The sequence below is a fragment of the Peromyscus californicus genome, unplaced genomic scaffold (assembly GCF_007827085.1).
Source record: "Peromyscus californicus insignis strain IS unplaced genomic scaffold, ASM782708v3 Scaffold_10__1_contigs__length_136768540, whole genome shotgun sequence".
Classification (NCBI taxonomy): Eukaryota; Metazoa; Chordata; class Mammalia; order Rodentia; family Cricetidae; genus Peromyscus; species Peromyscus californicus.
Window position 1 is genome coordinate 59421320 of NW_026294391.1, and position 72089 is coordinate 59493408.

Below are 72089 nucleotides of genomic sequence, written 5' to 3' on the forward strand. Positions count from 1 at the left end.
TGTTTTACTTCAGTTGTGCAATTGAGATTCCTATTCATCTTCCCCTTCACTGTTTGATTTACGGCAGACATTTTTCTTATAGGCTAATCCATAGTCTAAAAAGATTTTAGCCTCCCCTCCTGGAAGTACAGCCAGCATATTCTTTCATCAGCTTGATATGGTACAAATTCTTATCTTAATAGTGAAATGTTTCACTAAAGCTTGCCCAGTGATTGGGCAAAACCAAAACTTATTATAAGCCACAGTCATCCTAGGGTCCCTCCTGCTATGTAGCCTCCCTAGATCTATGGGTTGCAGTCTGATTGTCCTTTCTTTATATCTACTATCCACTTATGAGTGAGTGCATACCATGTTTGTCCTTCTGAGTCCGGTTACCTCACTCAGGATGATATTTTCTATTTCTATCCATTTGCCTGCAAATTTTATGCTGTCATTGTTTTTCTCTGCTGAGTAATATTCCATTGTGTATATGTACCACATTTTCTTTATCCATTCTTCAGTTGACAGGCATCTAGGTTGTTTCCAGGTTCTGGCTATTTTGAATAATGCTGCTATGAACATAGTTGTGCATGTATCTTTGTAGTATGATTGATCATTCCTTCAGTATATGCCCAAGAGTGGTATGGCTGGGTCTTGAGGTAGATTGATTCTCAATTTTTTAGAAACCGCCATACTGGTTTCCAAAGTGGTTGTACAAATTTGCACTCCCACCAACAGTGGAGGAGTGTTGCCCTTGCTCTGCATACTCTCCAACATAGACTATCATTAGTGTTTTTGATCATAGCCATTCTGACAGGTGTAAGGTGGTATCTCTGCGTCATTTTGATTTGCCTTTCTCTGATGACTAAGGATGTTGTGCATTTCCTTAAATGTCTTTTAGCCATTTGAGATTCTTTTGAGAATTCTGCTTAGTTCTGTAGCCCATTTTTTAATTGGATTGTTCGGTATTTTGATGTCTAGTTTCTTGAGTTCTTTATTTACTTTGGAGATCAGTCCTCTGTCAGATGTTGGGTTGGTGAAGATCTTTTCCCATTCTGTAGGCTTTTTGTCTTATTGACCATGTCCTTTGCCCTACAAAAGCTTCTCAGTTTCAAGAGGTCCCATTTATTAATTGTTGCTCTCAGTGTCTGTGCTACTGGTGTTATATTTAGGAAGTGGTCTCCTGTGCCAATGTGTTCAAGACTACTTCCTACTTTCTCTTCTAGCAGGTTCAGTGTAACTAGATTTATGTTGAGGTCTTTGATCCACTTGGATTTAAGTTTTGTGCATGGTGACAGATATGGATCTATTTGCAGCCTTCTACATGTTGACATCCAGTTATGCCAGTACCATTGTACAGACCTGGAAAGAATAATACTCAACTTCATATGGAAACACAAAAAACCCAGGATAGCTAAAAGAATCCTGTACAATAAAACAACCTCTGGAGGCATCACGATCCCTGACTTCAAGCTCTACTATAGAGCTCCAGTAATAAAAACAGCTTGGTACTGGCATAAAAACTGACCTACAGACCAATAGAATCAAATTGAAGACCCTGACATTACTCCACACACATATGAAGACCTGATTTTTGACAGGAGCCACACTGTTCAAGTCGACTTTCCCTCTGCCTTCAGCGGCTGTCAACTGTCAATAGCTCCTTGGTTGGGGCTGGGTAGGGGTCTGGGTCCTTCTCCCCACCACCACTAATTATTTAAATACCTATCAAGAGGCTTTGAACTGGCCAGTTAGCTGCCTTGCTCTTGCTTACAGGTCTCCACTTGCCCAACATCTTTGCCAGGAAACCTCAGTCTTGTTTGACTCTTTGGGCTCTAACATTGACATGATTTCAATTCAGATTCAATAAGGTAAAGTTCATGTCAGTGTTTGATTGGTCATTATCTTCCAGCCTGGGAAAGAGATAGAAGCAACAGACCTCCATGGGGAGAAGAAGAAACTGGGGAAGCTGTAGCATGTGTGTATTCAAAACTGATATGCCAATAAGTAGACAAAGATCTTGGGTCTTTAGCCCTTTCTTATACAGAACCTGGAACTTGAAAGGGTTGCAAAGGATCACCAAAAGGGCTGAGATGAGAAGTGACAGCATGCAAATAATGGCATTCTGGGGCTGGAGAGATGGCTTAGGGGTTAAGAACACTTGGCTGCTCTTCCAGAGGTCCTGAGTTCAATTCCCAGCACCCACATGGTTGCTCACAGCCATCTGTAATGGGATCAGATTCCTTCTTCCGGTGTACATTAAAACAAAGCACTCATGTACATACATAAATAAATCTTTAAAAGAAATGATGACATTCTGTAATTTAGGTGAGGTGACTGTTGCTCATCTCTAGCCTGATCTGCTCTTGATTTTCAAGCCTTTGAGATCTACTATTCTACAACAAGATTGCAGAACTACAAAGAAACAAAATAGAATAAATGTTTCTTTTAAAAAGAAGGGTACTGTGACACAGGACTTTCATTTCAGCCCTAGGGAGGCACAGGCTGTGTAGTGAGACCTGTCTCAAAAAAGAAAAAAAAATCGAATTGCAATCGAAAATTGAGAGCTTTTGTGAAGGTAAGGAAAGTTGTGAGCCACATAATGGATAACAGAAAGTAAAATGGAGAGCCAGTGGAAAAATACTTCCCTGTATTCATCCTCCCTCCTCCTGCTTCTTTTTGAGATGGGGGTCTCATATATCCCAGGCAAGCCTTGAACTCACCATATAGCTGAATTTCTGATCCTGCCTCTACCTCTAGCTGGGATTACAATTGTACACCATCTCTAACTGGGCAAGTTGATTTACCTAAGCTTCAATCCAATCCCCAACCACCTACCCTCCCCCACTCCACCCCTCCCCCACCTCTGTTACCAAAGGTAAGAGTGGGCCTACATGACTAGGCCTACATGACTAAGCACTCTACCAACTAAGCTATACCCCAGCCACTTCCATGGTGTCTTCTAGTTGCTAATCTGTCCTCAAAGCTTCTTTTGTGATTTTTTTTAAATTTTTTTTTTTGAGACAGGGTTTCTCTGTGTAGCTTTTGGATCCTGTCCTGGAACTCACTCTGTAGACCAGGCTGGCCTCGAACTCACAGAGATTCACCTGCCTCTGCCTCCCAAGTGCTGGGATTAAAGGCGTGCATCATCACCACCGCCCAGCCATGAATCTTCTTGAACACAGCTTTTTTATCTTCAAAACTGCTTTTCCCCCAAAGGGTCAACTGATAGAATAACAGAGTTCTGTGATTTTCATCCCCAACTTGTGAGATCTAATTGGGAAATGTAATAAACTTTGGTATTTGAGGCCCACCCAAAAACAACAAGAATCTCTGGGATGTAGTGATCAGACATCTGTGTTTTTAGAACTCCCTCGAAGAATTCTGATTTTTTTTCCAACACCCCAATGTGCTAGGTGAGAAAAATAAGGCCTAGAAAAGGGCAGGGTTCAAACCTAGCCTGACAACATCTGTATGGAATGTAGTAGTATCAGAATTCCTTAGCCTGTTTGTGTCTTAATCTATTTTGTGCTGTTGTAATTATGAACACAAAAATACCATTCTCACCTCAAAAAGGGTAAGAGACAGTTTATTCGGGAGCCAAGTTATAAGTGACCATAGGCCAGGAACAAACAAAGTAACAAATCAAGGCACCTTTTAAACACCCTGGGAGAGGTAACCGGTTACAACCAAGTGGAGAAATCTCAGCTAGAGGCCTTCAGGGTTATCTGATGTCAATCTTAGCCTTTTGGGTCATGGAAATTAGGACTGTGTTATGTTAATACATCCTAAATGGTTTGATTATTAGTCACAAGGATATTGGGTCAGAAGCAGAGGTGGGCAAGGAATAGCTATTATGGAAGCGAAATATATATCAGGCTGGCAACTTGGCTCAGCAGTTAAGAGCATGGCTTTCAGAGGAGCCAGGTTCAATTCCCAGCACCCACATTACTTGCAGCTAACTAACTCCAGTTCCAGGGGATCTGATGTTTTCTTCTGACCTCCTCAAGCACCAGGCAATCACATGGTGCACAGACATACGTGAAAACCAAACACTCTCATAAAATAAAATGAATAAATCTGATTTTGAAAAACTTTTTAAGGGGCTAAATATAGCCCAAGATAAACTGAATTAGGCTCTGGACCAGCAACATTCCAACTTCTCCGAAATCTTTGAAGTTCTAATCAGTTAATCAGTCTTGAATGTTCAATGGACGGTGCAGTTTCTTTCAGGTAACTTCCGTTCACAGTTCTTCCTGTTGGTCTTCATCACATTTTGTGAATGTGGGAGGGCAAATATTGACATTCTGCTGATGTTATAACATAGATGAGGCCGAGATGCAGTTAGGAAAGCAGTCTTTGGAGAGGGGAATAGTTGGGAAAGCCATTAAAGAAGACACTCCTGGGCCATATTATCGAACGCTGCTAGCCATTAAGATCTCAGTCTGGCCGGGCGGTGGTGGCGCACGCCTTTAATCCCAGCACTCGGGAGGCAGAGCCAGGCGGATCTCTGTGAGTTCGAGGTCAACCTGGGCTACCAAGTGAGTCCCAGGAAAGGCGCAAAGCTACACAGAGAAACCCTGTCTCGAAAAACCAAAGGAAAAAAAAAAAAAAAAAAAAGATCTCAGTCTGGTTTGTTTTAATCCTCTGTACTTGACATAACATGAGGCATATGAGAGTAACATGCCCAAAATCAAAATAATAAGAACACTGCCTGGCCTAACAAAAGGAAGGCAACAGGTGAGGGAAATAGCCATCTACTTTATTTTTTATTTAATTAAATTTATTTTTATTTATCTTATTTTATTTTATGAGACAGGGCCTCACTCTGTAGTCCTGGCTGCCTGAAACTCCCAATGCAGACAAAGCTGACCTTCAACTCATAGAAATCCACCTGTCTCTGCCTCCTGATTATGGGGATTGAAGGTATGTGCCATCACACCTGGTAAAAACAGGCATTTTAAACAGTCAAGATTAATATATTTTAAAAACTGGATTGTGTTGTAACACTATTCCTGGAGAGATGTGAACAAACCTCTACCACTCCAGATAGGAAACCAACCACAGATCAAAGTCTGGACAGCACCTAAATCCAACTAGGTAAACCAGTAAGTTTTACTGAGATTAATTATGGGAATATGGGTAAGAAACAGTTACATTACAGAAGAAATTAGATAAGCATATAGTATTTTTTAATATAACAAAATTGTCAGCTGGGCAGTGGTGGCACATGCCTTTAATCCCAGCACTCAGGAGGCAGCGGCAGGAGGACCTCTGTGAGTTCGAGGCCAGCCTGGTCTACAGAATGAGTTCCAGGACAACCAGGGCTATACCGAGAAACCCTATCTCAAAAAAAACACAAAATAATAATAAGAAGAAATAGAAAAAGAAGATCTTCCTAAATATATAAATACACCTTGCTTAGTCCATATAATGTTATTTGTATGCATAAGATTTCAGGGCTAACCACTCGGTACTATATAACCAATTGGAGGGTGCTCTTCCTGGGGAAAACTACTTTTCCTGCTCTTAGAATTTCTTACTTGCCTGTCGTCTTTTGTCTAAATATGGGGCCCCCATGAAATCTCCCCCTTCCATGTTAGGAAGTCATGAACACACTTTTGCAAGCAGCCAAAACTACAAAGAAGGCAAATACATCATTGAACACATCATCAAGCTCAGTGGTTGGGATAACCTCCACCCTGTCCAGTATCCATGTGAACACCATCCAACTGAACATTCTATCCAAGCATGAGATACAAACTAAACTTGATCCTGTCCATTGAGGCAACTTGCTATCCAGGGCATCCTCCTACCTTGATGCCACCTTTTATGGTGACCAGCCTCTAAATCTCTCCCTCCTTCTCCTCCCTCCCTCCTTCTCCTCCCTCCCTCCTTCCCCTCCTCTCCCTCCTTCCCCTCCTCTCCCTCCTTCCCCTCCTCTCCCTCCTTCCCCTCCTCTCCCTCCTTCCCCTCCTCTCCCTCCTTCCCCTCCTCTCCCTCCTTCCCCTCCTCTCCCTCCTTCCCCTCCTCTCCCTCCTTCCCCTCCTCTCCCTCCTTCCCCTCCTCTCCCTCCTCCCCCTCCTCTCCCTCTCCCCCTCCTCTCCCTCTCCCCCTCCTCTCCCTCCCTCTCTCCCTTCTCCTCCTCTGTCTTGTATCCATGAGTTGATCATTCACTCTATTTTAGTGTTGACTGTTGTTGTTTTGGCTCCTTTTTTTGGGGGGGCGGTCTGCCACCCAAGTCCCAAATAACCACACATGGACTCTTAGTCTTGATTATGAATGTCCAGCCTTAGCTTGGTTTGTTGCTAGCTAATTTTTTAAAATTAACTTGTCTATCTTTGGCCTTCTGGGCTTTTCTCGTTCTCCTACTTCTGTAAATCTTACTTTTACTCTGGGCTGGCTGTGTAGCTGGGTGGCTGGCCCCTGGAGTCCTCCTCCTTCTCTGGCTCCTTCTTTCTTCACTCCTCCATCTCATTTTCTCTCCTCTCCTCCCAGATTTCTCCTTCTATATATTCTCTGTCTGCCAGCCCTGCCTATCTCTCTCTCCTGAAGGAATCCACAACCTCTCATCTCCTGTGGGAACAAAACATCAAAGCATTTTTTATTTCCATTTGACAAATGTATTTTTTGACTTTTTAAAAGTTAAGGCTTTCCTAAAGTATATAGGCTGATTTATTTCAACAGTCCCTCTTTCAATTCCAGGTCTCTTTGCAGCTGTCCTTTGCTTTTCAACAATCAAACATATCAAAATCAACACAACATACAGGATTCAGCCTCTCTATGTATTTCCCATCTTAAGTGGCTTGTTCTTTTTTATATTACTTTACTTCTCTCTTTAAAGACTTTATTTTTAAACTATTCATTTCTTTCTATGACTGTCCATACCATTTCCCTTTCTTAAGCCTACACACATTGTAAAACAAAACACACTGGAACCTGTTTAGAGGTTTTTGTTTTTGTTTTTCCATCTGGACCACTTTTACTGCGTATCTTTTAGCCTTTTTTGACTGTGTGAGCAAACTTTAAACTGCTAACCTGCACCTGGATCCTCCCAAGGCTCTCGGCTGGCTCCACCCACTTCTCCAGTTCTGAGAGCCAAGCCTAAAGTTTGCATCCTGGTCAGAGCTTTGTGACTGAGAACTGCATTCAACCTTCATAGAACTCTAGAATGCCGATGCTTGCATTGTGGCGGGCATTTTTACTTAGTTTTTTGTTCCTACTTAATTTACTGACTGCTCAAGAAATCACTGACTAGCAGAAACTGTCCAGCAGAAACTCTTAAAGGAGCAGTATTTTTTTTAAACTCAGCTTTCTTAAACCCTGCGTGGAAATAAGAGCCCATATTAGAACACCAAAGTGTTGCTATTTGTTTTTTGGTTCTTTTACTCTTTTGGGGTGCCCACCACCCAGTTCCCAAATAAATCACACATGGAGGCTTATTCTCAATTATCAATGCTTGGCCTGAGCTTGGATTAGTTTCTAGCCAGATTTTCTTAACTTATTATCCCATCTACCTTTTGCCTCTGGGCTTTTCCCATTCTCTCACTTCTGTAAATCTTACTCTTACTCCGTGGCTTGCTGTGTAGCTGGGTGGCTGGGCCCTGGAGTCCTCCTCCTTCTCTGGCTATTTTTTTCACTCCTCCATCTCTTTTCTTCCCTTTCCCCCAGATTTCTCCTTCTATCTATTCTCTCTGCCTGCCAGCCTCACCTATCCTTTCTCCTGCCTTGCTATTGGCCATTCAGTTCCTTATTAGACCATCAGGTGTTTTAGACAGGCACAGTAACACAGCTTCACAGAGTTAAACAAATACAACATAAACAAAATAACACACCTTAAAACAATATTCCCCAACAGACCATCATGCAACAAAACTTAAAACTGACAGCAAATAGATCTCTAGTAAGTACATCAACTCATTAAAATTAAGCAACTCAAAGAAGGAATAAAAATGAGTCATAGAACAAAATGAAAACAAAACACAATAAGACCTCTTGTTCACATGAAAAGCAGCCTTCCAATGGAAATCTTTACATCTAAATGAATACATTAAGAAATCAGAATGAAAGTAAATAACTTAATGATGTAACTCAAAAAGTTGTATAAACAAAACATACCCAAATCTAGTAGACAGCAAGAAATAATACCTTGGGAGGCAGAGGCACACAATATCTGTAAGTTGGAGTGTAGCATGAATCTTAGAGAGTCTTATTAATGAACTCAAACCCGGGATCAGTTGTTGGGGTGAAATGCTGGATGGTCAGAGAGACAGAACAAGCCAGAGCTAACCTCACCTGGCCAACTTCTCAGCTGGTCTTGTTTCCTCAGACTGGAAGCCTCTGTGTCCTCATATCCGAATGGCTCTCAGCTGAACTGCTGCTCGAAATCCTGAAAGCTTAACCAGCCAAATGCTTCTAGTTTCTGGGTCTCACGCCTTATATACCTTTCTGCTTTCTACCACCACTCCCTGGGATTAAAGGCTCGCTTTCTGGGATTAAAGGCGTGTGTCACCATGCCTGGCCATTTCCAATGTGGCCTTGAACTCACAGAGATCCAGAGGGATTTCTACCTCTGGAGTGCTAGGATTAAAGGTGTGAGTGCCACCATTTTCTAGCCTTTGTATCTAGTGGCTGTTCTGTCTCTGACCCCAGATAAGTTTATTAGGGTGCACAATATTTTGGGGAACACAATACCACCACATTGGAGTCCACTCAGGTCTAGGTGGCAAGTTAAATGCTAGGCAGAGCTACAAGATGAGACTTTTTTTTTTTTTTTTAAAGATTTATTTATTTATTATGTACACACAAGTGGGCGCCAGATCTCATTACAGATGGTTGTGAGCCACCATGTGGGTGCTGGGAATTGAACTCAGGACCTCTGGAAGAGCAGTTGGTGCTCTTAACCTCTGAGCCATCTCTCCAGGCCCAAGATGAGACTTTTTAAAAATAAAATTACAGCAGAAATCAATGACCAAGTTGGTTTAATTTCCAAAATGCAGGGATGGTTCAGTATATGTAGGTCAGTAAATGTAATATTGCACATTAACACAATGACATAAAAACAGAATCTAATTCTCTATGTTTAAAGTGGTTTCTTGAAATATTTCTCTGTACTTAATAAAATTTATAAAATTTGATAATCCTTGTGTAATGCTATGAATCCTGGGTATTATCTTATAATGGTGTAAGCACTGAAAATAACTTTTTCAGTTGCTGAGCTCCCATCGACATTTCCACAGTAACTATTCTAAGGATTTTTTCATCTATGATTTTGTTACTTCTCTAAAGCATTTGCAATGAAATTTATAAAAAAAAAGATACTAAAAGGTAATCAATTTTCTGATACAACTAAATCTTAAAAAATAGTTTAAATTGTAAAAAAAATGACTATAGAAAATTACTGTTCTTGGTTCTAAATTATTATCCAAACTTCATTTGTTTTTATTGTATTTGGTTTGGTTTTGTATTTTCCTTTTTTAAACTTTCTAATTGTTAACTATCAAGTACTGCAAAAATAACTTCATAATAAAACATCCCTAGTCCAGTACCTTGAGATGGTATCAATTGTTGTAGTCAGGGTTATGATTCCTGTGATGAAACACCATGACCAAAAGCAAGTTGGGGAGGAAAGGGTTTATTCGGCTTACACTCCACATCACAGTTCATCATCCAAGGAAGTCAGGACAGGAACTCAATCAGGGCAGGGAACCTGGAGGCAGGAGCTGATGCAGAAGCCATGGAGGGAAGGGAGCTGCTCACTGGCTTGCTCCCCTGGCTTGCTCAGCCTGCTTTCTTATAGAACCCAGGACCACCAGCTCAGGGGTGGCACCACCCACCATGGGCTGAGCCCTCCTTAATGATCACTAACTGAGAAAATGCCTTACAGCTGGATCTCAAGGAGATTCTCTCAATTGAGGCTCCTTCCTCTCTGATGACTCTAACTTGAGTCAAGTTGACATAAAACCAGCCAGCACATCCATCATCTATAAAATAGGTACAGTTAATGATGTACTTAGGTTACCTTAGCCTGAGAACCACTCCTAATGTTTTTTGTTGTTCAAATGTAGCTGAAGGGGTTATGCAGTCTACTTCCAGTCACCAAACACTTACCCTCCAGCTCCTGGGATTGCCCATCCCAGCAACAAAAGACAATGAAAACGTAGCTACTGGATGGTTATTCAGCAATGATTTTTGAACAGTAAAAGGGAGGCATGTAGAAGAAATGTCAAAATAATCAGAATAAAAATCAAGTGCCTTTTGTCAACTGTGCCAAAAAGTAAATAAAGCTGAATGATTGTAAAATAAGGTTCTTACACACGACTGCCTGATAATAGATATCGCACTGTAATTCTGCACAGAGACCACTGCAACCTTTTACAAAAAGTACCTCCTGTGAGGAGGATCCCTGCACAGTAACTATATATTCACTCTCAGACTAATGTCACTCTCCTTGGTAATCACTGCAGCCAAGGATTGTTGTTCATAGCTGATATAATTCTTCTAATTTTCATCTTTACAAACTCTTTTTTGTCTATGTAGTTCTCTTTTTCATATATTTTCCTTTTCATATTGAAACACAATATTTGTATATCATATAGGGTACGTTACAGCATTGTAATATGTGTATATAAACTGTAATATTTCAAATAAAATTGGTAAGCCTCTTCAAACACTAATCATTTTCATGTATTGGGAATTTTGCACTCTCCTTTAAGTCATTTCATTTTAATACATTTTTCAAATTTAAATATAATGACATCACTTCCCCCTTTCCTCCCTTCACCCCTCCTATGTCCCTGCCCTCCAACCCCTGCCATATACTTCCCTCACTCTCAAATTGATAGCCTCTTTTTCACACATATATGCAAGAATTCTGCCTCTTCTTCCAAGATATTCCGTGAACTATAGATGCAGGTTCTATGGTGTAAATATATCGACTGGGCCTGGGGCTCCCCAAATCCATTGATCTCTGCATTGTGTCAAGTTGTGGCTTTCTATGATGCTCTCCAATTGCTGTAAAGAGAAACTTTTTTTGATGAGGTATGATAACTACATTTATCTGTGGGTATAAGAATAAGACTTAGAATTTAGTTAGTTAATAATTTAACATTATTATTAACTAACTAAATTATGCTGGTCTAGCAAAGTGGACGTAATAATTTCTCTTCTAAGATCCATGACCTCACTAACCCTAGGTAGTTGGCTAGGTTCTAGCATCAGGCATGATTTCTCTCCTGTTGAATGGAACCTTACACATAATTAGACAGCTGTTAGTTACCATCAACACATGGATGCTACTATTACACCTTTAGGAATATCTTGCCATGCTGGTCATTGGTGTGCTTCATAGGTGTATCTGGGTAGGACCACTAATTGCTTTATGCTTCCCTCCCATGGCAGCTTGCATAATACTTTCTCGTACTATAGAAGCTAGACCACAGGAAGGAGGCTTTCAGGTGACATCCTGCTCAAGCAATCTGAGACCTGTGTCCTAAGTGTGTGTGGTCTTCATCAATAGGAGCCTGTCTTCAACTTCTTATAGGCTACCAAGGGTAACTGCACTAGCCTACATTGTTTAAATACAATGTCATCACTTCCCCCTTACCTTTCCTTCCCTCCCTTCAGCCCCTTCCATGTCCCCACCCTTCAATTCCTCCCATGTACTCTCCTCACTTTCAAATTGATACTCTGTATATATAATCTTTTTGCCTCTTCTTCCATGATGCTCCCTGAACCATAGATTCAGGATCTTTGATGTAGGGTGGAGGTGGGATCCTTAAGACCCATTGATCTGTGCATTGTGTCAAGTTGTGGGTTTCTATGATGGTCTCCATTTGCTGTGTATTGTTTTGGGAATAACTTGGACTACCCAGGCCAACCACTAGGAGGGAGGTTTTTCATGCCTGGTACTGGGGTTTTGGTTCATCTCTGGTTCTTGTAGGGAACATTTTCCGTCCAAGTAGCATACCTTTATTTGTATATGTGTATTTACATACACTTACATGTATTGGATATAATTTTAGGTGAATATAAAATAATATGATTCCTTGAGTCTTTATCAAAAAACCTTGGTATGATTTGTCCCTTTTCTCTCCTTTTTCTTCTATGTTGGCCACCCTCCACCCTCCACGGTTGGATACTTCACCCAGGTTTCCATTTCCCACTTCATATCACCTGTATTCTGCCATTCTCTTCTAAAATTCCCATGGTCCCTTTATACTTTGCTGGTTTCTGTAGTTACTCCATGTTATAACTCAGATCTGAAGATTGGAGCAAGGAACCACAGAGAGAGAACATACAGCATTTGTCTTTGTATCTTGAGTATCTCACTCAATATAATCTTTTCTAGTTCCATACATTTAACTGAAAATTTAGTGATTAATTTTTCTTCACAGATAAATAATATCCCACTGTGTATATATACCACATTTTCATCAGTTGAAGGACATTAGGTTGTTTCTATTTCCTAGCTATTTTGAGTAGAGTAGCAATGAACATGGCTGAGCAAGTATCTGTGGAGTAGACCAGTATGTTGAGCCCTTGGATGTATTCCAAGGAGTAATATACCTGGGTCATTTGGTAAGTTTAGTTTACTTTTTTAAGGCTTTTCATTTTCATACTGAATTATGGAGTGACTGTACAATTTGGCAATCCTACTAATGGTGAATAAGAGTTCCTTTCTTCCTCAAACCAGAATTTGCTGTCAGGTGTTCTGTTGATCTTAGCTATTATGACTGGGGTAAGATGAAATCTCAGAGTTGTCTTAGCATTTCCCTAACTTCTAAGGATGATAAACACTTTTTAGAGTTATTACTCAGCCATTTTTATTTATTCTATTGAGAACTCTTTTTAGAACCAGTACTGACTAGTTTGGTGGTGTTGTTATTGTTGTTGTTGTTGGGTTAGATTCTGTAAAACATCTTATCTGCTGGGGTGAGAGTCAGGTGTGTTTGGAGAGATAATAGGAGGTATTTAGTATTAAATATTTGATGTAATTAGCGGATACTGCCCTGTGCTGAAGGCGGCTTAGATATGTTGTTATCTGAGTTATGTAGTAGGGTAGCCGGGAGGGAGTGTGGTGAGTGGTAAGGGATGAAAGGGCAGTTTGATGGGCTACCATGCTGGCGCAATTATCGCCTTTGCTGACAATTGCGGGATCAGTCTGATGTGCCTTGTGGTGAGTCGAGCCAATTTGAGAGGGTAAAGGAGAGGCCTAGGGGAGGTTATGGATATGTGAAGAGTTAGTAATTGAGTTGTATTTGGTGTCCTTAAATCCTCACTCCTTCCAGATGGCTGAATGTGTTAGCAAGATATGGAAAGCATATTTAGAATCTGTATACACCATTACTGATGTATTTGGAAGGCTCTGGTGAGGGCTATTAATTCTACCTGTTGGTTGGTGTGGAGAGTGGTAAGGCGGTCCCCTCGATGATGGCATTATCTGAGACCACTGCAGATCTTGGAACATGGTGACCATCTGACAGGAAGGAGCTGTCATCTGTATAAAAAGTGTAGGCAGAAGTAGCTAGAGGACCCTCTTGTATGTGAGAGGGATGAGGGAGGTGAAACAGTAACCACCAATATACTTTAAAAAAAAATAGCTCTATCATCTAAAAATAGATGAGTCCATTCCTATCTGTTTAGGTCCTCAATTGAGAATCCCTTCTTAGTTGACCCTAGGCTGTGTCAAGTTGACAGTTAAAGATGACTAGGACACTGTATTCCTTGTCAACTTGACATGCAAACACAACTCTTTTTTTGAGACAGGTTCTCTCTGTGTAGGCTTGGCTGACCTGGATCTTGCTATGCACACCATGCTGGTCTCAAACTCACAGATATTCCCCTGCCTCTGCCTCACCATATCTAGTTCAAACACATCCCTTTTAACCTTCCATTCTTTTGTTCCCAAGATTTCATGGGCTTTTGTTGTTGTTGCTGTTGCCCCGCTCCACGACCTCATGTTAATAACATAATATAAAACATAGTCCAACTTTTAAAAATGCCCATAGTCTTTAAAAATTCCAACACTTGCCAGGCATGGTGGAGCACACCTTTAACCCCTGTGGTGGAGCACACCTTTAACCCCAGCACTCGGGAGGCAGAGGCAGGTGGATCTCTGAGTTTGAGGACAGCCTGGTCTACAGAGTGAGTTCCAGGACAGCCAGGGCAACACAGAGAAACCCTGTGTTGGAGAACCCAAAAAACATAAAATAAAATACAAATTGCAACACTTTTAAAAGTTCAGCATCTAAGCCGGGCGGTGGTGGCGCACGCCTTTAATCCCAGCACTCGGGAGGCAGAGGCAGGTGGATCTCTGTGAGTTCGAGGCCAGCCTGGTCTACAGCGCGAGATCCAGGAAAGGCGCAAAGCTACACAGAGAAACCCTGTCTCGAAAAACCCAAAAAAAAAAAAAAAAAAAAAAAAAAAAGTTCAGCATCTCTCAAACAAGTTATGTACTTTCTTATTCAGAAAGAGAAGAGCCAGGGTATAAAAACAGTCATACTTAATCTAAGCCAAATGTACAGTATAAATCCAAATCCTGTAGCTCAAAATGTAGAATTTGAGACTCGGCTTGAGTAGCATTTGGGACTGACTGTATATTCTTCTGGCTCCAAAAGGCGTGATCAGTGCTGAGGGACTAGGATATCTCCCTGACAAGCAGCCAGACAGGGAAAGAGGCCACAGATCTATAATAAAAGATAGCAAATTTTCAACTTCTTCCACACTCTTCTGGGCTTAGGCAAAGACCTGGTAGGATGTTTCTCCTGCCAGAGGGGCTCCCTTTTGGCTGACCAGACCAGACTGGTCACATGTGTTCAAGGGTAGTTCTTAATATGGTTCCCTCAAGCTCTGGGCCTACCAGCTCCCCTTTCTTTGTCTAAGTTGACCAATTCAAAATTAGGGGAGGGGGACCTACTCTATCTATATCACCATAAATGCATGTTTATCTGAGGCTGTAGTCTATTAGTTCCCCTTTATTTAAGCTAACCCCAAATTAGGAGAAGGGGTCCCATCTCAGGCCACCAAAAACACTTCAAACCCTCAGCCCCAGAATAAAAATGGGTTCTGGTTCCCAAGTCCCTTCTCTACTCTGCAGGGACTCTTTCCTTCATGTGTGTCTTCCTCCCTTCCCTTCCCTCGCGCGTGTGCGTGTGTGTGTGGGGGGGGGGGGGGTGTGCACACGCGCACGCGTATGCATTTCACTTTTATGTCATAAAGTTTGTTAACTTGCTGCCTGCTCTGTCTAAGGGTTTTTATTCCTGCTTTTTAGTTTTTAATTGGTGGAGAAAATGAACACGATCAGGAGCCCAAGACAGTCACAGTACCACTTCTCTAGATGTTCCGTCCACAGCACATACAATCTGAAGGGACACCAGCCCACTGGAGCACGTGGCTCTGGCAGGCCTTGCCCTTCTCCCCCATTCCCTCTGCCTTGCTAAAATCTGTTAGATTACATTCCTGAAGCTAACCCTCAAGGTCTACTCCCTTATTTGGCTACTTCCTCCTCCTGAGGCTGACTACTGAAGTCCAGCAACTAGAAGCCCCTTTGACTCACCTAATTAACATGCCAATTAAATTAAACACCTCATCCTAACACAGGGATTCCCCTTTACCACTACAAGCTGCCATTTGCCTATGTACCACATCTGTCTCCTCTCTGCCCCTTTCCCTTCCCCCCTTCCCCTTCTCCCTCCTCCCCTATCTGCCCATTCTAACACAGACCTCTCCTTTTTCTCAAGAATGACACTTACAAGGTCATTTGAGGCTGTTTTTCTGAGTCAGAAAGCAAACACTTAAAAAAAAAAAAGCAGACACTTTAACATTTCTTCCTTGCTTAATAAAGAATCTCTCTATAAAAACAGGTGGTTGGGTGTGGTTTGCGCCTAATCCAGGGTCTGGAAGGAGTCCCCGCTGTGCGAGTGTCCCCTTCACAAGCTATCTCGGGGACTTAGGCTGGCTGCACTTCACACCTGCCAGTGTCCTGGAAAAAGCTAAGTGCCCGTTGTGCTTCTCCACATAAAGGCTGGGCTAGTTTAAAAAAAAAAAGAACCCTCGCCAGACATTGGTGTTGTACACCTTTAATTCCTACACTCCGGAGACAGAAGTGGGAGGTGGATCTCTGTGATTTCAAGGCCAGCCTGGTCTACACATCAAATTCCCAGCCAGCCAGGAATACACAAGGAAATCCCATCTCAACAAAAACAAAACAAAACAAAAATATCCATAAAAAAACAAAAGACTAAAGGGAATGGCGGCAGGAAGCTTCCTTCCTGAGTAAACAGCGGCTGTCTGAGGCCATGTGGGGGAAGGGCCAAACTGTCAGGATTAGTAGAGGCTTTGCTGGAGCAGTCGAGAGAATGGCATGGCACTCAGGTATCAAGAAAGACTGAGGAGAGGGCATGTACTGGGTAGCTTCCTGTCAACCTGACACAGACTAGAGTCATTTGGTAAAGGGGAACCTCAGTTGAGGAAAAACGCCCCATCAAATTGGCCTGTAGGCAAATCTCTGGTGCATTTTCTTGATTAAGATTGATGTGGGAGGAGAGTTCCCCTAGCTCCACATCCTCTCCAGCATAAGGTGTCTTCAGTGTTTTTGATCTTAGCCATTCTGACAGGCGTAATGGGCATATACCCAAGAAATGCTCAACCACACCATAAGAGCACTTGTTCAGCTATGTTCATATCAGCATTGTTTGTAATAGCCAGAACATGGAAACAACCCAGATGCCCTTCAACTGAAGAATGGATAAACAAAATGTGGTACATATACACAATGGAATACTACTCAGCAGAGAAAAACAATGGCATCATGAGGTTTGCAGACAAATGGATGGATCTAGAAAAAATCATCCTGAGTGAGGTAACCCAGACTCAGAAAGACAAACATGGTATGTACTCACTCATAGCAGGATACTAGACATGAAACAAGGATGACTTGTCTGCTACTCACATCACCAGGGAGGCTACCTGGAAAACAGGACCCCAAGAAGGACACAGGGATCGCCCAATGACAGAGAAATGGAATGAGATCTACATGAACAGCCTGGACATGAGTGGGGGTAGTGAAGAGCGAGGGTTGAGGGAAAGAGAGCTTGGGGAAGCGGGAGATCCCAGCTGGATCAACAACAGAGAGGGAGAACAAGGAATAGGAGACCATGGTAAATGAAGACCACATGAGAATAGGAAGAAGCAAAGTGCTAGAGAGGCCCACAGAAATCCACAAAGATACCCCACAACAGACTGCTGGCAATGGTCGAGAGACAGCCCAGACTGACCTACTCTGGTGATGGGATGGCCAAACACCCTAATTGTTGTGCTAGAAACCTCATCCAACTACTGAGGGATCTGGATGCAGAGATCCATGACTAGGCCCCGGGTGGATCTCTGGGAGTCCAATTAGCGAGAATGAGGAGGGTTTATATGAGCGAGAATTGTTGAGACCAAGGTTGGATAAAGCACAGGGACAAATAGCCAAATGAATGGAAACACATGAACTATGAACCAATGGCTGAGGGGTCACCAACTGGATCAGGCCCTCCGAATGGGTGAGACAGTTGATTGGCTTGATCTGTTTGGGAGGCATCCAGGCAGTGGGACCGAGTCCTGTGCTCATTGCATGAGTTGGCTGTTTGAAACCTGGGGCCTATGCAGGGTCACTTGGCTCGGCCTGGGAGGAGGGGACTGGACCTACCTGGACTGAGTCTACCAGGTTGATCTCAGTCTGTGGGGAAGGCTTTGCCCTGGAGGAGATGGGAATGGGGGGGGGGGGGGTTGGGGGGAATGTGAGGGGGACGGGAGGGGGGAGAACAAGGGAATCCGTGGCTGATATGTAGAACTGAATTGTATTGCAAAATAAATTAAAAAAAAAAAAAAAAAGATTGATGTGGGAGGACCCAGCTCACTGTGAATGGTGCATGCTATCTCTGGATAGGTAGGAGGTCCCCAGCCCACTGGGATGTGTCACCTCTGGGCAGGGGGTCTGGGTTATACAAAACAAAACAAAAAAAGCAAGCTGGGTAAGCCATGGGGAGCAAGCCAGTAAGCAGCATTCCTCTGTAGATTCCGCTTCAGTTCCTGTCTCCAGGCTCCCACCTTGAGCTCCTGCCCTGGCTTCCCTTCATGATAGACTCTAGGCTGTAAGGTGAAATAAACCCTTTCCTCCCCAAGTTAGTTTTGGTCAGCATCTTACCACAGCAACCGGAAGCAAACTAGAACAGAATTTTGTACCAGTACAGCAATTGCTGTGACAGACTTGCCCATGTTTTGGGAAGGATTGTGGTGGATTTGTGGAACTTGGGGCTAGAAAAGCTGTTGAGTGTGCATCGCTTAATGGGCTCTTCTGTAGGACCTTGGAAGAATGCAGAGAGAAATGCTAAAGATTAAGGCTTGGCGTGTGAGTTTTCAGAGGGAAGTTTGAAAACACCTTAAACAGATGAAATAAACCCTTATCTCCTATGTGACTAGTTTTTAATTTGACACAGGCCATCTGGGAAGAGGGAAGGAACCTCTACTGAGAAGAGGCCTCCATCAGATTGCCTGTAGGCAAGTCTGTGGGGCATTTTACTGATTGATGACTGATGTGGGGAGGCTCCAGCCCACTGTAAGCTGTGCTTCCCCTGGCCAGGTGGTCCTGGGTTGAGTAACAAAGCAGGCTGGACAAGTCCTGGGGAGCAAGCCAGGAAGCAGCTTCCGGAGCTTCTGCTTCAGTTCCTGCCTCAAGTCCTACTCTGACTTCGCTTAGTAAAGGATAGTGATTCGAGAATTGTAAGCTGAAACAAACCCCTTCCTCCTCAAGTTTCTTTTAGTCACCGTGTTGTATCACAGCAGTAGAAAGCCTAAGACACTCCCCAAGTTGCTTTTGTTTAGTATTTTATATCAGCAGAAAGCAAACTAGAATCAGGGAGGATTACAGAAATGTCTGCCCAGGGAGAGACCTGGAAAGCAAGCGGTTAATGTGGATGAGTTCCATATGCCTCTTGATTTTTAACTGTCACTAAGAGCGCATTCTGTATGCCAGAAAGAACGCATTCTGTATGCCAGAAAGAACGCATTCTGTATGCCAGAAAGAACGCATTCTGTACGCCAGAAAGAACACATTCTGTACTCCAGAAGGCCAAGGGAGCAAAGCAAGCCTTCCAGGGTTGGCAAGCACTAACTGGGAAATCGAGTGATCTGTCAGTTGGGAGGAAGAGCCAGTAAGATCTCTAACTGTTAGAACTTAAGGGGGCCCAGTACCTGAGCCAGAGGCAGTAATAAATAGGTCAAAGGAAGAGCAAGGAATATATATGTTTGTGTATGTATATATGTATCAATATGTGTGTATATGTGTACATATAGATATACATAAACTAGATCACAGACATTTTCTTAGCTTTTCATGCAAGCTGGGGGGTGAGACTAGGCACCAGCATTTTTAAGGATTTCCAATGACAGTGGGGCATTAGGATATTCTATGGGCCTTTAGGGTACTATGGAGGTGTGACGGTCTCTCATCATACCCCTCACACACCCACACCCGCTTGATCCTCATCCTGCCCCTCCAACCTACCCCATCTGCTGCCCACCTTCTGTGCTCTAGGAGTAGTGCTCGAAAATCTAACAGCCTGTGCAGATCCATGAGGAAGGAAAGCTGGGGTCAAGAGTAAAGTCCTGGTACTTTTAGAAGGTGTGGAGGTCTGTTTTTAAACCCAGTAAACTGGCCGGGCGGTGGTGGCACAAGCCTTTAATTGCAGCACTTGGGAGGCAGAGGGGGGTGGATCTCTGTAAGTTCGAGGCCAGCCTGGTCTACAGAGTGAGTTCCATGACAGCCAGGACTACACAGAGAAACCCTGTCTCTAGAAAACAAAACAAAACAAAAAAAAACAGTGAGGCAATCTGACCCCATCCCCCTCCCCAATATTAAGAAGGTTGCTGGGAGGTGGTGGTGCACGCCTTTAATCCCAGCACTCAGGAGGCAGAGGCAGGTGGATCTCTGTGAGTTCAAGGCCAGTCTGGTCTACAGAGTGAGTTCCAGGACAGCCAGAGCTACACAGAGAAACCCTCTCTTGAAAAGAAAAAAAAAAAAAAAGGTCCCAGACATTTTCTTCACAGTTCCAACCTAGCTGAGAGAGAACTGAGGCACCAGCATTTTCTAGGCTCTCCAACCATCAACAACAGAGATGTGACTTTTTCTATTCTTTTTTTTTTTTTTTTTTTTTTTTTTTTTTTGGTTTTTCGAGACAGGGTTTCTCTGTGTAGCTTTGCGCCTGTCCTGGGACTCGCTTTGGAGACCAGGCTGGCCTCGAACTCACAGAGATCCACCTGGCTCTGCCTCCCGAGTGCTGGGATTAAAGGCGTGCGCCGCCACCACCGCCCGGCCTGACTTTTTCTATTCTTATCACCCCCAAACCCCCATGCTACCTACCCCCAACTACATCCTCCTGTCTCCCTCTACCCCACCCCTATCCCACTTTCTGTGTTCTTCAAGCACTACTTCAAAATCAAATGTTAGGATAAGTTAAGGTTGGGTTAGGTGGTCACATTTGCTTTGGTTTGGCAGAAGGACTACAGAAGCAAACCTACACACACAACCAACCAAAGGAAAATAGGTCATGTTTCCTTAGCACTTCCAATCTAGTTGAGGGAGAATACGCACCAGGTTTCTCTGGGTCCTCCAGGGAATGTGAGCCTTTAGGATACTTCAGAGAGCTGACATTCTCTAGCCGTGTATTCCCCAGTTGGCCTCATCACACACAATTGACTCCTCACCCTTACCCCCACCCCACCTTCTGTTTTTTATTTTCACAGGAAAATAATGGTCTGAGCTATAGGTTTGGACAGAAAGTCAAGCTCCCCAATGAAGTCTTAGTGCTTTCATAAGGTAAAAACTAGTACCTAACCCAGTGAAGAAAGAGTATAGGACCAGTCCCTCTTCTCTCAAATAGTAACTAGATCTGGCATTTGCTTTGTGCATCCATGCCAGCTGGGTGAGAATCTAGGAACCAGTATTTTCTAGGCATTCCAGTGTGGATGAGACTTTAGGATACCATGGAGATGTGACATTCTCTCTCCCGAAACGCCTAACCTCCCCTGCACCTGACTCCCTGAAGCCAGATGACCATGAGTCCACCTTCTGGGCTCCACAATTCCTGCTGGGAAATCTAAAGGTCTGCACAGGTCTCTGGGAAGGAGAGTCATACTCTACAGTGAGGTCTGGCCACCTTTACCAAGTAAGACTTTCCACTAACTGACCCAATACAAGGAAAAGCTGAGGAGCAACTGACCCTCACAAAATAGTAACTAGAATGTAGTGTGGTAGCGCAGTCCTTTAATGACAATACTCGCAGAGGTCAAAGGTGGGAGGATGGATCTCTGTGAGTTTGGGGCCAGCCTGATCTACATAGCAAGTTCCAGATCAGGTGGGACAACATACTGAGACTTTGTCTCAAGAAAGTATTAACCTAGAGTGCAGACGTTTTTAGTGCTTCTAGAGTAGCTGAAGGAAAATCTATGTGCTGGTGTTTTCTAGCATCATCCCTCAAAGGACAGGGATGAGCCTTTAGCCTGCTACAAAGGTGTAACAATCTCATCTTACATCACACTACCCCCTCCAGCACACCATCTCACCTTCCGGTCCCCCAGACCTGGCGCCACCTCGCACCACCGCACCGCACCCTGTCTTTCATCCCCACCACTTTCAGACCTCTGAAAGGATTGCTTGGGCATCAGAGGAGCAGTGCAGATTAGCTGGAAAATCGAGTCAAATTCTGCGGTGAGGTCTTGCTGGCTTTGTAAGGTAGGGGGTTCAATATTTGATTCACTAAAAAGAAGAACATAGGACAGCCCATCTCCAAGCATTAACAAGATCAGACATTTTCTTGCTGCTTCCAGGCGAGCTGAGGGAAAACCTAGCAGCAAGTGTGTTCTAAGCCCTGTAATGAGGAAGCACCTTTAGGGGTAGGTCCTACCAAAGTGTGGTATTCTCTAGTTCCCGACCCACCTCTCCACCCATCACCACCATTATCTTACCCCCTGCCCCACACAACCCCGCAGCTCCTGACACCAGCCCTACCCATTACGACGCTCATTCCAGCCTCTTGCCCACTGCCCACTGCCCACGAGACCCACCCCCACCTGTGGATGACGCTCATTCCAGCCTCCTCGTGCCTACTGCCCACGAGACCCACCCCCACCTTCTGTGGCCCTGGAGTACTGCTGGGAACACTAACATTCTGTGCCCGGCGGTTGATAAGGAGAGTCCAATTTCACAGTGTGGTCCTGTAGCCTTTGTAAGGTAGGGAGTTTCAGTATCTGACACGTGAAAGGAAGAGTGTTAAGAGTGCCTCCTCCTCCGCGCTCCTCGCCCCCGCCCCCGTCCCCCAGCTAACTAAGTCCCAGATATTCTCTTAGTGTTTCTGCCCCAGCTGAGAGAACCCAGACGCCAATTTTTTTCCTATGCCCTCGGAGGATTGGGGTAAGGGGTACCACAGACATGTGACCTTCTCTCATCCTACACCTCCACAAACTGCCTGCCGATCCCTAGCCTATTTCCTTGCCTCTGGGCCTCATCTCCTATGGTCTGGTACCCAACCACGGTACCCTTCCAACACCACTGCCTGCTAACCTCACCCATCCTCCTGTTCTTTACAAGTGCCGAAAAAGAACGTCTGTAAGGGTAGATTGGGAAAGGCAAGCTCCACGGTGGTAAGTTGGTGGTAAGGTGGAAGCTCTGATACCTGATCCTGTAAAAGGAGGCATATAGGACCTACCACCTCACCCTAATACTAACTAGATCACAGAGGTTTTCTTAATATTTCCACCTTAACTGAAGGAAAACTTAGATGCCAGTGTTTTCTAAGACCTTGATGGAGGGTAGGCCTTTAGGACTCTTGCTCTACCTATTTCCAACACCCTGGGCTCTCTGGCCCCAGTCCCTGGCCCCCTAGGCCTGGGCCCAGGCCCTGGCCTCCTTACCCAGGCCCCACCCAAGCCCCACCCTCCACAACATCACAAACAGAGGCTATGATGAAAGCTTGAAGCTCTGGCCCAGATCCTCAGGCCTTCATTCATAGCAGCCACCTAGACTTGGGTATCAGCTCCTCCAACAGGTCTCCCCGTATCCTCTTCCCAAACGCAGGAGCCTAATTCCACAGCCATGTCTGAGGAGCAGACCCCCCAGGCATCTGAAGCAGAATGCAGCGCAATGGAGTTCACAGAATTTGAAGATGAAGAACGCTGGTTTTTCGAAGGTAAAGACCTACTCTTTTATCACTGTCTAAAGGTGGAAAGTGACCCTTCTGGGCCTGAATTCAGAGACACTGTTTCTTTCAAATTCCCCCTGAGCAGAGGGGAAAACATCTTCTATCTCACCAGGTTTTCTTGTTTCTCATGCCGCCTGCCCCGATTTCTAAGTAATGTCATCCGAGGATCCTTAGTTTTCTCTAAAACTGTCAAACAAAATCAGGGATTCTCTTTAACTGGAGGCAACTAGAATGATGAACAACACAAACTTTTATGAATGAACTAATCAGCGTTACATACTAACCCGTGTGGAACTACCTTTGGACACTGTTGGAAAAGAGCATTGTTACTGGAGACCAGAATGTCCCAGTGTGAGTTGGTAGTTATCATCCATCCCCTTTCTACTTTCTCCTAGAATTTGGGGCATCTGGTAGTTCTCCCCAATCAAATTGAGGGACCCACTCAACAACAACAGAAGTCTTGTAAACTGAGGCATTTAAACATATATTTTGGATTCACTTTTTCACCTTAATATAGTGAGCTGGAGTCGGGCAGTAGTGGTGGCACCTTTAATCCCAGCATTTGGGAGGTAGAGGCAAGCATGTATCTCTGAATTCGAGGCCAGCCTGGTCTGCAGAGCAAGTTTCAGGACAGCCAGGGCTGTCTGAAACCCTCTATTGGCAAAAACAAAGCCAAACAAATAAGACAAAGTAAACTGGATGTGGTGGTGTATACTTTTAATCCCAGCACATGGGAGATAGAGGCAGGCTGAGCTCTGTGAGTCTGAGGCTAGCCTGGTCTACATAGAGAGCTCCAGGCCAGCTAGGGCTATACAGTGAGACTGTCTAAGGAAAACAAAACAAAACAAAACAAAACAATGAAGCGGCGGCTTAACCTTCTGACATAACAGCCTCACTTGCCACAAAATCTACATACTCTTGCTTCTGTATCTCCTAGAACATGCAATGATAAATGTGGAGGAGATATCTTCAAAGTGCTTTGACTTTTAATGTATTAAATATGCATTTTATTTGTATTTGGGTCTATATATGTTTTAATCCTCATTTTGCCTTTTTTTTTTTTTTTTTTTTTGATTTTTTGAGACAGGGTTTCTCTGTGTAGTTTTGGTGCCTGTCCTGGAACTCACTCTGTAGACCAGGCTGCCCTGGAACTCACAGAGATCCGCCTGGCTCTGCCTCCCGAGTGCTGGGATTAAAGGTACGAGCTACCACCACCTGGCTTCATTTTGCCTTTTTATTCTTGTTTCGTTCACAGTGTTGGGAATCAAGCCAAGGCCTCCCTCTGCACTGGGCAAGTATTCCACCTTGAAGTTCACCCCTAAGTCCACCCTGCTATTTTTGGTTGTTTTGTTTTTTTATGTTTTGCCAGCCTAGGCATTTTTTTTTAAAAGCAAACTGTTAAGCTTTCATAGGAATGAGCTCCAGCAGCTCAGGTTTGTTGCTATTAGCTCTCACAAAAGTGCTTCTTGGGGTAGAGACCCTTCAGATGAACTCAGGTACCTTTTCTGCTCAGCATCTTCCTTTTTCAGCTCATTTTTCTTCACCTGTTTCAAGAAACTAACTTGCTTCTTAAAGTGCTAAATATGCTCAATACACACATTAACTTAGGTGTAAAAGGATTTTTGCAAGTTTACTCAGAGTCGGAAGAATAAATGAAAATATTTTTCTTGGTATATATGAACGCAAATTTTAAAACACTTAAAAAAGTAGTGAAAGACAAATTTTTACAAATATTTGTTCTCCTTTTATACCCTTGGCAGTTTAAAGGGTCTAAAACTGGTGACTGTTACTACCTCTCCTCCAACTATTTGGTAGGATGTTAATAAAATCTCAGTTGTGTTTAGGTTTGGCAATATCATTCCGCATGTTACGGTCTCCTGTCCCCAGCAGTTCAAGCCCAGGAGGCCTTCCAAGCTACTGCCTCCCCTTCCTACCACCCTTTGCCTTACATGTGCATTTTCACATTTTATTTTTCATTACAGATGATGACACTGAGAAGAAGGAGGAGGAATCCCTGGGGTAAGCTGTGCAACATTCTATTCACATTAACCATTGTTATCTTTGCATTGGCAGTTGATTCCAACTCAAGCGAACAAGAAGTACACCCAGACTACCTTGTTACATGATTTGATGAACAGCACATAAATGCACACTTCCATGGGACCTTCTAGAGCAGTAGCTGAGGATTTACCACACTTTCTTTTTCCAAGAGAAAAGAGTCTTTGGTTTTCTCACTGATTGAAACGGGTACCTTGCTGTGTCTTTAAAGAAAAATACTATCAAAATAAGACTGAAAAGCTTTCTTTGGATTTTTATTTTTCATGCTTTTCTGAAGCCCTCTACGAACAATGGTGGATAGCAATTTCTCTTTTGTACTCAGTTTTCAGTAGGGATTCTCCCAAGGCCAAGTGCATTCCAGTTGTTCAGGCTAGTGAATGAGATACAGTGTCTCAGAGAACTGATAACTGAGTTCCCAGAAACTCCAGGAGAAAACAGTTTAGATGTAGCTTAGTCTCAGAGCCTCTTTATTTAATGATGGGAGCAGAGTGTGGGAGTGGAAGCACAGGCAGAAGCATGATCTGGACTGCCTAGAGAAGCACACAGTCTCCAGTGCGGGTGCTCTCGGGTCAGAATCTCAACATAGTGCAGATAGCTAGGGACCACTAACAAATCGGTTTCTTTGTTGTTGTTGTTGTTTTTGTTTTATTTATTTTTTGTTTTTGTTTTGTTTTTCGAGACAGGGTTTCTCTGTGTAGCTTTGCACCTTTCCTGGAACTCGCTAACAAATCTGTTTCTGTTAGGAATATTGGGAATCAAACTTAGGCTAATAGTTGTGACCTGAACCCAAAACAAGAATGAACTGGGTAAAAATCCAAAACTGAAGCTTTTAAAAGGTAACAAAGTGGAGAGCAAAATACATCTATCAAGTGAGCCCATGAAAACTGCAGCAATATTTGGGCCAGTTAAACGAGAACAAACAAGTATAGTCAAAACAGATTCACCTCACTGTTTCAGTTTCGTAATCCATAAGATGAAAAAGTTGATCTGGATAACACCCTTCAGTCTCAATAGTCTGTTCAATGCATTTTCTGAAGTCGGTCCCAGTTATTCAATCATTTGGTTTTAGCCCCAGATTGTACTTTAGTTTTACTGCTTGGGTTTCTGAGCTGCATGCAATCTGGTGTTGAGGTGAAAAACTCTCCAGTGTGTTGACTATTATGATACTTTTTTCTAGCCTCGCCAAGTCATCCCTTCGCCTGCAAGATATTCTTCAAGAGAACCAAATCAGCAGTACTGATGATAGTGACACTTGCCAAGCTGTAAGTGGGACAAGGAAAACCTAAACACACCAAGATGTGAGAACCTGAAACACACATCAAATGGTGGTGGCGGGTGTGTGTGTGTGTGTGTGGTGTGTGTGTGTGTGTGTGTGTGTGTGTGCTGGATTCTAAACATACTAGAAGAGAAGAAGAGATATGGTGTTAGGACCACTGAAAACTGAACCACGCTGTGAATGTATTTAACTCATCAGTTAAATCTGGTCAATATATTTTCTCTCATAAATCCTGTTAGGGCTTTGAAACAGGGATCGATGCATAAGCAAATAACTACTCAGAGAGTATTCTCTTTTTCTTGTTCTTTCCCTGCCTGTTGGTGGAGATGTATTTAGAAGCAAGAATAGGAGAAAACAAATATGCCCATGTGATTTACCCTTCTGAAAACCAGGTGCTAGATATGTTCGTGTGTCTACAGACTGTTTCAAGTTCGGTCCCAGGGAAGATCATCTGATCTAGTAAATCATACTGTGCTTGAATTGCTTGTAGAATTGTAGCATGTGATTACATGATTTTCTATTGATGGAGAATAAAGTACTTCCTAAGGAAGCCCCAGAGATCCTTGAGTAGCTCTACAACAGCAAATTGTCCACTTAGGCTTCATAGGGAGCTGTCTTGCTGTACTTTTAAACCATTTATTCTAATTCAGCTCCTTTGAACCATTACTAACAAATCTAATGTTCCTTCCACAGAATAGACCTTCAAATTTTTAAAAATTTATTTTATTTTTAATTCTGTGCATGTGTGTGTGTAGATATATGCACATGAGTACAGGTACCCATAGACATCAAAGGCATTGGGGCCTTAGCTACTCCTAGAGCTGGAGTTACAGGTAGTCATGAGCCAGTTAATGTGGGTACCGGCATCAAACTCTGGTCCTCCGGAAGAGCCACAAGCATTTTTTTTAATTAATTAATTAATTAATTTGGTTTGTTCGAGACAGGGTTTCTCTGTGTAGTTTTGGTGCCTGTGCTGGATCTCGCTCTGTAGACCAGGCTGTCCTTGAACTCACAGAGATCCGCCTGCCTCTGCTTCCAAGTGCTGGAATTAAAGGCCTGTGCCACCACCGCCCGGCTACCATAAGCATTCTTAACCATTGGGCCATCTCTCCAGCCCCAAGCCTTCTTCCCACTATCACGGTAGGTCTAAATCTTCTCCAAGATATGTTACACATCACAAGTCCTTCACCTGACTTGATTCAAAGTCTCCTTCCATTCCAGTTCTGTAAACGCATATCAATTTGTTTGGACATTTTTAAAGTGGGACTTTCTAATATGAATGCAATATGGGCAGAGAGTTGGCTCAGTGGTTAAGAGTTCTTACTGCTATTCCAGAAGACCTGAGTTTGATTCCCAGCCCCCACATTATATAGCTCACAACCTCTTCTAACACCCAACTCCAGGGGGGTCTTATCTCTGCCCTCTGAGGACACTGTCACTCATGTATACACACATATAATTAAAAATATAAATAAATCTTCATAAATAAATTTATTTATTATTTATTATTAATTTTTACTCTGTGTGTTTGTGTATATTTGGGTATTTGTGTGGCTGTCAGAGGGCAACTTGAAGATGACGGTTCTCTCCTTCCACCCTGTGCTTCTCAGGCTTGATGGAAAGTGCCTTAATCTACTGAGCCACCTCGCTGGCTCCGTATATCTTAATTTTTTTTTTCATGGGTTCTGAGGATCAAACTCGGGTTGCCAGGCTATCATGGCTAGCACCTTTACTCACTAAGCCATCTCCCTGTCCCTCAGCATGTAATATAAATGTGATTTTAGCATGTTCAGTGTGAGGGGGTATGTCTAAGACCAAAATAAAATAAAATCTTGCCAGTTTTGAGTTCGCCCAATTTTAAAATATGAAATTTAATAAAAGTAGGTATATGTTTAGCATAAAAGTAGTCATATGCCGGGCGGTGGTGGCGCACGCCTTTAATCCCAGCACTCGGGAGGCAGAGCCAGGCGGATCTCTGTGAGTTCGAGGCCAGCCTGGACTACCAAGTGAGTTCCAGGAAAGGCGCAAAGCTACACAGAGAAACCCTGTCTCGAAAAAAACCAAAAAAAAAAAAAAAAAAAAAAAGTAGTCATACACCAGAAAGATTAGATGTTATCTCAAGACGGAGAAGAAAGGAATATAGAGCAATGATTTCCTAAGTACAGCATCTCTGTTTTGTGTGATGGAAAAACCCCACAATGGACAGTAGTATCAGGATATAATATCGTGAATGTAATAAATCAATACAATTGATGTAATTAATGAATATCATAAATATAATTATTGAATGAATACTGAGAATGTGATCAGTGAATACCACAAATGTAATTAATATCATGAGTGTAATTAATGAATATCATGAGTGTGATTAAAAAATAAATAAATTTTTTTTTGGTTTTTTGAGACAGGGTTTCTTTGTATAGCTTTGGAGCCTGTCCTGGAACTCACTCTGTAGCCCAGGCTGGCCTCGAACTCGCAGAGATCTGCCTGCCTCTGTCTGTGTGCCACCACCGCCCAGCTATAAAAAATAAATATTTTTTTAAAAAAGTAGTCATACACAGAAGAATGGTTATCCATTCTTTTTGGTATGTAGCCTAAGAATTTTCCTTGGTAGAGCAGAACATGAATAAGCTGTAAAGTGTGACTGCACATGTAGCAGGTTTGGGCTTGGCTATTAATGAAGTTCAGTACACAGAAGGGGCAGATGACACCTTACTATAGTTCAGCCAGTTTTGGAATACTGTGTATTTTTATTATCATTTTCTAAAATGTGGCTCTGTGAAAAGGTTTTTTAGCCCATAAAAAGTTTTTTTTTTAAGCCAGATGTGAAGCTGGATGTGGTGTCGCATACCTTTAATCCCAGCACTCTCAGGAGGCTGAGGCAGGCTGAGAGCTCTGTGAGTTCAAGGCCAGCAGATCTACAAATCGAGTTCCAGGACAGTCAGGGCTACACCAAGCAAAACAAGTGCCTTCAATCTGTAATCCCAGCACTCCTATGGTGAGATGGGAGACAGACACAGGATTATCTAGAAGCTTGTAGGCCTGCTAGCCTGAAGTATTCAGCATGGCAGAAACAAGAGCTATCCTGTCCCAAACAAGGTATAGGGAGAAAACCAACTCTTGAAAGTTGTCTTCTGACCTCCACACATGTGCTTCTGTCTCTGTCTCTCTGTCTCTGTCTCTCTGTCTCTCTGTCTCTGTCTCTCTCTGTCTCTGTCTCTATCTCTTTCTCTCTCTCTCTCTCTCTCTCACACACACACACACACACACACACACACACACACACACACACACACACTTTAAAATTTAAACATAATACACAGCACAGCACAGTCTTGTGTGCTTAGACATGCTGCATAGAGTTTTAGCACTATGCCAGAGGGTAGGGGCTACCAGCAAAAGGAACATAAATGTGAAAATTGTGGTATTAAGTGGACAATGCAGAGGATATGTGCTTAAAGTATGAGAGCTGAAACAAGAAGGCCAAGGTTCAACCTCAGCCAGGAAAATTCACATCGGGTGACAAATTTTTCACCTCTTTGTGCATGTCTGAAATAACCAAAATGCACTGAAAGTATTGATTTAAGTGTTACAACTGAATTTTAATAAATAGGTGAATTTGTAAGTATAGAATACATGAATATTGAGGATTTATTACCAAAGTAATGATTCTTTTCAAGTAGCTGCTGCATGCCTACCCTGAAGCCAGGGCCATAGCCCTAGAAAGCTAAGGTGAATGTGGCCTAGATGGATATAATCTCTCTCTCATTTTTTTTTTTGACAGAGCCTTGCTATGCAGCGCTGGCTGCCCCAGAACTCACTATGGTAGACCAGGGTGGTCTCGAACTCACAGAGACCCAATTGCTTCTGCCTCCCTAGTGGTGGTGGGATTAAAAGATGGCATTGAGCTTTCAGCCATGCCTCTACCTCCCCAGTGCTGGGACTGCAGATACGCACCACCACATTCAGATTTTCTTTTGAGATTTTGAAAGAAAGAAAATAAATGTCAGCCATAATAAAAGCAAATTGGGAATTATAGTCAACAACCAAGGCACTAAAATATTCTAGAACCAACTTAGATCTTGTCAGGGTATCTGGTGCTTTCATTAATGTGAGCAATCTACCCTTACAAGAACACTGTACCCAAGGCCCGTTTTCTCAAAAGTTATCAAGGTACCTACCTAATGATCTTGATGTGGGAGAGGGGCAGTGGTCAAGTTATAAGGAACAAGGTTTACTAAACTTCGTACCGACTTTGTTTTCATCACTTAAGACTATCAACCATTGGGGGCTAGAGAGATGTCTCAGCAGTTAAGAGCACTGGCTGCTCTTCCAGAGGACCCGGGTTCAATTCCCAGCATCCACATGGCAGCTCACAACTGTCTGTAACTCCAGTTCCAGAGGACCCTCACACAGACATACACGCAGACAAAACACCAATGCACATAAAATAAAAATAAAAAAAAATATTAAAAAAAAAAAGACTATCAACCGTAGGGTTAACATTAAGACAGAAGTCCTGCTTTGATGGTCCCAAGTTCCGTCTACTTCATTTTGACTTTCCTGTGTGTCTTTATCACTCCATAGGGATGTATTGAAGAAGATGATGAAACCAGCCACAGTGACAGCGATGCTGACGATAACGTGCAAGTTATCATTGGCGACATAAAAACAAACCCCTCCATGTATATGTATGTAATCTTATGTGTCCTTGGGTTGTGGATCATACAGGGAGGATGCCTCTCCATTAACTGTTCTTAGCCTTGTCCTTTGTACCTGCTGAAAAGAAATGCAGGAAGGCGCTAAGTCTGTAGTGACAACTGTCCCCCAGTTGCACTATGCTGTTGTTGCTGCTTTTATGGAGGACATTGTTTCCACTTCCTCTGTTTTATGTGTACTTTTCTCACAGATGATTTTTTGTTTGTTTTTTTGGTTTTTCCAGACAGAGTTTCTCTGTGTAGCTTTGCGCCTTTTCCTGGAACTCACTCTGTAGCCCAGGCTGGCCTCGAACTCACAGAGATCCATCCGCCTGCCTCTGCCTCCCGAGTGCTGGGATTAAAGGCGTGCGCCACCACCGCCCAGCTCACAGATGATTTTGATATTAAATTATTTAGGATTTTGCTTTTGTGAACATGGCTGTCATATTTGTAATAAATCAGAGAGTTCAAAGGGTAAAGGAGCCCACAAGTCTGTTTCTACTAAGGCAGTGTCGTAGAGAAGAGCTTTCATGCTCTGTTCTCTTAGTACTGTTTTTTTACCAAGTGCCAGTGGAGGCACACATTTGGTGTCCGGCTTTTTCCTTTAAAATGGAGAAATAGTGCATGCCTTCAATCCCAGCATCTGGGAGGCAGTAGCAGGAGAATCTCTTTGAGTTCTAGGCCAGCCTGATTTACATAGTGGCTTCCGTTTACCTCTGTCTCCTGGAGCTCTGCTGGGATAAACAGGCCTTGAGCTCCAGTCAGCCCTGCCTCCACCTCACCAGCTGGGCGTCACCACATTCTGATTTCTTATGTAGAATCTGATCTACAGAGTGGCTTCCAGGCCAGTTAGGGCTGCATAGTTCAAGCTGTCTCAAAGAAGGTGGGGTGAGTAGCCTGCCTGCTTTTTGCATGGCTAATTGTTCAAACTCCCCACCCCCACCCCTTTTACGGAAGATCAGTGGTTTGTTTACTATTTGATAAACAACAAAAATAGTAGCTCTAATGAAACTTTTATCAAAACCTCTAGTTCTTTCTTTGGTCTTTTCTGTTACACATATCACTGAAAAAAAAAAAGTAAATTTCACATCCCCATTTCTTTTAGTAGGAAGACAACCTTTCTTAGTTCCAATATGAATGGGCCAATTTTTATGTGTGCCTGAATGACTTTTGTGTCTCCAAATTGTTGGTGTCAGCCTATTGACAATCCATTGCACTTTCTCTGTATTCTAGGGAGATGCTCACTAACCTGAAATCTAAATCAAAGCAAGACGTGGAAAAAACTGCACCAGGTATCTTTCTTGCCCTTTGTATTGTTATTGAAGTCATATGTTACATCTTTGCAGCCTGACATCCATACAAAGGAAACACTCATACTCTTAAAAAAAAAAAATTTAAAATGCTTTTAAAAATTTAAAGACATTGCAGCCGGGCGGTCATGGCGCACGCCTTTAATCCCAGCACTCGGGAGCCAGAGGCAGGTAGATCTCTGTGAGTTCCAGGCCAGCCTGGGCTACAGAGTGAGTTCCAGGACAGCTCCAAAACTACACAGAGAAACCCTGTCTCGAAAAAAAAGAAAGAAAAAATTAAAGACATTGCAAGCCAGGCGTAGTGGTGCATGCATTTAAGTCCAGCGCTCCAGTACTCAATGAGGCAGACAGGTATCTGTGAGTTGAAGGCCAGCCTGGTCTAGTGAGCAAGTCCCAGGAGAGCTAGGGCTACATAGTAAGACCCTACCTAAGCAGCAAATAAATAAATAAGAACTAGTGCTACATAGTAAGACCCTACCTAAGCAATAAACAAACAAATAAATAAATAAATAAAAATTTAAAAAGTAAATAAACAGTCAAGGGATATTCAGGATGTAACCCACTTGGTAAAGGACTTTCCTTGCATGCATGAAACCCTTGGTTCAATGCCTGGACACCACAGAAGCAGAGCAAGATGTAATCCTAGCCCTGGGGATGCAAAAGACACCCGACCCCATTCCAGGGATGACCTAGGTAGGCAAAGAACATGGAGTGTAAGGAAGAAGTTCGAACAGTCACTGTTCGCAGGGATCACACTGTGCCTTGGCTACAAGGGAGGACTCCAGCTCAGGGACTGTCCCTGGTGGTCTAGTTCCTGTCTCACTCAGACATCCCCAGGTAAGTGCCCCTTCTCTCTCCTGTGTTAACCAAGTCCAAGGCTCTGCAATCTGGGCAAGGAGGAGCCCCAGTAGGCTGGTCCAGTCAAGATCTCTGGGGAGTATGTGAATGTCTTCACCAGCAGGGACTGAGTTGGGGATAGTAGTTATCAAGAGAAAGAGAAAGAGAATTGGAAGGAACTGGGAGGATCCAAGGCAGTGCGAGTTTGCAGGGTCCAGGTGGATATGTTCAGACCCCATTAAGCTGCCCACCCGGGAGCCAGAGCCCCTGATTATAATCACAAAGGTAACCCGCAGCAGAGGGTAGAAGCTAAGGAAGAGCTGAGCAGAACCTGACCCTCCAACCCCCACCCAGTCCCGCCACCTCTTAGGCTCTGGCTTTGCAGAGCAACTGAGTTCTGAGTACACAGACTAGACCCATTGACCCACACACTCTCCATGTCTTACTGTGCAGAATAGAGTGGAAAGGAAATGGTATCTCCTATAAAGACTAAAACCATGAGGCTGGAGAGATGGCTCAGTAGTTAAGAGCTCATATTGCTCTTGCAGAGGACTCGGGTTTGGTCCCCAGCACCTGTGCCAAGTTGCTCACAGTCACCTATAATTCCAGCTCCGGGGGACCCAACTACCCTGACCTTTGTAGGCAATAACACTCATGTACCTATACCCACACAGAGACATCATTTTTATCAGCTAAGCCTGGCATTAGGTAGAACGGAAATCTTTTAATTAAGTCAATGTGACTTCTCTATCATAAGTTTGTCTTAAAAGTTGAAGTTACACTTTATATGAAAGAAAAAGTTGTCTGTCTTTCTTTTTCCAAGACAGGGTTTCTCTGTGTAGCCCTGGCTGTCCTGGAACTCACTCTGTAGACCAGGCTGTCCTCACAAAGATCCTTCTGCCTCTGCCTTCTGCCTCTGCTGGAATTAAAGGCGTGTGCCACCACCACCCAGCAGGCAAAAGATTTTGTAGTTCTTGTAGTGCTTTCGTTCTTTCACAGCATCAAAACTAGAGTTTACAAGGCAACATCCATAGGTGAGGAAGGAAATGGACATTTCAGTGTTTAACGTTTTGTATATTGACCTGTGGACATGAGTACATGCTTGCACACAGGTTTGCTGGCAAGCACCTTTACCGGCTGGGCCATCTCCATCTCCACATAATGCATTTTCACTTCGGCATCTCATACAGCTGAAATACTGATCTTTGGCTTTTATTATAAAGAATCAGCTGGGCGGTGGTGTCGCACGACTTTAATCACAGCACTCAGGAGGCAGAGGCAGGCCAATCTCTGTGAGTTCGAGTCCAACCTAGTCTATATAGTGAGTTCCGGGACAGCCAGGGCTACTTAGAGAAACCCTGTCTCAAAAAACTAGAGAGAGAGAGAGTCAGCAAGACTTGGTAGTCCTTGGTAGGCTCCTTTTAAAGATGTGCACAAGGGAGGCATTTCTGGAAAACAGAAAATAATTGAAAGCCTTTCTTTCACAGATAACGCCATGAATCCAACTGATTAAACGAGGATCAAAAACACGTTGCCATCACCTATCCTCCTGCATAAATGAAGCTGTAATGGCAAAACAAAAAGAAAAAGAAAACAAAACCAAAAAAAAAAAAAAAACAACCTTGTTTTTAAAGACAGCAGCATCATCTCTACTCACCTACCTGAAAGCAAATCTATACCAAATTGCTAAAACAATTAGAAAATACTTGAGACCAGATGTAAAGTGGAGAATCTCTATTGAGTCTTGAATGTTTTAAAGCTTGAAATTCTTGTTCAGTTTGAAAAATCACCCCCTGACCATCTAAAACCATCTACATTCCACAATGAACCCACTAGAAGAGTTTGTTGCCTGTTGTCAAATAAAAAGTTCTGTGTTGAAACCTTTGCGTGGCTGTGTGACAGCTTCTAAGTCATTGTCTTTTCCTTGTCATGCTAATTGCCTCCCCTTTTTTTCTTTTCTTTCTCCCCAACCCCCATTTGGCTTTTTTGAGACAAGGTTTCTGTGTAACAGAGCTCTGGCTGTCCTGGAACTCACTCTGAAGACCTGGCTAGCTTTGCCTGCCTCTACTTGCCAAGTGCTGGGATTAAAGGCATGTGCCACCATGCCTGCTTTATTTGCAAGTTCAGCGTGGCAGCAACCCACTAGAAGAGATAAACCTTGGTGGTGTCGACGCTGTTCCAGCTCTGCAAGCAAACAGTGCTCATGAGCTGTGGAGTCATGGCTAGCTCCACCTAGATTTCAAAGTATGCCTGGATGAGCCTTAAGATCCAAGCAGAGAAATGGAATAAGGCTGCTCTAAAATTCTTCCCAGCATAGTGCTTAGCAAAGCCATGGCTTTGTAACCAGAGTGAGTGGCCATTTGCCCATGGTGTAGAGAGCCCCAAAGAGCTCTGCCACTTATGATCCCAGAACCACAGAGCCACCAGTATTCATCAACAGCCTGGGAGAGGTGCAGGCACCTGGTTCCAGCTGACAAGAAGTGCTGTGCCAGACTTTGTTCTTGAGTCTTAAACTATTTTCCCTGTTGGGGTAGGGCTAGAGATGGCATGGTGGTTAAGAGTGCTTGCTGCTCTTCAGAGGACTCGAACTCAGTTCCTGGCATCCACATTAGGTATCTCACAACTGCCTGTAACTCCAGCTCCAGGGGATTCAACACCCTCTTTTTGGCATCCTCCGGCAACCAGCCCCCTACACACATAAATAAAAGTAAAAATCTTAAAATATATTTATAAAGACAGAAAGGGACACCAGTGACATCTAGACCTTGGTATCCCCTCCTAGAGAAATATATTGAGTGTGGTGGCACACACCTGTAATCCCATCATTCAGGAGGCAGGGGCAAGTGAATCTCTGTGAATTAGAGGCTAACCTGGTCTACAGAATGATTTCAAGGCTAGTCAAGACTACACAGGGAGACCCTGTCTCAAACAAACAAACAAAAACCTTCTCCTGTTAGGAGGGGCTCAGGGCACCTCACCCTTCCCTGAGGGTCTAGAAGTAGTTAACAGTTGGTAATAAATTCTCTGGAGCCCGTAACTTCTGGTAGAGAGTCCATTCTCCTACAAACAATACCCTCACCCAGGCCCCTGAAAACAATCCTAATGAAACTCACTGGAGCACATATCTTACACACACACACACACACACACACACACACACACACACACACGCCACGAAAAGAATGAAATTAAATAAATATTGACTTGTCATGCTTGGGACTTATTTGGGACAAATTATCCCCTTCTTTCCTGTTTCTGATATTTGGAATAGGTGTGTCTACCTAATGTCTGTCTCACAGTTGTATTTTTCATTTATGTATTTGGTTTTAAAAGACAGGGTTTCTCTGCATAGCTTTGGCTGTCCTGGAACTCACTCTGCAGACCAGGCTGGCCTTGAACTCACAGCGATCCACCTGCCTCTGCCTCCTGCGTGCTGGGATTGAAGGCGTGCGCCACCACGGCCTGGCCTTCAGTTTTTTCATTGTTTTTGCACATGAAGAGAACAGTCAGAGGACAAGTTTCTGGAGCTGGTTCTCTCCTTCCACCTGGTTTTTGAGACAGGGTTTTTCTGGCCATTGCTACCGTGCTGCACACGCTAGTCTAACTGGCACACGAAATTCCAGGAGATTCTCCTGCCTCTACTTCCCATCTTGCTGTCTGAGTGCTGGGAACACAGATTCAAGGCACCATATTCGGCTTGTTTAAAAAACATGGATTCTACGCATCGAACTCCAGTCTTCAAGTTTGTGTGGCAAGTGTTCTCCCCCCACTGAACAATCTCAATGACGCTTACAGTTTTGTTTTTCTAGTCTTTGGCTTTTCGGAGAACATGTGCACGTGCATGCTTGTTTGTTCATTTCAGGGTTTGTTGTTGTGTTGAGACAGGGTCTCCTTCTGTAGACCTGGCTGTCCTAGATCTCGCTCTGTGGACCAGGCTGCTCTCAAACTCACAGAGATTCACCTGCCTCTGCCCCCCATCCCCCAGTGCTGGGATTAAAGGCGTGCGCCACCACAGCTGTAAGTTTGAAGTGTATAACTGTATGACTTCTCAGGTTCACAGCCAGAAGAGAATTTGTCTCCATATGAACCATATCTTGGGCCTCCCCCTTACCTGATTCACACAATATCTAGGTGAGATTTTGGAATTAGTCCTTAAAGTTAATGCTGGAGTGAGTTAAGACTTGGAGGGTTGTTGGGATGCCATAAAATGAATGCTGTATGTAAAGAAGACATAAATTCCAAGGAGGCCAGGCATGGAACACTATGATTTGAATATATGTGTCCCTCCAAAATTTATATATCAGAATCCAATTATGAGGTAAAGTCTTAGTCAGGCAGTGGTGGCACAAACCTTTGATTCCAGCACGCAGGAGGCAAAGGTAGATGGATCAGGTTCAAGGACAGCCAGAACTACCCAGAGAAATTTTGTCTCAAAAAAAACCAAAACCAAAACCTTTTAGATGTGAATTTTTTTCATTTTCATTTATTTATTTATTTTTTCTATTATCAGTTTGATACAGTACAAATTTTTATCCTAATAGTGAAATGTTTCACTGAGACTTGCCCAGTGATGGAGTAAAACCAAAACTTATTATAAGCCACAGTCATGCTAGGATCCCCCCTGCTATGTAGCCTCCCTGGATCTGTGGGTTGCAGTCTGATTGTCCTTTGCTTCATATCTAGAATCCACTGATGAGTGAGTGCATACCATGTTTGTCCTTCTGAGTCTGGGTTAGAGAGGTAACATTTTTTTTCAATGAAGCTGCCAGGTATGGTGGAGTGAGGAAGATGAATCTTTTTGAGATCCTGCCTGGAAAACAAAGAGACAAGTAAATAAATAATACATAAATAAAAATATACAAATAAATAGCAGATAAAGAACATGACTTTAAAAGATTAAAAAAGAAAGAAAGAAAGAGCCACACATGGTGGCCTTTAATCCCAGAACTCTGGAGGTAGAGGCAGAGGCAGGTGACTCTCTGAGTTCCAGGCCAGATGGTCTACAGAGTGAGTTGCAGGCCAACCAGGGCTATGCAGAGAAATCCTGTCTCAAAAAAAAAAAAAACAAAAAAATTTAAAGATATTTGTTCTTTATTCACATTTTATGTTGTCTGCTTAACACAGGTAAGATACTTCTTAATTATCTTTTTTGCTGTCTGAAAAAGAAATTTTCTCTTAAAGACTTCCTTTTCAAGTAAAATTACCACTTGTCTATTTATTGTAAGAGATTATTGCTTCATGGCTACAAATCATATACACAAAAAATTATGTCACAAATTAATCACCATGCTCAGCTATTAGTCTTGTCTTCTTTCTTTACTTCCTTACTTATTTAGAAAGATAGCCTGGATATCTATTCTAGGCTTGCCTCAAACACCTAATCCTTTTGCCTCAAGCTCCTGAGTTCTGTGATTACAGATATATATTATAACATATAACTATATATCTCTATATATAACATATATATGAACATATATGTATATATATATATATATATGTGTGTGTGTGTTGTGTGTGCTCAGCTGAAGGTAGAATTCTTTTCTTTCTATTTGTTTTTTGTTTTATTTCTTCATTTTGTTGTTGTTTTGTGATTTGTGTTTTTGAGACAGCGTCTCTTTGCGTGGTCCTAGCTGACCTGGAACTCACACTGTAGACCAGACTGGACCTAAATTCAGAGATCTGCCTACTTCTGCCTCTGAGTGCTGAGATCAGAGGCATGTGCCACCATGCACCCGCCATATTTTTGTTTTATTCAAATACATGCATGCTGTGTGAGTATGCACGTCCAAGTATGTGTGTATGCGAATGTGTGTACACAGGCTGACTTGAGTGCTTTCAGGGTGGCAGTGTGACCACAGACACCAGGACTACAGCTCAATGGTAGCAGTGGTGGGCAGGACCAGGGTAGCGGGGAGCAGGCAGAAGACAACTCTCAGGATTTTGCTCTGACCTCAGGAAGGTAAAACTCTTCAGCTCGGTTTTGTAGAAAAGATACAGTGATTTATGACTGTGCCCTACTTTATTACTTATGTTTATATGTTTGTTTCTTACTGTGAATTTAATAGAAAGGAGAAAATGGAGGGTTCTGTGTAGGCAACGATCTTTTGTTCTGTTTTGCACATGCTACAGGATGGCCTAGACACCACAGATGTTTTCTTGCTCAAAAAGGTAATTTACCTCATTTTCTCCCTTCCTTCCTAACTTTTTTTTCTTATTTTGGTTTTTGAGATGGAGTTTCTATGTATAACAGCTCTGGCTGTCCTCGAACTCACAGAGATCTACTTGCCTCTGCCTCCCAAGTACTGGGATTAAAGGTGTGTGCCACCACCATGGAGCCTTACCTCATTTCAAAAATCCTCCACAAAGGAGGACCGGGATTCAATTCCCATCACCCATATGGCAGGTCACAATTGCCTATAACTCTAGTTCCAAGGGATCCGATGCCTCTCACTGGGACCTGGGGCTAACAAACTGCATTGAGCAGGCTGGCCTGTGAGTACCAAGGCTTCACCTGTTCCTGTCTCCTCAGAACTGGTATTATAGGCAAACACCAACATACCTGGTATTTTATAGAGGTGCAGGGGATTGAACTCGTGTCCTAATGCTTTATCTCCCTGCTTTCTAAGTCTTAAGGGCCTTCCTCTAGAAGGGAATGTTTCAATGTAGAGAAAATAGCTACACAACAATTTTAAAGAGAAACCTTGTCCTGATTTTAATAAGGAAAATATAACTTTGAATTTTTAAGAATTGGGCTGGAAAGTTAGCCAAATGGTTAGAGCACTGACTGTTCTTCCAGAGGACCAGGGTTCAGTTCCCAGCACATGGCAGCTCACAACTGTCTGTGACTCCAGTTCCAGGGCTGTAGGCACACTCATGCAGGCAAAATATATATACACATAATTTTTTTTAATTTAATTTTAAAAAGAATTTTTAAGAATTATCAGCTGGGCATTGTGGCACATGTCTTTAATACTAACACTTGGGAGACAGAAGCAGGCAGATCTCTGTGAGTTTGAGGCCAGCCTGGTCTACAAAGTGAGTTCCAGGACAGCCAGGGCTGTAACAACACAGAGAAACCCTGAAAAAGTTGATACAGTCAATTCATAATTAGGAAATTCTCAAATGCCTTTTACGTCAATAAGTTGAAGTCTGTGTCAACTAATTTTTTTACGTTTTGTTTTGGTTTGGTTTTTGAGATATGGTCTTATCTGGCTGGCCTCAGACTCCTGATCCTCCTATCTGTACCCCCACCATACCTGGATCAAAAACTTCTACAATTAGTTTGTAATTTTCTCACTTACACAGAAATAAGGAAATTTGTAATTTTACTTACTGCGGGTGCACGTGTTTGTGATGTATGTGTATTCATGCATGTGTGCGTGTGCATTCGTGAAGAGGTTAGGAGGGGGTTAGGTGTCTGTCTCTGTTGTCATCTGCCTGCCAGCCTCCGTGCTGGGGATTGGAGAAGTGCAAGCGACCACATCTAGTTTATTCCGTAAGTGTTGGGACCCAATCTCTGGTGCTCATGCTTGCACAACAAACACTGTTAAGCATTGAGTCACCTCTCCAGTCCCAAGAAAACCCTTAAATGCAAGTTGTGTGTTGTGCACTCAGCCTTAATATCCATTTACTTAAGTCACTTGTGATATTTAAATTTTTTTTTTTGAGACAGGATCTCACTCTGTATCCCAGACTAGCCCCTAACTTATGATGTAGACCCAGGCTGATGTTGAACTCATGACAATCGCCTTGTCTCTCCCTCCTGAATAATGGGATTATAGGCATGAGACAACATACCTGGATTTGACTTTTTTTAATTTAAGAAAATACAGCTTCAATAAAGCTTCATTCATTTAAGCCTGTATTTTTCCCTGCCAGGCAAGGGAAAAATTGGTGAAATTCTTAGGGGAATGTTCTAGTTTGTTTTCTATTGTTGTGATACGCATTCTAAACACAAGTGCCTTGGAGAGGAAAGGATATATTTGGCTTGTTCTTTTATATTGCTGTCCATCGTTGAAGAAAGTCAGGGCAGGAATTCAAGCAGGAGGAGAAGCAGGGACTACAAAGAAACACTGCTTACTGGCTTTCTTTCCTTAGCTTGCTCAGTTTGCTTTCTTATACCTTCCAGGACCACCTGCCCTCAGGTGACTCCACCCACAGTAGACTGGGGTGGACTAGGCCCCCCACATCTATCATTAATTGAGTAAATGTCCCATAGACTTGCCTACAGGTCAGTCTGAGGAAGGAATTTTCTCACTTAAGGTTCTCTCTTTGAAGATGACTCCAGTTTGTGTATGAGCGGGGGTGGGGGTGGGGGTGGGGGATGGGGGTGGGGGGGTGTAACCAGCTATTTTCTATTTGAGTAACCAACCTCTTTTTGATCGGATTTGAGGATCACTTCATAGGAGGAAATACATGCCTTGTCAAGAGCCTACAGCTGAGGCGGTCGTAGGCGCATGGAGAAGCTACTACTATTGCATCAATAAGTGGCCACATGGTGACTGTCAAATTGTCTTCTAACCATGTAGATTAGTGCTCTTGTCAGCTTTGGTGCGAGTAGCCTCTGTTCACAGCAGTAGCCGTTACTGCAGAGACTTAACTCAGAGTACTAAGAATAAGTGACTGTTGAAGATCAGCCCCAAATGGGACATCTGCATCTCCTCCCCGCCAAAGTTCAGGAAACATCACAGAGAATGGGCGGGAAAAAAATGTAGAGCTGGAGGAAGGGATGGAGTATTGTGGAACACTGCCTTCCGAACGTGACACGGCCATTGTACTCATGAACTCAGGCCTGAACACAGAAGGGGCTCACAAGGCCCCACCATTCCTTACGATGTGTAGGCGGTTAACAGATGCTAGAAGGAGGGGCTCACGAGGCCGCACTCCTCCCGAGCATTGGTAGGGCAGTTAACCCTAGGGAGAAGGAGGGACCATGGTGCCTCACCGCTCCCTCGCTCCCTGCACGGCCGGCCATGGGCAGTTCTTAATTGCTGAGGGAGGGGAAGACACTTTCTTCAATAATAACCTGCCATGTTCCTATAAATAACCTGCCTTCATGCTCATACAAGCAACCCCGATGAAAGTCACTGGGACACCCTAAAACAAGAAATAAAAGTAGAAGGGGGAGTGGTTGGGGAAAGTAAGAGAAAATCAGTAGAAATGAGAGGGAGGAAAAAGAGGTGAATATGAACAAAATACATCTATGCATGTATGAAATGTCACAAAGATACCCATTGTTTGTGTAATATGTGCCAATAAAAATTTTAAAGGGGCTGGGCGATGGTGGCGCACTCCTTTAATCCCAGCACTCGGGAGGCAGAGGCAGGCGGATCTCTGTGAGTTCCAGGCCAGCCTGGTCTACAAAGTGAGTTCCAGGAAAGGCGCAAAGCTACACAGAGAAACCCTGTCTCGAAAAACCACAAAAAAAAAAAATTAAAGGGTTTTAGCTGGGCGTTGTGCCTCACACCTGTAATACCATAGCACTTGGGAGGATTGCTGTGAGTTTGAGGCCAGCCTGAGCTACATAGTGAAATTCAAGCAAGCCTGAACTACCCAGTGAAACCCTATTATAAAACACAAAAAAAAAAACAAAAACCCAGTTTTTTTTTTTTTCTGGAAATTGTGACTCATGCTTATAATCCCAGAACTATAGTGTCTAAGGGAGGAGGACTCCAAATTCAAGGCCAGCCCAAGCTACATATAAGACCCTATTAAAAACAAAGAAACAAACCAAAATCTAAATTGTGTCATCCAGAGAGGCAAGATGAAAATAATACCTAATCCCGCTCCATGTAAAACTTGATGCTTGGTTTCCACTAGGGTCCTCAGGGCCAAGAGCTGACAGAAACACTCCTTTCCAGCTACAAAGCCACTTGCTAAGAAGACTCCGAAGCCACCGAGTAGCTCATGACGGGAGTACTGAACTGGGCAGCCAGGAGGAGCCAAGGAAGGGCTGTGGAGGTTCTGTCTATCTCTCCCAGAATGGGCAGCAAGGAGGGTGCTCTCAGGGCAGAAGTAACTTGGAAGGTGTGGCATGTTGGCACTCCAGTTTTCGTCCCTAGAGTGGTCCTACAGTGGTCTTAGTTCAACGGAATATTAGGGTCTGAAGAAATTTTGAGTGGTAGCCGAAGTGATTGCAAATGCTTTCTCTCTCTCTCTCTCCCTCTCCTCAATCTCTCTCTCTCTCTCTCTCTCTCTCTCTCTCTCTCTCTCTCTCTCTCTCTCTCTCTCTCTCTCTCTCAGAGCTGAGGACTGAACCCAGGGCCTTGCACTTGCTAGGCAAGCGCTCTACCGCTGAGCTAAATCCCCAACCCCGCAAATGCTTTCTCTAAGGGAGACGTGTGATCATCCTGTGGTTAACTTTTTAAGAAAAATGCCAAAGAATAGTCCAGAGTACCTGGCCCTCTTTACATTCAAACCAGCAGTGTATTTCCGGGCCGGTTTCTCTACATCTTACCATTATTTGGTGTTGTCATGGCAACACTTGGTTTTGCAGCTATTACTGCCATCAATTTGGTGTCAGTAGCAGGTGCGTGGTAATATCTCACTGTATGGTCTGAAACCGCACTTTTCAGCTGTGCCGTAGTCTGTATGTGAAATGTCCCCCAAAGCTTCCTGAATTCAGGTCTTCTGTGTAAATACTAAAAACAAAATGGGATTGCTGAAGCCTATGCAGTCCTACTTTTCAGTTTTTGAGGAATATCCACACTGCTATCCCTAGCAATGAATTGCTTCATTTTCCACTCACTGTGTACTAGGGCTTCTTCAATTTCTCCATTAATGAATTAATGATTTGTTTGTTTGTTTGTTTTAACGTAGTAAGAATATTTAACATGGTCTCTGGCCCCCTTAACACAATTTTGAGTGTATGGTAGAGTCCCAGTTAAGGTCAACTGACTGTATATGCATAGCATTGTTTCCAGTCTTTCTGTTCTACCAGTTTAGGTCTAGCCTTACACCAGTACAATATTTGTTCTTAATAGTATAATGCATTTTGAAATCAGGAAGGGTGATGCCTTCATCTTTGTTCTTCTTTTTCACGACTGTTTTGGCTATTCATGGGCCTTTAGGCATCCATATGCATTTTTCAACTGTTTTTGCTATTTCTGAAATACAAAAAAAAAAAAATCTTTGGGAATGCAATAGGTATTGACTGAGTCTATAGATCACTTTGAGCAGTACAAGCATTTTAACAATATCAAATAGTCTAGTCATGGCAATTATCTCCAGATTATTTTGTGTTATAATAAAGATCAATTTAGCTCACAATTCTGGAAACAGCGACAGTCAAGATTGTGGTGGCCAAGCCGGGCGGTGGTGGCGCACGCCTTTAATCCCAGCACTCAGGAGGCAGAGCCAGGAGGATCTCTATGAGTTCGAGGCCAGACTGGTCTACAGAGTGAGATCCAGGAAAGGCGCAAAGCTACACAGAGAAACCCTGTCTCGAAAAAGAAAAAAAAAAAAAAAAAGATTGTGGTGGCCAGGGTCTTCTCAGCTTCTGATTAGAAGCAGTGCTAACTCCTAGGAGAGTTGTGGACAGAGAAACATCTATGTGCCCAAGAGAACTAATACACAAGAGCAATTGGGGTGGGTGCTAGGCTCACTTTATAGCAACCTCCTCTTGAAATCCAAGAACTCATCCAGTCTCTTGAGAAATTCATTAAAGCCTCTTAAAGATGCTACCACCGGTCCACATCAAGACTCCACAGGAGAACTGCTGAGAGGAAACCATATGTTTAAATTATAGCACCAAGCTTGGTGTAGTGGCGCACACCTTTAGTCCCAGGGTTTTGGAGGCAGAGGCAGGCAGATATTAGTGAGTTTGGGGCCAGCCTGGGCTACACAGTAAGTTCCAAGCCACCCAGGGCTACAGGGTGAGACCTTGTCTCAAACAAAAACAAATTAAAACGCAGAACATCTATGAACGAAGGATAGCTTTGCGTTTGATTACATTTTATGTCTCTCCGTAATGTTTCTCGTTTTCAGTGCCATTCATCTCATTGCTTAATTTCATTTCTTGGTGTCAATTCTGTTTGATAGTATTGTAAGTGGGATTTTTCAATTTTCCTTTTCATAAATTCATTGTTTATGTATAGAAGTTCTCAACTGACTTTTAAAATATTTTTTATTTATTTATTGGAGAATGGGTATCTTAGTTTGCCTTCTGTTGCTATGATTTAAAAAAAATTGACCAAAAGCAACTGGGGGAGGAAAGGGTTTATTTCAGCTGACAAAACTCTCAGGTCATACTCAAAACAGAAACCTGAAGGTAGGAACTGATGCAGAGACCACACAGAGACCACGGAGGAGCTGCTTACTGGCTTGTCCCCTGTCTCAGTTGGGGTTCCTATTGTTGTGATAAACAGCTTAATCAAAATCAACATGGGGAGAAAAGGGTTTATTTCCATTCACAGTTTGTAGTCCATCATCCAAGGAAGTCAGGGCAGGAACTCAAGCAGGGCAGGAACCTGGGCACAGGAGCTCATGCAGAGGCCATGGAAGAGTGCTGCTTACTAGCTTGCTCTAGCTGGCTTGCTCAGCCTGTTTTCTTGTACCACCCAGGACCACCAGCCCAAGAGTGGCACCACCCCCAGTGAGCTGGCCCCTTCCACATAAATCGTCAGTCAAGAAAACGCACCACGGACTTGCTCACAGGCCAGTTCCAACGGAAGCAGTTTCTTCCTTTGTTGTTGTTTTGTTGTTTTTTTTTGGTTTTTGTTTGTTTGTTTTCCGAGACAGGGTTTCTCCGTGTAGTTTTGGTGCCTGTCCTGGATCTCACTCTGTAGACCAGGCTGGCCTCGAACTCACAGAGATCCGCCTGCCTCTGCCTCCCTAATGCTGAGATTAGAGGCCTGCGCCACCACTGCCCGGCTGTCACAAGGACAAGGGGTTTTGAGCATGCCACAGTGTGCATGTGGAGATTAGGGGACAACTGATGGGAGCTGGTTTTCTCCTTCCATCATGTGTTTGTTATTGGTGAAACTCAGGTCTTCCGGCTTGGGAGCAAGTGCCTGTAATTGCCAAGCCATGTCACTGGCCCTCAGTTGATTTTTGTATGTTCATGGTGTATCCTACAACTTTACAACTGAATTATCTGAGTCATAAGTTTTTTGTGGAGACTTTCATTTTCCACATAAATGATCATGTTATCTGTGAACAGAGTACTCCGGTCATTTACAATTTTGATTTTTTAAATCTAAAACAGAGTCTGCAGCCCGGGCTGGACTTGAATTTGTGATCCTCTTGCTTCCACTTCCTGAGTGTTGGGGTTATAGACTTGTACCACTATGAGTGGATTATACAGTGCTTGGGATTGAACATGGGGCTTTGTGCATGCTGGGGAAGCATTCTGCTGCATGAGCTACATTCACAGCCCTGGATTCCTTTTCTTTCTTTCTTTTTCTTTTTCTTTTTCCTTTTCTTTTTTGCCCAACTGCTCAGGACGAGACTTTTAGTTCTATTTGAATAGGAATCGGGGACAGTAGGCATCCCTGGCTCACTCTTCTTATTAAGGGAAAGCTTTCAACTTTTCAGAAACCATTGACCATGTTAGTTGTGGGCTTTTCATACATGGCCGTTACATATTCAGATAATTTCCTTGTATTCCTGTTTTATTGAGAGTCTTTTTTTTTTATCATGAAAGTACACTGAATTTTCCAAGTGCTTTTTAAAAAATATATTTTATTTTATTTTTATGTGCATTTGTGTTTTTGCCATGTGTGTCGGGGTCCCCTAGAAACTGGAGTTTCAGACAGGTGTGAGCTGCCATGTGGGTGCTGGGAACTGAACTCAGGTCCTCTGGAAGAAGAGTCAGCACTCTTAACCCCTGAGCCATCTCTCCAGCCCCCAAGTGCTTTTTTATGCTATCAAGATGACCTTGAAGGGGCTGGCGAGATGGCTCAGAGGTTAAGAGCACTAGACCCGGCTGTTCTTTCAGAGGACTTGGATTTTCAACTCCCAGCCCCAACCCGGCAGCTCACATTCATCTGCAATTACAGTTTCAGGGGATCCAACACATAATAATAAATAAAACAGCCGGGCGGTGATGGCGCACGCCTTTAATCCCAGCACTCGGGAGGCAGAGCCAGGCGGATCTCTGTGAGTTCGAGGCCAGCCTGGGCTACCAAGTGAGTTCCAGGAAAAGGCGCAAAGCTACACAGAGAAACCCTGTCTCGAAAACCAAAAAAAAAAAAAAAAAAACAAAACAACAAAAAAAAAAACAAATAATAAATAAAACAAAGGGGCCTTTCAAAAAAAAGATGACCTTAATTTTGTTTTGTTTATTGGAAAAATGTCCCTTCTACTTCAGCTTTGGGAGAGTTTAAGCATTGATTTAAGGGCTGCTTTTGCAAATGTGATTTTAGTGGAGTTTGTTATTGGTGTAGCATAAGTTTTGTCAGCTTGTTTTTTAGCCTTTTCAAGAAAAACAGCATTATTTCCTCCTGATTTTCTATTTTACTCATGCTCTAATCTTTGTCATTTCTTTTTTCTGCTGAGGTTTTCCTGCCGTGGGGGAATCCGAGGGCCAGCTTCTTAGGCAAGTGTATCCATAAAGGGCTCCTTTGTGTGGCTCTGGCTTCAGTCCAGCAGCTTTACATATTAGCTTGTACCTTTATTTCATTTGCATTTGTCTCCTGACACATTCTGTTTGTCTAGGGGATGTTTGTTCATTTGTTGTTAGAGATAGATTCTGCCACTATGTTGCCCAGGCTGCCCTTGAACTTCTGATCCTCTTGTTTCAACCTTCCAAATTCTGGGATTACAGGAATTTTCCACCATGCCTGGCTATCCCAAACTAAATCCCTTCCTCTCACATACTCTTTTTTTCTTCTAGAGCATGTGTGCTTCCGTGTGTTTGTGAAAGTTCAGTTCTTCTTAATGCTATTGATTTTGAATGCCATTCTGTCTACCATACCTGAGTTTGGGTTCCGATCCTGGCTCTGTATTTTCTAAGATTTTTGTGTTTTAGTAAGCTTTACGTACAATGTTGGTTGTGGTTGGAAATGAGGGATGTATCATGTAAAGATAACTAAGAAAAACAGACTGTTAGAATGTTCTCATGACTCAGTGCGTCCACTATTTGACACGCCAGAGGTATCTGAGGTTGGGGTATCTTCCAAGTGTCTTTATTTTTCCTATTCTGTTGTTTTGGTTTTCCTACAGGATTCTTAAATTAGTTCTGAGTTATATGATTTTTCTATTGCATTTCTCCAATATCACTGGAGGCCTCAATAGTGACAGGGTGTGGATCTGGTGCATCTGTGCCACTCAACTGTGGTCCTCACAGTGATTCTATTTGGATTTTGTATGGTTTTCCTTCCCATCTGGTAGGCAGAAGAACCATAGTGGGCTAGAATTGGGTGTTTCCTTTTTAGAGATCAGTTAGGGTCTTTTAAAAAATAATTTATTTAAATTTATTTCATGTGCATTGTGTGAGGGTATCAGGTCCCTGGAACTGGAGTTACAGACAGTCATGTGCTACCATGTGGTTGCTGGGAATTAAACCCCGGCCCTCTGGAAGAACAGTCAGTGCTCTTAACTGAACCATCTCTCCAGCCCCAAGTTAAGTAGGGGGGTTCTTATGAAACCCCATTAGCCTTGGAAAGGTAAGGTGGGACAATGTTTGAGCTCAGGAGTTGCAGATCAGCCTGGACAACATAGTAAGACCTGGGAGTGAAGGGACCCGATTAATTTCTAATAAGTCACACTTATCTGGGGTGAGACCTAGGAGCAGACTGCTCTGAGAGTGTTTCAGAATGTTTCCTTTTTTCTTCCTGTTCCAACCCCTGCCAGAGTATGACGATATTTTTCACCAGAACATGCTCTAGGACTCCTATGAAGAGAAGTCACAAAAGTGTATTGGTAGCTTTAAGCCAAGATAGTCTGGATTACATTATTATTAAATTTATTAGAACCTGACCCTCCAAGAAAGTGTCAGTTTATGTTTTCTTACATTCACACTGTCTTCAGGAGGAGGTCAAGTTTGCTCACTCACCAGCAAGCTGTTATCTGTAAAAGGCTTTTTAATTTTGTGGATGCTATTTCCCTGATGGAGTCAAAGTAATTGTTTATTTTATTCAGTATTTTGTGATGCTGAAAATGAAGGCTCTGGCCTGGTGTGGTGGCATGCATCACCACATCTGGCTTTTTTTTTTTTTTAATAACCTCCCAAGTCCAATTTGTGCTGTCCATGTATGCATGTGTTTGGGGTCATCCACTGGAGGCTGGTGGACCTATAGGGACCACACCACTTTCCTCCAGAAGCTATCAACTCTCAATAGCTGCTCAGCTAAAGACGGAGGCTCTCGAGCCCCTCCCCCTATCCTGGAATGTTGACTGGCTTGAACTTGTGCAGGCAATCATGGTGGCTGTGAGTTCTGAGCACAGCAGTGCTGTCATAGCAAAAAAATGCTGCTTTGCCTCCAGGGTGCCTGACAATCTTTCTGCCCATCTTCTGTGGTTTTTCTCTGAGCTCTGCAGGTAAGTGTGTCATACAGATGTTCCATTTATGGATGAGCACTCTATAGACACTTGTTCTCTCCATTTTGACCAGTTGTTAGTTTCCACATTAAGCCCCGTCCACTGCACAGAGAAGCTTCTCTGATGAGGTCTAAGTGATGAGGTTTGAGAGCAGCACTAGTCTACGGGGATAGAGGTATTTGTTTAGACAACAGTTTGATGCTGTGTCCATTTAGAAAAATAATAATGGTAGATTCACCCCTGGGGTCTTTGGGCTCTCAAGTCATGGGTTCTTGGTCAAATTTACAGTACCAGTGTTTCATTCTTATAGAGCGGGCCTTACTGACTTTTGATCTTTCTTTTACATCAGTATTTACAGGTATAAATTCCCCTCTAGCACTATTATTAGATTCTGTAACTTCTGATGTGTTATTACTTTCTCTTCTTTGATCTTTTGGATGTTTAGCTAAGTTGTTGTATTTAAATATATTTGTGAATTTTCCCTATTTCTTTTTGGTTTGATTTCTAATGTAATTCTATGTGGTTAAATTCTTTTTAATTTTTAAATTTATTTTTTTTTGAGAATTTATGAGGACTGTTTTTACATTTTCCCCCTTTTCTCTCCTCCCTTCAACTTCTCCCATGTCCCTTCAACTCTTTCTCAAAGTCATGACCTCTTATTCTTTCATTTCTTTTATTGTTCTTTGTTTATTTTTTGAGACAGGGTTTCTCTGTGCAGCCCAGGCTGGCCTAGAACTTACTCTGTAGTCCTTGCTGGCCTGGAACTCAGAGATCCACCTGCCTCTGCCTCCCAAGTGCTAGAATTAAAGGCATAAGCCACCACTACCTGGCAATTTCTTAAATATATGTATATTTAAATAATATATGTATATACATATACATATGCAGTTACTATACACACACACACAGAATTACAACCTGCTGAGTTAATTTAGTGTTTCTTTTTTACTTTATGTGCATTGGTGTTTTGCCTACATGTACGTCTGTGTGAGGGTCAGACCCCTGGAACTGGAGTTATAGGAAGTTGTGAGCTGCCATGTGGGTGCTGGGAATTGAACCTGGGTCCTCTGGAAGAGCAGCCAGTGCTCTTAATCACTAAGCCATCTCTCCAGGTCTCATTTAGTGGTTCAATTCAACCTTTCAATGTTTGCTGAGGACCTCTGACAAGAAGCCATGCAAATATTGGCATGATTTTCCCTGGAAGTGAAAAAGAAGCATGTGCATCCAAAACAGGATGGTGCCAAGAGCCCAAAAATGCATCCAGGCTAACCCAGTCTCATTTGAAATACATTTAATAGGAGTTCCCTACAAGCCATGGAGCACTCCAGGGCTGCATCCACCTAAAGTCATCTAAAGTAACTCCTATTAGCTAACCATCACCTGCCTACCAAGCTCCTTATCTCATATGGCTTATTTCATAAGTCTGTAGCACAAACATAGCCTCTTCCTGGAAGACTGAGGCCTACAAATGAGAAGACTGCTTTCCTACTGTTATGTTTTCGTGTAGGTCTGTGTTGTACAGTCAGATTACAGCATCATTCAAGTCTTTTCTTTGTCGGTTATCTTTTGGCTAGTTATACACCTGATTGCCAAGAGACAGTTTCTATTCATCTCTATTCCTCTGATGTACAAGTCTTTCTTATTTGTTTACCAACCTGGTTGTTTTTTTGTTGCCAACTTGACATTTTGAATTTTACAGGGCTGCAACTCAGGAAACAGATTGTCTTTTCTTCTCAGAGTTTTGTCTCCACTGCTCCCCTGCCCCAAGAATAAACAAATGTATTTATGTCACTTGCTACAGCACTTACAGTCAGTTTCCCCTTCTTACATAATCATTCCTTCTAAGGTTGTATACAATTGGGCAGATGGGAATGTTGAGTCTTGTGGGGCTCTCTACTTCTAGTGCCATTACCACAGACCTAACTGTGTTATGTTCGGTCATCACAGCCTTGTCTTGGAAGAACAGTCAAACCTACCCCAATCCAAATGTGCTTCATAATTTAGGACATGGGTTACTAGGAAGAGAAGTGTGGAGCTGCCCAAAGCCTGTGTGAGTGGTTCAGCAGGTCTCTGGATGGCTTGCAGAGGCCACACTGAAGGCCCATGACCTAAAGTCATGCCTGTGTCTGTCCTGACCAGCCACATGGCCAAGAGCTGGGCCTTCTTCCTGGCTTCTAGGAAAAAGAATGGATAGTGTCTTGTATCTTCCTGTCCTCTCTAAATGCTTTCTAGAAAATCCAGTTTCTGATACTCTTTCCCCTAAACTCCAAAGTTAGACCTCCCACCCTGCCACAGCTCTTACAACAAGGTGAGGCATTGCAGTTGTTTGGAGTGCTGTAACTGTAGGGGCACGCTAATGGTACTACAAGCTAAAATGCTGACCACACAACCTTTTGGTAATCCCTTGCGAGCCCTGCCATTGGTCTGGCCAACATCTTCAAGACCAGCATCCACTTCTACCCCTCTTCACTGCAAGTCTGTTCCCAGGCAAACCCTCCCTCACTGAACAGAGCTGGATAAAGGTGGTTTCCAGCAGCTTGATGAGGACTCAGTTTTGAGACCCTATAAAATGTCCACTTCTACAAAGAAGTCATTGGAAGAACACTCAGTGCAGGCTTGCCCCATATCAAAGACTTGTCACACTCCCACTACTCGTTTTTACTTGATGTTTGTTTGCATATTGGAATTGGGGGTACACATTTTTATAAAATCTGCATTCTTTGTTGTGTGTGGCCATGAGGGTCTCTGTTCTAGAGTTGACAAAATTTCCTTAACGATGTGATACAAAGGGGCTGGAGAGATGGCTCAGTGGTTAAGAGCACTGGCTGATCTTCCAGATGACCTGGCTTCAGTTCCCAGCATCCACATGGCAGCCTGTAATGTAACTCCAGTTCCAGGGGATCTGACTCAAGCATCTGGCATCCTCATGACTAGGCATTCAAGTGGTGCACATGCAGGCACTCACTAGTACACGTAAAAAATAAATAAACTTAAAAAAGAAAAGATGGGAGACAAAGAAAGAAATCTCTCCTGGATTACAGATGGGCTCTGTGTGTGTTGAGACACACCTTTAACACCTAGCCAGGTAATTTTAATGTTGTCTTATCCTTTACTTTATTGCCTGTGTTGAACCTGAAAGCCAGCCATAATCAGATTAAGGGACTTCACCTTTTTTTCTGACTGTGACCTGAGTAATGGGCACACAGATGGCCTTGTAGTTTCCCCAGAATGTGTAGAAACAAATTTTCAAAGCTCTCTTCTCCACCCTTACTCCACCAGCTTAGACTGTATTGTCATGCCCCAGATAACAACATTGGTTATCTTTTAAATGTCAGCTTGAGGAAACTCATGTAAGGGAACCAATCATAATGCCTTGAGCTGATCTTCAGGAAGCCACCAAACAATCAATACACATAACCACAATTACTTGAGGGTTAGGTTCTTATTTTCTGCTCTACTCCAAGTAAACTATGTCAGCAATATGAGCTGCTGGTCTTCAAATCCATACTTTGTTTTGTTTTGTTTTTCGAAACAGGGTTTCTCCATGTAGCTTTTTGGTGCCTGTCCTGGATCTTGCTCTGTAGATCAGGCTGGCTTCAAACTCACAGAGATCCGCCTGCCTCTGCCTCTCGAGTGCTGGGCTTAAAGGCATGTGCCACTGCTGTCGGCCAAATCCATACTTTTGATCACTGCAGCCTTATAGGAAGTTTCAAAATCAGTACATGTATGCACAACACTTTTAAGCCTTTCAATTTTTCTGCATATCTCACTTGTTTCTTTTCAGGGTCTTGGCTGTTCTAGTGCATTCCTCATCAGGAATCACTTGCCTAGCAACCAACAGCTCCTTTGCAGCCTGCTTTGGCTTTCCAGAGTCATGGCCATTACTTGCAGAGGCTGACCCAGACGCAGGGATTCAAACTGCCCTGGGCTATTTGAGCTCTGACTTAGGCACCTCATTCCTGCCCTAAGGAAGCACCATTTAGAGTTGATGGCTTCTGGGAGAGGGGGAGTCAGTTTTCTGACTCCCTGGCAGGCACACTGCCTCAGTGGATGACTCACATCCATGCATATGTGGGCAGCACAAATTAGACTCCATGGGCTATTTTTTGAAAATGAGGAGATTAAGTTGGGAGAGGGTGGCAGGTAATGGATCTCTTTCAAGGGGTCAGAGAAAGGAATGGGGTTGGATACAATCAAAATACATTGCATGCATATGTAAAATTCCCAAAGAATTAATAAAAATATTTTAATGTGATAATTTTCAGAAATTGACTTGTTTTCTCCTGTACATCCTAGAAATGGTACCTTCTCATAGTCAACTTATTTTGTGAGGCAATCAATATTATCAGTTAAAAACTACCTATAATACTAATCAGTACCAGCACCCATCTTTAAAATATTTTATTAAATACTTTAGAGTATTACTTCCTACCTTCTAAAGCTAAAAAAATGCATTTTGACAGATGCATACTAGTTATTTCCATTTGTTTGAAGAAATATGAATGAAATGTGTATTGATATTTAAAAGCAAGGTGTCTCACTGTTAAAGCTTCAAATATCTGCAAAGCTCAACAATTTTATGTATGTTTGTATTATTTATTTATTTTTGAGACAAGGTCTCATGCATCCCAGCCTGGCCTGAAACTCGATACAAAGCTGGAGGATGACCTTAAACTTCGTTTTCTACCCACCCCCCAAGTGCTGGACTTAAACCTGTGCCAAGCACAACACACTGTAAACACACTAAAAACATGGAGCTATTTCAGTATTCTTGGGGAAGGCTGCAGCTTAGTGTGGGCTTCCATACCTACTTCTTGAATTTCCACTGCTGAGAAGTGATGGCTTCTGGGGAAGAAGCCATTTTCCAACATTTGTTTGAGTTCAAAGATAGTTCTAAGAACATAAAAGTGTTTCTGTCTCCATTCCAGTTTCTCTTCAATACTTTAGTATATGAAAGATGCTAGAATTTTTAAAGCCTCTAATTCCTTTAATATTTCAGACCTGTCTGGATAGTGCACGGGGCTTTTTGACAAAATATCATGTTCTTGGAGATTTTTGTATTCATTTTATTTGAAGAACCTGCTTTTTGCACTTAGCTAAGGACCAAATCCTTACAATGTCTCCCCACCCCATGGGCTTCAGCAGTGCTACATCTATTTCTTTGTAAAAATTTTCACTCTTTATGAAATTCATTATCATATACCAGCAAAGTTTTTGCCCACTGAGAACTCACACTGGGCCTAAAGAGAAAGCACAGTGGTTAGCAGCACTCATTGGCTGCTCTTGTAGAGGACGGCTAGATACCCAAACACCCATGTAGCAGCTCACAACCATCTGTAACTCCAGTTCCAAGGGATCTGATGCTCTCATCAGGCCTCCATGGTCCCTGCACGCAAGTGGTGCACAGAAATACAAACAATTGCAGCATCCACACACATAACATTTTTAAAAGAAAATTGACATTGAGGCAGTTTGTATTGATACTGGCAATTATATTCTTTTCTTGGGCTTTGGAAGTGTACGATTTAAGGAAATTTTCGCCAGTAGATTGTCTCCTGTCAACTGGGGGAAGAAGTATGTCCATTCATTCATTAATTTTCCTCCGAACTTAGTGGTAGGTCCTGTTTCCCGCGTTAGGAACCTCTGAATAAAGAAGACAGGAAAAGGCTAGGGGACAGGAACAGAAAGGGGAGGGGGATAGGCCCTCTGCCACAAACAAAACACCCACGTAGAGAGCATAGAAGAAGTTAGGCTGGGCTGGGAGTGAGGCTGTTTTGGGAGTGAGGCCGGGCTGGGAGTGAGGCTGTGTTGGGACTGCGCCCCGCATCCTCCATTTCCAGGTTCCAAGTATCTTAACGCTCGCCAAGCGCCATGGCAAGCTGCTGTAGTCTTGATACTCAGCCCCCTAGGGCCACGTCTGAGCTCTCAAAGGTAGCTGGGCGCAGGATGCACCGAGCCTTTGTACCCCTTGCCATCCAAGCTTCCTGCGCCACACACTAGACCCACCCTCTGCTGCCCAGGAGTCCTCTTTCGGCTGTCTCTTGCCCTGCCCTCTTTCCCCTGGCCTCCTAACCACGCCCTCTCTGCAGGACCCCAGCCTCATGAATTCTAAGTCCCTCCCTGAGCTCCCTCACACACAGGTGGCGCTTGCTAGCAGCCGCCTCGGTGCTGCCGTGTCCCTGGTCTCTGGTATTTCTTCTCGGCAGGATCCGCAGAGATGCTCCGGCGCTCCGGCGGCGCTCCGCGCTCCGCTCAGTCCCAAACAGGATCCGATCGCCACCTTTCTGGCGCTCTCGGCGCTTGGGATTCTGTGCGCTGGCTTCCCTCGCTTTCCACGCGGTCCACGTTTCTTGGATTAAATCTGCGATACTCCTCGTGGGACCCACACCCTCTCCCGGGAGGCAGCCGCGCGACGGAAGAGGCCAAACGAGCGGCCAGAACGCAGCAGTAAGTGAAATGCGCGGGCTAGGTAGAGGAGATCGCTAACATGCCTGTGAGGGGGCAGGGCGATGGTGAAATGTGCGCCGAGGTAGAGGAGATCGCTAAATGCCTGTGAGGGAGCAGGGCGATGGTGAAATGTGCGCCGAGGTAGAGGAGATCGCTAAATGCCTGTGAGGGAGCAGGGCGGTGGCCAAATGTGTGCCTAGGTAGAGAGATCGCTAAATGCCTGTGAGGGAGCAGGGCGATGGTGAAATGTGTGCCTAGGTAGAGAGATCGCTAAATGCCTGTGAGGGAGCAGGGCGGTGGTGAAATGTACGCCTAGGTAGAGGAGAGATCGCTAACATGCCTGTGAGGGAGCAGGGCGGTGGCGAAATGTGTGCCTGTTAGGTGAAGAGGTGGAGAGGTAGGTAAGATACTTGCCGGGGGGGCGGGGGAGGCTGAAGTGATGGTTTAAGTGTCTGCCCGGGCCCTGAGATAGCTAAATTGTCTGCCCGCTACCCGAGAGATATTAAAGATATGTGCCCAAGACTTGGCGATAAAGCTAATATGTCTGCCTGTGAAATGGAGACGTGTCAAAACGCTTGTCCATATCCCAGAGAGATAGCTAAAATGCCCACCCCCTACCAGGAGAGATAGCTAAAATACTGGCCGGTACTCATACAGGTGGCTAACGCCTGCCTGGGACCTGGGAACAAAGCTAAAAACCTGCCTGAGAAGTGCAGAGGTGGGTGATTAAAGTACCTGTCTCATCCCCACAGAGATAGCTCATAATACTGGCTGGTACTCGTACAGGTGGCTAAAGTGTCTGCCCAGGATCTGGGGACAAAGCTTTATAATGTCTGCCTGGGAAATGGAGAGGTAACTAAATGTCTGCTCACTACCCTGAGAGATGGCTAAAATGCCCCCCGCTACTGGGAGAGATAGTTAAATCCCTGCTCCGTACCCTGAGAGACCTGGAGACTGCCCTGGACCCCAAGTGATGGATAAAATACTTGCTGAACTCAGGGAGGTTACCTAAAATGTCTACCGGATAGAGAAGAAGTGACTAGATACCTGCAGGATAGTATGGAGGCGAGTTAAACGTCTGACAGATAACTAAGATTCGATGCAGAGCGTGAAAAGAAAGCTAATAGCTAAGATACCTGCCTGAGACCTAGAGACATAAGTACAAACGCTTGTCAGTATCCAGACTGGGGCTAAGATGTCTGTTGGAAAACTTGGAGACAAGTAAGATGTCTGCCAGTATCCAAACTTGGGGATAAGATGGCTGCCCTGGGGGCTAAGATGGCAGCTGGAAAACTTGGAGACTTGGCGAAAATGCCTACCTGGTACACAAAGTGGGGAGCTAAGATGTCTACTGGAAAACTTGGAGGCAAGTAAAATGTCTGCCGGTACCCAGACTTGGAGCTAAAATGTCTGCCGGTACCCAGACTTGGCGCTAAAATGTCTGCAGGTACCCAGACTTGGGGATAAGACGTCTGCCGGTACCCAGACTTGGGGATAAGATGTGTACCCTGGGGGCTAAGATGTCTGCTGGAAAACTTGGAGACTTGGCAAAAATGCCTACCTGGTACACAAAGTGGGGGCTAAGATGTCTGCTGGAAAACTTGGAGGCAAGTAAAATGTCTGCCGGTACCCAGACGTGGAGCTAAAATGTCTGCCGGTACCCAGACTTGGAGCTAAAATGTCTGCCGGTACCCAGACTTGGAGCTAAAATGCCTGCCGGTACCCAGACTTGGAGCTAAAATGTCTGCAGGTACCCAGACTTGGAGCTAAAATGCCTGCCGGTACCCAGACTTGGAGCTAAAATGTCTGCCAGTATCCAGACTTGGGGATAAGACGTCTGCAGGTACCCAACTTGGGGATAAGATGTCTGCAGGTACCCAGACTTGGAGCTAAAATGTCTGCCAGTACCCAGACTTGGGAATAAGATGTGTACCCTGGGGGCTAAGATGTCTGCTGGAAAACTTGGAGACTTGGCAAAAATGCCTACCTGGTACACAAAGTAGGGGGCTAAGATGTCTGCTGGAAAACTTGGAGGCAAGTAAAATGTCTGCCGGTACCCAGACTTGGAGCTAAAATGTCTGCCGGTACCCAGACTTGGAGCTAAAATGTCTGCCGGTATCCAGACTTGGGGATAAGACGTCTGCCGGTACCCAACTTGGGGATAAGACGTCTGCCGGTACCCAGACTTGGAGCTAAAATGTCTGCCGGTACCCAGACTTGGAGCTAAAATGTCTGCCGGTACCCAGACTTGGAGCTAAAATGTCTGCCAGTACCCAGACTTGAGAATAAGATGTGTACCCTGGGGGCTAAGATGTCTGCTGGAAAACTTGGAGACTTGGCGAAAATGCCTACCTGGTACACAAAGTGGGGGGCTAAGATGTCTGCTGGAAAACTTGGAGGCAAGTAAAATGTCTGCCGGTACCCAGACTTGGAGCTAAAATGTCTGCCGGTACCCAGACTTGGAGCTAAAATGTCTGCCGGTACCCAGACTTGGGGATAAGATGTCCGCCAGTACCCAGACTTGGGGATAAGATGTGTACCCTGGGGGCTAAGATGTCTGCTGGAAAACTTGGAGACTTGGCGAAAATGCCTACCTGGTACACAAAGTGGGGGCTAAGATGTCTGCTGGAAAACTTGGAGGCAAGTAAAATGTCTGCCGGTACCCAGACGTGGAGCTAAAATGTCTGCCGGTACCCAGACTTGGAGCTAAAATGTCTGCCGGTACCCAGACTTGGAGCTAAAATGCCTGCCGGTACCCAGACTTGGAGCTAAAATGTCTGCAGGTACCCAGACTTGGAGCTAAAATGCCTGCCGGTACCCAGACTTGGAGCTAAAATGTCTGCCAGTATCCAGACTTGGGGATAAGACGTCTGCAGGTACCCAACTTGGGGATAAGATGTCTGCAGGTACCCAGACTTGGAGCTAAAATGTCTGCCAGTACCCAGACTTGGGAATAAGATGTGTACCCTGGGGGCTAAGATGTCTGCTGGAAAACTTGGAGACTTGGCAAAAATGCCTACCTGGTACACAAAGTAGGGGGCTAAGATGTCTGCTGGAAAACTTGGAGGCAAGTAAAATGTCTGCCGGTACCCAGACTTGGAGCTAAAATGTCTGCCGGTACCCAGACTTGGAGCTAAAATGTCTGCCGGTATCCAGACTTGGGGATAAGACGTCTGCCGGTACCCAACTTGGGGATAAGACGTCTGCCGGTACCCAGACTTGGAGCTAAAATGTCTGCCGGTACCCAGACTTGGAGCTAAAATGTCTGCCGGTACCCAGACTTGGAGCTAAAATGTCTGCCAGTACCCAGACTTGAGAATAAGATGTGTACCCTGGGGGCTAAGATGTCTGCTGGAAAACTTGGAGACTTGGCGAAAATGCCTACCTGGTACACAAAGTGGGGGGCTAAGATGTCTGCTGGAAAACTTGGAGGCAAGTAAAATGTCTGCCGGTACCCAGACTTGGAGCTAAAATGTCTGCCGGTACCCAGACTTGGAGCTAAAATGTCTGCCGGTACCCAGACTTGGGGATAAGATGTCCGCCAGTACCCAGACTTGGGGATAAGATGTGTACCCTGGGGGCTAAGATGTCTGCTGGAAAACTTGGAGACTTGGCGAAAATGCCTACCTGGTACACAAAGTGGGGGCTAAGATGTCTGCTGGAAAACTTGGAGGCAAGTAAAATGTCTGCCGGTACCCAGACTTGGAGCTAAAATGTCTGCCGGTACCCAGACTTGGCGCTAAAATGTCTGCCAGTACCCAGACTTGAGAATAAGATGTGTACCCTGGGGGCTAAGATGTCTGCTGGAAAACTTGGAGACTTGGCGAAAATGCCTACCTGGTACACAAAGTGGGGGGCTAAGATGTCTGCTTGAAAACTTGGAGGCAAGTAAAATGTCTGCCGGTACCCAGACGTGGAGCTAAAATGTCTGCCGGTACCCAGACTTGGAGCTAAAATGTCTGCCGATACCCAGACTTGGGGATAAGATGTCCGCCAGTACCCAGACTTGGGGATAAGATGTGTACCCTGGGGGCTAAGATGTCTGCTGGAAAACTTGGAGACTTGGCGAAAATGCCTACCTGGTACACAAAGTGGGGGCTAAGATGTCTGCTGGAAAACTTGGAGGCAAGTAAAATGTCTGCCGGTACCCAGACTTGGATCTAAAATGTCTGCAGGTACCCAGACTTAGAGCTAAAATGTCTGCCGGTACCCAGACTTGGGGATAAGACGTCTGCCGGTACCCAGACTTGATGCTAAAATGTCTGCCGGTACCCAGACTTGGAGCTAAAATGTCTGCCGGTACCCAGACTTGGAGCTAAAATGTCTGCCGGTACCCAAACTTGGGGATAAGATGTCTGCCGGTACCCAGACTTGGGGATAAGATGTGTAGCCTGGGGGCTAAGATGTCTGCTGGAAAACTTGGAGACTTGGCGAAAATGCCTACCTGGTACACAAAGTGGGGGGGCTAAGATGTCTGCTGGAAAACTTGGAGGCAAGTAAAATGTCTGCCGGTACCCAGACTTGGATCTAAAATGTCTGCAGGTACCCAGACTTGGGGATAAGACATCTGCCGGTACCCAAACTTGGAGCTAAAATGTCTGCAGGTACCCAGACTTGGGGATAAGACGTCTGCCGGTACCCAGACTTGGAGCTAAAATGTCTGCCGGTACCCAGACTTGGAGCTAAAATGTCTGCCGGTACCCAGACTTGGGGATAAGATGTCTGCTGGTACCCAGACTTGGGGATAAGACATCTGCCGGTACCCAAACTTGGAGCTAAAATGTCTGCAGGTACCCAGACTTGGGGATAAGACGTCTGCCGGTACCCAGACTTGGAGCTAAAATGTCTGCCGGTACCCAGACTTGGAGCTAAAATGTCTGCCGGTACCCAGACTTGGCGCTAAAATGTCTGCTGGTACCCAGACTTGGAGCTAAAATGTCTGCCGGTACCCAGACTTGGAGCTAAAATGTCTGCCGGTACCCAGACTTGGAGCTAAAATGTCTGCCGGTACCCAGACTTGGAGCTAAAATGTCTGCCGGTACCCAGACTTGGAGCTAAAATGTCTGCAGGTACCCAGACTTGGGGATAAGATGTCCGCCAGTACCCAGACTTGGGGATAAGATGTGTACCCTGGGGGCTAAGATGTCTGCTGGAAAACTTGGAGACTTGGCGAAAATGCCTACCTGGTACACAAAGTGGGGGCTAAGATGTCTGCTGGAAAACTTGGAGGCAAGTAAAATGTCTGCCGGTACCCAGACTTGGAGCTAAAATGTCTGCAGGTACCCAGACTTGGGGATAAGACATCTGCCGGTACCCAAACTTGGAGCTAAAATGTCTGCAGGTACCCAGACTTGGGGATAAGACGTCTGCCGGTACCCAGACTTGGAGCTAAAATGTCTGCCGGTACCCAGACTTGGGGATAAGATGTCCGCCAGTACCCAGACTTGGGGATAAGATGTGTACCCTGGGGGCTAAGATGTCTGCTGGAAAACTTGGAGACTTGGCAAAAATGCCTACCTGGTACACAAAGTGGGGGCTAAGATGTCTGCTGGAAAACTTGGAGGCAAGTAAAATGTCTGCCGGTACCCAGACGTGGAGCTAAAATGTCTGCCGGTACCCAGACTTGGAGCTAAAATGTCTGCCGGTACCCAGACTTGGAGCTAAAATGCCTGCCGGTACCCAGACTTGGAGCTAAAATGTCTGCCGGTACCCAGACTTGGAGCTAAAATGCCTGCCGGTACCCAGACTTGGAGCTAAAATGTCTGCCAGTATCCAGACTTGGGGATAAGACGTCTGCAGGTACCCAACTTGGGGATAAGATGTCTGCAGGTACCCAGACTTGGAGCTAAAATGTCTGCCAGTACCCAGACTTGGGAATAAGATGTGTACCCTGGGGGCTAAGATGTCTGCTGGAAAACTTGGAGACTTGGCAAAAATGCCTACCTGGTACACAAAGTAGGGGGCTAAGATGTCTGCTGGAAAACTTGGAGGCAAGTAAAATGTCTGCCGGTACCCAGACTTGGAGCTAAAATGTCTGCCGGTACCCAGACTTGGAGCTAAAATGTCTGCCGGTATCCAGACTTGGGGATAAGACGTCTGCCGGTACCCAACTTGGGGATAAGACGTCTGCCGGTACCCAGACTTGGAGCTAAAATGTCTGCCGGTACCCAGACTTGGAGCTAAAATGTCTGCCGGTACCCAGACTTGGAGCTAAAATGTCTGCCAGTACCCAGACTTGAGAATAAGATGTGTACCCTGGGGGCTAAGATGTCTGCTGGAAAACTTGGAGACTTGGCGAAAATGCCTACCTGGTACACAAAGTGGGGGGCTAAGATGTCTGCTGGAAAACTTGGAGGCAAGTAAAATGTCTGCCGGTACCCAGACTTGGAGCTAAAATGTCTGCCGGTACCCAGACTTGGAGCTAAAATGTCTGCCGGTACCCAGACTTGGGGATAAGATGTCCGCCAGTACCCAGACTTGGGGATAAGATGTGTACCCTGGGGGCTAAGATGTCTGCTGGAAAACTTGGAGACTTGGCGAAAATGCCTACCTGGTACACAAAGTGGGGGCTAAGATGTCTGCTGGAAAACTTGGAGGCAAGTAAAATGTCTGCCGGTACCCAGACTTGGAGCTAAAATGTCTGCCGGTACCCAGACTTGGCGCTAAAATGTCTGCCAGTACCCAGACTTGAGAATAAGATGTGTACCCTGGGGGCTAAGATGTCTGCTGGAAAACTTGGAGACTTGGCGAAAATGCCTACCTGGTACACAAAGTGGGGGGCTAAGATGTCTGCTTGAAAACTTGGAGGCAAGTAAAATGTCTGCCGGTACCCAGACGTGGAGCTAAAATGTCTGCCGGTACCCAGACTTGGAGCTAAAATGTCTGCCGATACCCAGACTTGGGGATAAGATGTCCGCCAGTACCCAGACTTGGGGATAAGATGTGTACCCTGGGGGCTAAGATGTCTGCTGGAAAACTTGGAGACTTGGCGAAAATGCCTACCTGGTACACAAAGTGGGGGCTAAGATGTCTGCTGGAAAACTTGGAGGCAAGTAAAATGTCTGCCGGTACCCAGACTTGGATCTAAAATGTCTGCAGGTACCCAGACTTAGAGCTAAAATGTCTGCCGGTACCCAGACTTGGGGATAAGACGTCTGCCGGTACCCAGACTTGATGCTAAAATGTCTGCCGGTACCCAGACTTGGAGCTAAAATGTCTGCCGGTACCCAGACTTGGAGCTAAAATGTCTGCCGGTACCCAAACTTGGGGATAAGATGTCTGCCGGTACCCAGACTTGGGGATAAGATGTGTAGCCTGGGGGCTAAGATGTCTGCTGGAAAACTTGGAGACTTGGCGAAAATGCCTACCTGGTACACAAAGTGGGGGGGCTAAGATGTCTGCTGGAAAACTTGGAGGCAAGTAAAATGTCTGCCGGTACCCAGACTTGGATCTAAAATGTCTGCAGGTACCCAGACTTGGGGATAAGACATCTGCCGGTACCCAAACTTGGAGCTAAAATGTCTGCAGGTACCCAGACTTGGGGATAAGACGTCTGCCGGTACCCAGACTTGGAGCTAAAATGTCTGCCGGTACCCAGACTTGGAGCTAAAATGTCTGCCGGTACCCAGACTTGGGGATAAGATGTCTGCTGGTACCCAGACTTGGGGATAAGACATCTGCCGGTACCCAAACTTGGAGCTAAAATGTCTGCAGGTACCCAGACTTGGGGATAAGACGTCTGCCGGTACCCAGACTTGGAGCTAAAATGTCTGCCGGTACCCAGACTTGGAGCTAAAATGTCTGCCGGTACCCAGACTTGGCGCTAAAATGTCTGCTGGTACCCAGACTTGGAGCTAAAATGTCTGCCGGTACCCAGACTTGGAGCTAAAATGTCTGCCGGTACCCAGACTTGGAGCTAAAATGTCTGCCGGTACCCAGACTTGGAGCTAAAATGTCTGCCGGTACCCAGACTTGGAGCTAAAATGTCTGCAGGTACCCAGACTTGGGGATAAGATGTCCGCCAGTACCCAGACTTGGGGATAAGATGTGTACCCTGGGGGCTAAGATGTCTGCTGGAAAACTTGGAGACTTGGCGAAAATGCCTACCTGGTACACAAAGTGGGGGCTAAGATGTCTGCTGGAAAACTTGGAGGCAAGTAAAATGTCTGCCGGTACCCAGACTTGGAGCTAAAATGTCTGCAGGTACCCAGACTTGGGGATAAGACATCTGCCGGTACCCAAACTTGGAGCTAAAATGTCTGCAGGTACCCAGACTTGGGGATAAGACGTCTGCCGGTACCCAGACTTGGAGCTAAAATGTCTGCCGGTACCCAGACTTGGAGCTAAAATGTCTGCCGGTACCCAGACTTGGAGCTAAAATGTCTGCCGGTACCCAGACTTGGAGCTAAAATGTCTACCAGTACCCAGACTTGAGAATAAGATGTGTACCCTGGGGGCTAAGATGTCTGCTGGAAAACTTGGAGACTTGGCGAAAATGCCTACCTGGTACACAAAGTGGGGGGCTAAGATGTCTGCTTGAAAACTTGGAGGCAAGTAAAATGTCTGCCGGTACCCAGACGTGGAGCTAAAATGTCTGCCGGTACCCAGACTTGGAGCTAAAATGTCTGCCGGTACCCAGACTTGGGGATAAGATGTCCGCCAGTACCCAGACTTGGGGATAAGATGTGTACCCTGGGGGCTAAGATGTCTGCTGGAAAACTTGGAGACTTGGCGAAAATGCCTACCTGGTACACAAAGTGGGGGCTAAGATGTCTGCTGGAAAACTTGGAGGCAAGTAAAATGTCTGCCGGTACCCAGACTTGGAGCTAAAATGTCTGCCGGTACCCAGACTTGGAGCTAAAATGTCTGCCGGTACCCAGACTTGGGGATAAGACGTCTGCCGGTACCCAGACTTGATGCTAAAATGTCTGCCGGTACCCAGACTTGGAGCTAAAATGTCTGCCGGTACCCAGACTTGGAGCTAAAATGTCTGCCGGTACCCAAACTTGGGGATAAGATGTCTGCCGGTACCCAGACTTGGGGATAAGATGTGTACCCTGGGGGCTAAGATGTCTGCTGGAAAACTTGGAGACTTGGCGAAAATGCCTACCTGGTACACAAAGTGGGGGGGCTAAGATGTCTGCTGGAAAACTTGGAGGCAAGTAAAATGTCTGCCGGTACCCAGACTTGGATCTAAAATGTCTGCAGGTACCCAGACTTGGGGATAAGACATCTGCCGGTACCCAAACTTGGAGCTAAAATGTCTGCAGGTACCCAGACTTGGGGATAAGACGTCTGCCGGTACCCAGACTTGGAGCTAAAATGTCTGCCGGTACCCAGACTTGGAGCTAAAATGTCTGCAGGTACCCAGACTTGGAGCTAAAATGTCTGCCGGTACCCAGACTTGGAGCTAAAATGTCTGCCGGTACCCAGACTTGGAGCTAAAATGTCTGCCGGTACCCAGACTTGGAGCTAAAATGTCTGCCGGTACCCAAACTTGGGGATAAGATGTCTGCCGGTACCCAGACTTGGGGATAAGATGTGTACCCTGGGGGCTAAGATGTCTGCTGGAAAACTTGGAGACTTGGCGAAAATGCCTACCTGGTACACAAAGTGGGGGGGCTAAGATGTCTGCTGGAAAACTTGGAGGCAAGTAAAATGTCTGCCGGTACCCAGACTTGGATCTAAAATGTCTGCAGGTACCCAGACTTGGAGCTAAAATGTCTGCCGGTACCCAGACTTGGGGATAAGACATCTGCCGGTACCCAAACTTGGAGCTAAAATGTCTGCAGGTACCCAGACTTGGGGATAAGACGTCTGCCGGTACCCAGACTTGGAGCTAAAATGTCTGCAGGTACCCAAACTTGGAGCTAAAATGTCTGCCGGTACCCAGACTTGGGGAAAAGACGTCTGCCGGTACCCAGACTTGGGGATAAGATGTTTACCCTGGGGGCTAAGATGTCTGCTGGACAACTTGGAGACTTGGCAAAAATGCCTACCTGGTACACAAAGTAGGGGGCTAAGATGTCTGCTGGAAAACTTGGAGGCAAGTAAAATGTCTGCCGGTACCCAGACTTGGAGCTAAAATGTCTGCCAGTATCCAGACTTGGGGATAAGACGTCTGCCGGTACCCAGACTTGGGGATAAGATGTGTGCCCTGGGGCTAATATGTCTGCTGGAAAACTTGGAGACTTGGCGAAAATGCCTACCTGGTCCCCTTAGACAGGCAGCCTAAGATGTCTGCCTGGTACCCAGAGAAAGTTAAAATGAGCCTCCGCTACCTGTAGAGATAGCTAAAAATTCCCGCCCAGGACCTGGAGAGATAGCTGAAATGGCTTTCCTCCCTACACGGACAGGTGACTAAAATACCTGCCTCGTACCCCAAGAAGTATCTAAGATGTCTGCCAGATGGAGCAGAGGTGACCAAATGCTTACAGGATAGAGTAGAGATGAGTTTAATGCTTGGCAGAGAACTAAGATGCGGTCTAGAGTGTGAAATGAAAGATGGCTGAAGTGTCAGCTGCAGCCCAGGATCCAGCCTTGGGTCCTCACACATACAGGCCACCAGGGAAGCCTCTCATGCCCAAATGAGCTCTTTGGAATGCCCTCTGTTACTATTCTTAGTGATTTTAATTTTGGTCAATTGAAATTCAGTAATATTATCTCAACAAGTATCTTCTTCATGTAAGATCCTTGCTTCTCCTAGTCATTGAATATATGTTTTTGCTAACAAGACGTTTACTGCCTGCCATGTGATCACACTAAGAACAATCTGCTGTTACCTCTAATTTAATTGGGTTTCTGGATGTATGCAGTTAAGTTGATGAAAGACAAGGAATGGCATGAGAGCACTTTCAACCAAACCAAAGCATGGATTCCATAAAGTTGGAAAATTACTGGCAGTGTGTGAAGTGACTAAGAACTTTTAATAACTAATTCTCTGGTTACTAAGAAAGGCCCTGGAAGTTGAGACCTCAGATTTTGGTACTGCATTCTGTTGATTTCTGAGGTACATAATGAGCTCATCTCTGGCATAACTGAAATTCACAAATAATCTGAGTACTTTGTAAAACAACTGATATCAAGTGTCTACTACCCTGGGACAAGGAGTAGGTTTAGGGGTGAAGGTGGGAAAGACAAGAAAATTCTCAGTGGTTTGTAACTGCAAAATCACACTCTGGTTATCATAATAGGCATGTCAAATGCTTCCCAGTAGTGTACATTCTGTGTGTCCAGATGAGCTAACCATAGGGCTAAGGAATGAACCCAGTTGAGAAAGGAGGGAAATTAATGATCAGTTTAGGTTCTGATAAGGTTTAGAGGAGGTTTGTTCTGTTGCTTTATTTTTGAGACAAGATCTAAAACAACGTCAAACTCACAAAGATCTGCCTGCCTCTGCCGTCCAAGTGAGAGTGCCGAGATTAACGGCTTCGGCCGCCATGCCTGGCTTAATGGTCAGTTTTAAATGTGGAAGAAAAGAAAGATTTGGAAATTACTCTTTTTGTAATGCCTATGCAAATTCTTACCTATGTTAATAGGCAGACAAACATTGAATCTCCAGGATATACTACGGTACATTAGAGGAGGAAATTTAGGTTGCTAATCAACTAACTTTAAGATAGAAAGATTCAGGCTGGAGAGATGGCTCAGTGGTTAAGAGCACCGACTGGCCTTCCAAAGGTCCTGAGTTCAAGTTTCAGTAACCACATATGTGGTGGCTCACAGCCATCTGTAATGAGATCTGGTGCCCTCTTCTGGCCGGCAGGGACACATGCAGACAGAATACTGGACATACAATAAATAAATCCAAAAAAAAAAAAAAGATAGGAAGATTCCCCTAGATGCTACCTATGGGTGGTCCCAAGAGGGGGCCAGGTGAAAGCTCTGCTGTGAGTGCCGCAGCAGGACAAAGACAACCAAATCCGGCTTACTGACATAGAGGAAGGAAATCACTAGCTAAGAAATTTGAAGCTGAAAAGGTCAAGGAAATGTGTTCTCGAAAACTTCTAAAAGGAATGCACCCCAGCTGACCTCTCAGTTTCAACTGGGTGAGTCACATGGACATTTAAAATTATAAGGCCACACATCTGTGTTGTTTTCAGCCCCCAAATTTGTTTTGATTTGTTACAGCAAGTAACGAAATCAGTAAGAAAGTATAGCCGGGCGGTGGTGGCGCACGCCTTTAATCCCAGCACTCGGGAGGCAGAGGCAGGCGGATCTCTGTGAGTTTGAGGCCAGCCTGAGCTACAGAGTGAGTTCCAGGGAAGGTGCAAAGCTACACAGAGAAACCCTATCTCGAAAAACCAAAAAAAAAAAAAAAAAAAAATGTATGTACTGGGGCTGGAGAGATGGCTCAGAGGTTAAGAGCACCGACTGCTCTTCCAGAGGTCCTGAGTTCAATTCCCAGCAACCGCATGGTGGCTCACAGCCATCTGTGATGAGATCTGGTGCCCTCTTGTGGCCTGCAGTCATACATGCTGTATACATAATAAATAAATCTGAAAAAAAGAAAAAGAAAGTATATACTGACCTTTTGGCTCGAATTCTGCTTGTGTAATTGTATCTTCTTAGAGGTTAAGGTGGTTATGGGAACATCCAGAAAAGGAGTCATGTGCTAGATAGGCTAAGGCACAGCTTCTGTAAAACACCTTTGCCTAATGTTATTTATTTATTTATTTATTTCCATTTTATGTTCATTGGTGTTTGGCCTGCGTGTGTGTCTGTGTAAGGGTGTCAGATCCCCTAGAACTGGAGTTACAGACAACTGTGAGCTGCCATGTGGTTGCTGGGAATTGAACCCGGGTCCTCTGGAAGAGCAGTCAGTGCTCTTAACCACTGAGCCATGTCTCTAGCCCCTGCCTAATGTGTTAATCAGCTCACATTGGCATAACAAAATACTAGACTGAGAACCAATAGTTAGTGTCTTACAGCTCTAGAGGCTAGAAGTCTCTAAAATGAAGGTTGGTTTCTGGTGTTAACTCTTTCTGTCTTCCTGGCTTGTGAGTGGCTGCCTTCTTGCTGCACCTTGTCTTGTAAAAAGAGACTGGCTTAATCCTTTTAAGAATGGGAGTCCTGGTGAACTAGGACCCGACTCTTAAGACCTTGTTTGGTTTGAAATTACTTCCTTTAAATGGTTTATGTCCCAATGCAGTCAAATTTGAATGGTTTCTGTCTTGTGCTCTTGAGTAGAAATCATCTCAGAAGGTCTGGTGAATAATGAGTGGATTGATGTAACTGGATTTCTCAAAAATAAACTTGGAAAATTGTTTGCGTGCCTGAAGCAGCTAGATGGCCTTTTCTGTGCATTCAACACCTATCTAGTATGTCAGTACAACGTAAACAGGGCCTTCTCTTGAAATCCACATGGAACTATGCTCTACAGAAGGTCTACTTTAATTTTGTTTTAAAGATTTTTTTAGAGACTATGTGTATGAGGGTTCTGTTTGCCTGCATGTCTGTGTGTGTGCCCATTGCCCACCAATGTCAGAAGAGGGTTCACTAGGATCCCCTGGAACTGGAGTTAGGTATGGTTATGCGCCACCATGTGGGTGCTAGAAATCAAACCCAGGTCCTCTGTGAGAATGGGAAGTGCTCTCCCGGCTCCTTTAAAACAGTGATTGTAGCTGGGCATGGTGGCTTACACTTGTGATGGAGGCACTTTAAAGGTAGAGGCAAGAGGATTGCAACAGGTTCAAGACCAGCCTGGACTATATAATCAGGTCCTGGCCAGCTTGGCTAGAGGACACATGGTTTTTTTAATAAATAGTAAACATTTGAGCTTCCTACTTAAACCCACACAGGGCAATGTAGCCAGTACTCATAGCAAATAAAACACTATCTGTTCCATGTACAAATAGCTGATCATTTGTGTCACTGCTTAACAAAAGTATATAATGAAAATGAAAATTGACTAATAAATATGAAAGTCCCGGGCTGGAGAGATGGCTCAGTGGTTAAGAGCACTGGCTGCTCTTCCATAGGACCTGGGTTCAATTCCCAGCACCCACATGGCAGCTCACAGCTGTCCATAACTCCTCTTCCGGGGAATCTGATTCAAACATACTTGCAGGCAAAACACCAATGTATTTAAAATGAAATAAATTATTTAAAAAAAAAAGAAGAAAGTTCAAGAGACTAGAATAAGTCTGGAAGAGAAAGTCCAAGGTCAACGGAATTATAGAGAAAATAGGTGATGCTGGGAATGTTGATGTTAATTGGAGAGACAAAACATAAAAAACCCAGAGTAGCCAGGTAGTGGTGGCACACTCCTTGAATCCCAGCACCCGGGAGGCAGAGGCAGAGGCAGACAGATCTCTGTGAGTTCGAGGCCAGCCTGGGATACAGAGAGTTCCAGGACAGCCAGGGCTATGAAAAGAAATCCCGCTCAAATAAACAAAAACAAAAAAATAGGAACCCAGAGTAGCTGGCAGACATTGACATAAGTGAGGATTTGGTTGTGATGGCCAACAGGTTTTCGACAAATGAATGGTATCCTTGTCAGAATGCTATATTAAAACACACACTTAGCCGGGCGGTGGTGGCGCACGCCTTTAATCCCAGCACTCGGGAGGCAGAGGCAGGCGGATCTCTGTGAGTTCGGGGCCAGCCTGGGCTACAGAGTGAGTTCCAGGACAGCCAGATACACAGAGAAACCCTGTCTCGAAAAACCAAAACACACACACACACACACACACACACACACACACACACACAACGTTGACTTCATTCTCAAGATTTCCTATGACAATAATTGTTGCTTTTAATGTTGAATTTCACTACCAGTGGTAAAAGTGTGAATGCACTTTCTTTTTTTAAAGATGGGGGTCTCACTGTGTACCGATGGCTGACCTGGAACTCAATATGTAGGCCAGGGTGGCCTTGAACTCATGGAATTAAGGGTGTGCACCGCCAGTTCAAGCATGAATGATTCTTCTTTAACCAGAGTTCTTAGTGGAGTTCTTGGCACTAAAGCGTGTTTTCACAGTTGTTATGTATCTGATGAAAAAACCTCTAACCCATGTTTCCTGTCTCACCTCAGCACCACACAAAATGGTACTCAAATTATTCTTAGCCTGTTTAACCTCCATTCTGAGGCACATGAAAATCCAATGATGAGTTGTATCCTATTTCTTTTGAGATCATTAACTGAAATCCTTCATGGGCTTCATATGGTTTGCTGTTACTGGAGAGCATGAACTATTCTTTTGAATAGGATTTTTATTATAAGTTTAGTTCTCTGACAACTTAATAGGTATATATAATATATTCCGCTTACTCTCCCTCCCCTTGATTTCCCTCCTACGCTGGCCAGCTCCCTTATTCCTTACAAAATCTCTCTCACATTTACTAGTCTTGTTTAGTGTTTCACCGTTTAAATAGGGCTTCTATGTGACCCTGAGTTTGGAGCAATCAGAGCCTGGTGGGATGGATCATCAGTGTATACATTTGGGTACCCCCACTCCTCAATCCTTTAGTTGCCAATAGTAAGTGATAGAGCCTTGTGAGCTCCTTGGAGCTGGGCCAATACTTACTTTCCAAAGATGTTAAGATTTAACACAACAGACTGTCTTAGTTAGGGTTTCTATTGCTGTGATGAAACACCATGACCAAAAAGCAAGTTGGGGAGGAAAGGGTGTATTCGGCTTACACTTCCACATTGTTGTGCATCACTGAAGAAAGCCAGGACAGGAACTCAAACAGGGCAGGTTCCCCCTGGAGGCAGGAGCTGATGCACACACAGGTCATGGAGGGGAGCTGCTTAGTGGCT

At 44.3% G+C, this 72089-nt stretch overlaps 1 protein-coding gene across 1 annotated transcript; it reads left to right on the forward strand.

Moving 5' to 3' along the window:
* Nucleotides 1–23113: 23113 nt before the first annotated feature.
* Nucleotides 23114–31356, forward strand: LOC128115089 (testis-specific protein TSX-like). Its single transcript, XM_052745640.1, is given in 5 exon segments — nucleotides 23114–23207; nucleotides 24475–24510; nucleotides 25202–25245; nucleotides 26465–26539; nucleotides 31141–31356. Coding segments are annotated over 5 exon segments (423 nt in total). The 3' UTR covers nucleotides 31315–31356.
* The last annotated feature ends 40733 nt before the right edge of the window (nucleotides 31357–72089 follow it).